Source organism: Helicoverpa zea, chromosome 17 (assembly GCF_022581195.2).
Source record: "Helicoverpa zea isolate HzStark_Cry1AcR chromosome 17, ilHelZeax1.1, whole genome shotgun sequence".
Classification (NCBI taxonomy): Eukaryota; Metazoa; Arthropoda; class Insecta; order Lepidoptera; family Noctuidae; genus Helicoverpa; species Helicoverpa zea.
This window is the reverse complement of record NC_061468.1, coordinates 11828376-11889323: the sequence shown is the minus strand read 5'-3', so window position 1 is coordinate 11889323 and position 60948 is coordinate 11828376. Positions and strand designations below refer to the sequence as shown.

Below are 60948 nucleotides of genomic sequence, written 5' to 3'. Positions count from 1 at the left end.
ATTTTAATTTATTGTCGATTTTTAGTTTCTTAATAGGACATGATTTATTAAATTCTAGACAAAGTGTGTTAAATAACTTATTAAATTTAGTATTCGAGTCCTCTGATTTAAAACTACTGCATAATTTATTGACAACATTATTTTTAAAGGTTTCTAAGGTTCTGTCTGTTAATTGTCTGTATTTTATTACTATGTTTGACGGAGTGTTTCTATTAGCAGGAAAGCTAACAAGCTGCCCCAAGTGATCCGATCTCACACCAGCAATAATGGAAGAATGCTGAACCACACAATTTGTAAAAATATTGTCTAAACATGAACTTGACGATGGTGTAATTCTAGTGGGTTCATTAAACAAATGTTTTAAATTAAAAGATTGAAATAGAGATAACAGTTGATATTTATCAGAAGATTCAGAAGATATATCTATGTTAAAGTCACCGCAAATGAAAACTAGTTTATTTGACTTAAAAATCTTCCTAAGTATTTCCTCCATATTTGTAATAAATAATGAAAAGTTACTTGCTGGTGGTCTATATACACATAAGAATAAATGACTTCCTATTTCTGCACATGCTACCTCGCACAGGCGATTAACAGAGCTCGAAGTGATGTCGCTTCTATCCTTAAATTTTAAGTTATTTTTACACAATATCAATGTACCCCCACCCTCTGCAGTTACCCTATTAAATACACTAGCAACCTTGAAATTATTGATATTAAATAACATTTTCTCAGGCTTGAGCCATGTCTCACAAAGACATAATATATCTATAGAAAACTTATCAGTTAAAAGTTCAATGTCTAATATTTTGCCAGAAAAACGGTTTACATTCTGATGAAATAGGATGAGGTTATCGCTACGCTTTTCTATTGTCTTAGAACCTAGTTTAAACAATCAATCACAGTATTGTTAGAATAACTAGTCAATACTGGCTCGTCGCTTATCCTACATTTTGTCATATTGTTGGCTATGACAATGTTAATATTATATGCTATCAATGTAGCTATATTATCTTTATATTTATTAGGGAAAAACATGCTTTCCCTACTCAAATGAAATTCACTAACAAACTTGTTAGTGTCAAAGAATAATAGTTTGTCCCTATGACAACATGTCAATGTGTATATGAAATTGTTCAGAGTATGAACATAACTATTTTGAGTGTCAGAAAAACAGTCAGAATATGGGAGTGCACAAATCATTATGTTTTTTAAATTTAGTTTTAATAAGGTGTTGATACCATAAGCAATGTCACTTTTAATTACATCAAGACTGTTGCCTATCAAAAGAACTAGTGTAGTGTTAGCATCAAACTGTGTATTTACTATCTTGTTTATTATGTTGTTGAAGTGTAGGTTTGGGTAGCAATAACTAGTTACATTATGTTCTTGTGGGAGTGAGTGTTGAATATATGAGCCTAAACCTTTACCAAATTTATCTGTAAATAAGACTGACTTGTGTTGCTTAGTGTTGTGAATGATTGGAACAGTATGAGGAGGGTCTAGTAATGTAGTAACAGGCCGGGGTTCAGGGATTGGGATTGGGTGAGCACGGGTACAGGAAAGATTATTAGTTAGTGACTCATATCTCTCTGCACTGTATTTCACCAGATCCACTAGCTTACCAGCCTGCAACAAGCGCATACTCAGTTCATGTTGAGATTCCTCATATTTCCTGAAAATATCAGATAGTAAATTTTCTTTCACAATTAATTGTTCATGCAACTGTTTTATGTCTAAGTCATGAGAAACTTGGCAATGTTCTAGCTCAAGAGAACAGGTTTTTAATTGTTGGACTAGCTTTACCCTATCTCTTCTAAGATTAACACAGTGTTTTACCCTACTCTGTTTTTTTAATGCTAAACGGCACTTCCTAATAATTTTGTTATACTTAATATACTTTTTAAATTTTTTTTTACTCAATACTAAAGGACATTGTGTGATGGTATCATCACCGGTCAGGTCTATAATTGCAGCAGAGCTGCCCACAGCTGTGGTACTTCCTACCAACTTAGTGAAACGATTTAGGGTGTCAGAAGTTTGCACCCGAGCTAAATCAGACTCATATGAGGATATTTTGTTGTAGGCCTCACTTAGTTCAAGCTCGAGTTCAGTTATACGTCTTAAAGTAAGTTCATGTGTTTCACTACATTCCTGAAAAGATGATACAAATGCCTGAAGTTGGTTATGTTGGTCTAGAAGGTCCATATGCTGTATATGCAGCTCGGCCAGGTCATTTTTTAGGACTGTGTTTTTGTCGACAACATTTTTCACTTCCACCTCACTGTCCTCCCTTTCCTGCAGTAACTGATTACAAAGTGTTCTTGATGCCTCAAGATCCTTCAGAGTGGCCCTTAGCTTGTCCTCCAAGTCTTTGATAGCGGCCCTCCTGGTTGTCATTTTGTAAACTTTGAGTTCAGTTATCTGAAATGTGACAGGAAACAGCTTAGTGGCAGGCAAAATATGTTTCTTAGGACACAATCAGGGAAGAGCAATATTAAACAGAATGAGAACTAGTAGAAAAAGAAAAAAAAAAACACAAAAGAAAATTTAACTAAAAATAAAAATTAAAGTGGGTAGGGTGAATTAATATCAAAATGTTAAAAAAATATTTTTTAAACAAGATAAGTGACTACAGTTAAGGAAGATTACATTAAACACAAAAGTTTGACTTTATTTAGAAAATACAAAAGTGAAACTGACTATGTACAAACAAAGGAATTGGTTTGTAAGTTTGACACAGAACAGAAGTTAATAGAAATACATAGAAGGATTGATCATGGAAAAGTATAGTAATACTTAGTAGTTGTATGAGTGTATATATTAAATAATTGAAGTGTTTGAATGTCTGCGGCGAACGTTAACGTCGTCGATTCTGCTTCCACAATATTGTCAAGCAGAAGGAGACAGTAACTGAGCCGATGTGTGTGTAGGGACGTTGCTCATAACAATGAGCAGTGTACTTAAGTGGTTTGTATAGTGTATAAACACAAAGATACAATAATATTATAAAAGAAAAACAAAATACTCCCCAGATTTCAAATTGTCCGTTTGACAGCTGGTTCACTCAATCACATTTGCTTTGAATTTTCAATATTTGCGACAAAAACATATTAACAACACTGTTACATACACTTATTAACTATATTACACGATTTTAAACACGATTATCAATAAATAACTATTTTTCTAAAATATTAAATCACGGAGCCGTTTTTTCACGACTTCTCAACTTCACTTCTTAACTCTCTCATAACGGGCCTGCTGGAAGATTTTCATTAGAGATAAGCTGTGCCCTTGTACATTACATGTAATTTTTTCTATTATTTATTATTGTTTGTGTTTTATGCGTACAAAATTGTTAAATAAATAAATAATATTGTATAATCTCTGTACCGAACTTTCAGTGGTTTGTCTCAGCGAAAATCATCTAATGAATGTCGGGAAAGCTTCATAACAGCGTTAAAGGTTTTTCCGTAACTGACTTAGGTACTAATTTTAGTTTATAATAAAGACAGTTTCTTTAAGGGCTAAGTAATGTAGGTAAGTAGGTACATTAAAGATGTTTACTGAACTCAAATATTTTGTAATGAATCCCACGATATGTGAGCAATGTTTTACGCAATTATCTTGTACATAAACGTTGTGCGTCTGTTCAGCAAACACTGAATATTTATCCAATAAAAGAGCATATTGAATACACATTGTTGAAATAAGGAACGACTCTTTATGTAGGTACACATTTATTATTTTAATATCACACCAAAAATCACAATAATGTCATGTAACCAATTCAACCAGCAAATTGTAAAGATTATATGTTTTACTTACAACTCACGTAGGTATGAAACCCAACTGTACGTTTACTTAGCTTATTATTGCAATTGTTTCTCACTAGGAAACTAGTCGACTTCATTAGACTAGATTTTATATCACCACACACAAACTAACCAACATATTACTAATTCAAACTCAATCTTTTTTAGTAAACAAAAAAATACACTTTTTAAATACTACTGCTATAGTATAATTGAGAGAGTAGTATAATTTAAAAGCATTAGGTTATGCCAGAATTCGATCCTACAAATGTTTCGAGAAAGTGAAGAGATTTATGAACAGTTTACTTTAGATCAAGCGTAAATAAGTAATAAAGTTGCGGAGTTTCAACTAGGGCACGCAATTTCGGTAAAACAAAAATTACCGGTAAAAATTCGGTAATAAAAATATTTTTACCGGTAAACCGGTAAAACGGTAATTTTTGTAATTTTTTAAAAATGTGATATTATAACAATAAGATTGGGTAGTCTTAAAGCAAAAACTAAATAAATATGCAAAAGTATAAGGTGGTAAACGTTTTTTTGTGTCGTGGGCCGTAACAAAAAACATGTCAGTACCATCCGTACGCGATGTCGCCGACAAAATGCAAGAGAAACGGCTGCGATGGTACGGACATTAAAAAGGAGTGACACCTGAGGACACCGGCAGTGTGAATGTGATACTCAATCTCAATATACCCGGTCAAAGGCGCAAAGGCAGGCCGAAACCGTGGTGGTTGAGTGTCGTAATGAATGACATGAAAATCTGCGAACTCGAAGAGGAAGATGTCTATTCAGGAGGATAGAGCGAAGTGGAAGAAGGAAGATACGGAAAGCCGACCCCGTCACAAGACGGGATAAACGCTAAGAATTACCGTAAAAAATATATTTTTCACTGAAGGGAAAGCCCTTTTTTATGGTAAATCATCAAATGACAGACTCTTTCTGTCTAAAACCCATGTTTTTTAGTAGGCGTTTTATGGACCAGGGTAGCGGTAACTCTTTCGAACAATCCCGCGGCCCCGGCAGGCCTTGGCCCTGCTGGGCCCCACTGGGTTTGCTGACATCTCCCTGAGGAGCCCGTGGAACAACGCGCGCCGCTGACACGGGTCTGTTGTCTATGCAGACGGTGGAACGATGAGCCATTCGAACTCACCGCCCACAGACCGACGCCTACGGTGGCCGGGAGTCGTCTCTCGACCCTTGGCGCCCGTGGTGTCTTCCTGGTCCACTACAGCGGCTGGGATGAGAGGTGCTACTCGCAGTCGCTCCGCCGTCTCCTTCTCGAGCATGACTGCTTCGCAGAAGGGGCGACGGCTTCCCATTCCGTCTAGCTCCGGACCATGGCTTGAACCAGGGAAGGACGCGAAAGGTCGCCGCTGCCTATTGCCTCGACGACAACACGGCGGTACCCTTCCCAGGCAGTGCACACCTGGACTGTGTGCTCCACCGTGTCCTCAGAGCAGTCCGCATGGTAGTGAAGTAAAAGCCCTTGCTCAGTAAGGTCATAGAGTAGGTAAAATAAGCATTAGCTACATTTGTACCTAGTATGAGCTGACAGCTATGAGGAAAAACAGAATAACTGAATGAATACAATTTGTTTAGATTTTATAAATTAAGATGAGAAAGAAGATTTGTATCTAATCTAGAGATAGTTAAGGACACACAAGTTTACTTTTCTAAAAAACAGCAACTATAACACTCTTACAATACGTAATGTATGCAACATTACATTATATTCAGGCTACATAACAAAGATTTGACGTTAAATGAACAATTGCTATATTTTATCAGAAAAACGTAAAAACCGGTAAATTACCGGTTTCATATTATTTTTACCGGTAATTTAAAACCCGCAAAAATGGGCGATTTACCGGTAAAAACGAAACCGGTTAACCGGTATTGCATGCCCTAGTTTCAACCTAATAACATACAATAATTTAACGATACGATATTATATGATTAATTTAAATAAATACGATTAAAATTGCCTTATATTGTAGCCAGAGAGATGAACTTTAGTTTTAAACGGCTGCACACAAGCTCAGGTACGCTATTGTGTTTTATTTTTTCCTGGTTCAAAAGCAACGCCTCTGAAAAACTTATTCTGAACAAACAGCTTGTTTAATTTATGAGTTTTCTTGTACAACAAGAAAACTCATAAATTAACTAATATTAACAAATAATATAAACAACACTAATATTAACAAACAGTAATGAAAATAATATAGGTAAGTAAAGCTTAATTTTCCCTCTCTGATCTAAACTAGAGATCGAGATGTTCCCACGCCATTCCCTTTCCTGTCACCTCCTTTACCTCCCCAAAACTAAAAGTATCTTAAATTAAACTTACAACTTACTTAAATATTATTTACAATATTTACATTATTTAATAATAAGTTCGTGCATTTGATCAATGTAAAGATAGAATATGAGATTGTAAGTCGAGGAAAACTGTAAGAAAACCTTTTTGATGATATTCTAAGAACCAACATTGACGAGACGAGATTGTGTTACATTCACAGTCTACCTACTTGAAAAATGAAATCTCTCTGCTCATTGAAATTAATTTAAGAGAAAGGATTAGTTGCAAATCAGTATATAAATCCATCATTTTGAGCTAGGAAAGTAGATGGGCTGACTGAAAAAGTATTTTCAAAATCTAATGGAAACTATTAAAAGAAACTAGATCGTCATAGTACTGGAACTGCTGGGCCCCGTAATGTTTCCTCCTGTACTTGTTGTAGGTGTCGTTCCACAGCTTGACGGACGCCTCCTCCCAGAGCGGCGCGACCGACACGCGCGAGTCGATGATGAGCGCGCGAGGGTTCGCCTGCCGCGACGGACGCCAGCGGAACGGAGTCAGACGAGATGAGTGAGGAGTTGGGTCTCTGGAATTATCAGGTAGAAGTTTACGTATAGAATATATGAGTGTTTTATGTGAATATGTGAGGAGAAAGAGGCAATTGTCCGCAGGTCAATTTAGGTAATGGCATTTCATTTTACAGTAATTAACTAATAGGATTTGCAGTAGTTATTAGCGGGTCTAGCGGTTATAGTAAATAACCTTTTTAAATATTAACAATCAGTCACTACAGACAAATAAAAATCAACCCTGTAGCAAAATTAATTTTAAAATCTCATTAAATAGTTTACAATAATGCTATTGCTTTTTTATAGTAATTACAACATAGCGCGCCGCAGAGATGACTATTGCAGTGTAAAGCGCAGTTTGCATACAAATTAAATATTTACTGAACGGTTTATTATGATCCCGACGTGACGCGCATGGTGACGGCGGACAATGAGGCCGACGATCAAATTGTTCAAATCCACGAATAATATGCGGCTCGCACTACATCCTTATTGTCCATACTAGTTGTTTGCTACGATTTCACCCGGATTCTTATGCAACCATTTCATAAAACTATTTAATATTATCTCAATCGGCTGTAGATTTCTTGTATCAATGGAAAATGACTATCGAACATAATGAGGCAGGCACTTAACACGCGAGTTGTTTTCCGCTTCGATTGTTTACTAGATCGGATTACAAATCATTAACAATAAATTAAACATGCTAAGCATTCATAGAGGTTAATAGATTTTATCATTACTTACTTGAAGAATAATTTGTTTGAGGATTGATTGAGAGGTATTATCGAGGTTAAACGTGACTGACCCAGGTTCGAATATTCCTTCTTGCTTCTGTACAATAATAGTAGGGTTTAAAGTATACTTACGTGTATTTAGCGAAGTTAGTCCACATGGTGACCATCCGGCTGATCATGTGCTTCTCCGCGGCGTGCAGCAGCGGGAACCCGTGAGGCTTGAACAGATAGAACAGCTCGTCTGCGTGCGACGCGCCCTGCACCACGTTCCAGAACCCTGAGATTATCTTCGGCATGTTTCTGAGCCCATCGTATCGGAACAGATAGTAATATATGGGCTGGTCTGTCGTCATGGCATACAGTTCCGACTCCAACACCAGCGGGAACTTTATGTGAACATCAGAGTATAGATCCACCATGTTCAATATCAAGTTTTCCTCATAAGTCGAGAAGTAATGACGCTTTATCACCTCAGCTGTGCAGTTCTTGTCCAACTCGCTCGGAAAATCTAAATCAGATTGCAACGTGTTCAAAGGATTTATTTCATCAGAATTATTTTTAATACTGGTGCCATAGTCTGCTCCTACAAAGTAAATGCCTTCTTTGTCTGTGTAGCCAATGATCATAGGCACTTTCGTGTAGTTCCCAGATCTGATGATATCTGCGGGGTACTCTGTCACGACTGGCTCCACTCCCTCTAATGGTTTTTCCACACATGGAACAAACAGATCTTTTTCAGCAAGACAGAATTTGTCTTCATATTTTCTAATAACATTAAGAATTTCTTTGGGTGTTTTACTAGCTAGAATACTGTGAATTTCTTTGGGGTCTTTGGTATTGTATCCGAATTTTCTGACTAGAGCGCTAGCTGCTCCGATAGGGTCATGCTGAAGTGCCCACGGCGCCAATGAAGATCCACTCTGAAGGATAGCTTTGTGGAATAATCCCGTAGCAGCAGATGACAGGATCATGAGGGAAGTGGACACTGCACCAGCACTTTCACCAAATAGCGTCACGTCGTTGGGATTTCCACCGAAAGCTTCGATATTCTCCTGTATCCACTTCAACGCAGCTATTTGGTCCTTCAATCCAGCATTACCTGGAGCTTCTTTAATACCTAGGCATAGGAACCCTTCCACGCTGAGTCTATAATTAATGCCCACGAATACGACGTCATTTTCTGCCAGGAAGTCGCCGCCGTAGAGGAAAGGTGATCCGGTGCCGCTGAAGAAGCATCCTCCATGGATGAACACCATGACGGGGAGAGGTTTGGTGATGTGCACCGGCGTGTACACGTTCAGTTTCAAGCAGTTCGGCTCTCCGATGGGGATGCCGCCGGAGTTCTGAGGACACCACGTGTTTTCGTCGACGGCCTCGAAGATTCCCGTCCATGTCGGAGGTGGCAGCGGCGCCTGAAAATTGTTACAAATAATGTAAATTATAGTCCACAAAGTTTCAGAATAAATTAAAATAATTTCCAAAAAATAAATGGGCATTTCATATGAACTGGTAATGTGGTTTCTCATTGTAATTTATTAAAGTTCGGGGAAGTAAACCTTTCATGTAAGGAGGATGTTGACCTCGAGTCAGTATTGACATTTTAAGTTTGGGTAAATTATACACAACACTTTCTATATCCTTGAACATTATGCACAAGACCAGAAAATAAATAAATAAATATTGAATGTCAATTTTGATCTTAAAAGCGAGTCTTAAAAAACTTAGATGCTTATTGTGCAGCTAAACCGGAGCTGAAAATATAGTATTGACATGTTAAATTGTATAAACACGCCAGTTACTGCACACAATGACATAAGTGCATGAAATCATGTTTTGTGAAACTGCGCGTCCGCTTCCATAATCTGAAGGTTTATGGCCAGTGGGTGAAGGCCTGTCAAGCCGGTGGTGGAACAACCACGCCTTTAATGTTTGTCGTGCGACCTCCCACTTATCTCACTTTAAAATCAGTACTCGAAATTCTGTAGGTTCACTTCCTCACGTTGTAAAACTTTAGATAATGTCAAGAAGCTCTGTTCTCCTCCAAGGTAATCGAGGCAATTATTTCTTTTTTCAATAGCAAGTACTGCTTGTTGGGAATTATCTTTTTTGTTAAAAAAGAACATTGCACGTCACCGGGTTTTTACCTTAGGTAACCATCGTAGCTGCATTTACAGATAATCTCGAGTAATGAAGGTCCGACCAGTTCTGCTATAAAATAGTTAAAAATAGACGCTTGTACAGGCAGCGAAGTTTAATGACCTGTTTATGGTAAGAAGGGAGAAGAGAGACTCCTAAAGTGACTATATTTAATGGACTCATTCAGGGATCAATTTTCAAAGAAATGGGTTTACCTTAATGTACATGGTTTCGTTACCTGACTTTTGCCGTTTTTACGTGTGTGAAGTAAAAAGTTTTTATTTCATGTGTCAATTGTTCCACATTCACCAGAATTTAAAGCTATCATCTTTAGTTATTGTGTTTCGACAGGCACTGGCCTGTCCTTGTATCTCTGAATGCAGTTCTACATGAAGCAATGCAACCTTGCAGCTAGATGGAGCGCTCACGTGTTCAACAAGCTACATTATTGCCGAAATATGCAGTTGCATTACACGTGCAGTTGTGTTTGTAAATCAATCAAGGTCTGTCTGGTGGTCAATTAATACCTACCTTATGCAGTCACCTTGACACGTACATAGGTGCTGGTTTGCCATGACTGACCGAATAAGTACTGAACACTAGTCTATTTAAAATTCTAGACTTATAATACAGTGCTAGACATTTACGAGTAATAAATCTTAAGACCAGATGCAAGGTAGAACGAGTTTAATTGAATATGGCCTTGAACTCGTTTGTTTAAGACGAGTGGTCAATGAATGAGATTGTTTACCTTAAGGACGCTTTTACATTTCTCACTCGCTCAATTTTAGGTAAACTAGCGGCAACACAACGACATTGCGCTCACACACACATAGAAGCCATTGTTGGCCAGATTTTGTACATCACTCAACGAAATTTGATACTTGCAAGATTTTTTATATTATTTTATTTTTTTTCGACTGTAACTAGTTGTAACTTACGTGTTTGTAAAGGGTTTCACGCTTATTGATATGATTTTTAAATTTTGTGTGATGTGTTTGTCATCGGATTATATGAGTACTGGGGGATTCAGCACTAAGTAACCCCTCTATACATAAGTATTTTGGATGAAAATAAAAACCGTTGTGAGAAATTAAAATGTAAAAAATAAAAAGGGTTTCACGCTTATTGATATGATTTTTAAATTTTGTGTGATGTGTTTGTCATCGGATTATATGAGTACTGGGGGATTCAGCACTAAGTAACCCCTCTATACATAAGTATTTTGGATGAAAATAAAAACCGTTGTGAGAAATTAAAATGTAAAAAATAAAAACAGTAAACAACCAAAAAAATATAAAAACAAAATGACAAAATTAACATATTTTTAAGAATTATTTTTAACAGTCAATATTTTTCTTGAATGTAAACTATGGTCCCTAAGGCTAGTGTATCGTGGGTCAACCAGTTCTGGAAGTAAACAGGTGTTGTAGAATTTAACTAAATGTCCTTCCATGTTTTCCTTCCAGAACTGGTCGTTTCGTTCCACAAATGCATATTTAATTTTGACATTGCCAGTCCATACGGCGAATACGCATTGGTTTTGACCAGTTACTCGTAACTGGCCCTGAATTTGGTAATACCATTTGCTTTTTTTGTTTATTATAAAACCCTCTGAGGTGCATTTTCAAAAGTCAAAAAATATCAGAATGGCTGTCACCGTAGGATGCTGAATATCTTCAAAACCACGAGGGTAGCAATTGGTAGCAACTAATGGTAGCTGGTAGCAATTAGGTAGCAACTCTCTAAATGTATTTCGAGAGGATCGGTGATTTGTGACGGCGGTCCTGATGCAAACTATTAAAAACGGTTGTCGTGTCTCATTTGTCGTGTTTCCATCATTATGAATTTTAAAAACATTAATTTATATAACATAAATTATGAACATACACACATACATACATACAAAGCCTGTCAAAATAACTCTTCTTTGGCTTTACCGTAGTTGGGTAAACTCCAACATTTTTTTTGGTCTATATCCAATTTTTTTTGGCCGTGGCATCTGTAAAAAAATTTACTATTTCATAAAAAAAAAACGTTCGCCATCATGAAATAAATACACATTTTCAAAATCACAACCCCCAAAAATCTTTTAATTGATTACTCATAATATCAAATTATTAAAAAAAATGTGCCCGCCATTTGGAATTAAAAAAAATATTACTGTCATTTTAATAGGTATCTATTATCTATACAATTCTAAAAATAAGTGCGTACGTAAGTACGGCCATGATACAACATGATGGCCGTACTTACTTTTGTTTTGATCCGAAAAAGTATCAACGTATTTCAGTCCCAGTACACAAATCGTTATAGATAGTTCAACTCAGATTTGCGCGCGGCCCTATGTGTGCGTCGGCTTGTAAATATACAACTTTCATTCGTGTGACAGTGACGTCGTCCGAGCATGACGTGTGCTCATCGCTTTTTGTTATGGGTACAGTCGTTTACGAAAATGTCTAGTTCTTCACGGAGAAAATGTTTTAAGGAGTCAGGTAGCGTTTCAAAAAAATGAAACAACATTCAAAGCTTTTTGTTATTACATTTTACAGTTTATCATTATTTTCTCATACGGCTTTTCAAATTGACATTGACAGTATCTAAGAAATAAATGAAGTGAAATATCTAAGATGAATAAAATACTCCTTACATATTTTCTAGCTCGGGGTACGCGGACAATAAATAAATGTGTGGACTAAGAATGTAAAAGACCTATAATTTAGTATAATAATGGAAACAAAATGTGTGGGGAATTTTAAAAAATTATATTGCTTCGCATAATGTCGACCAAAATAAGACGGAAATAATGAAACTCATAAATGAACGTTTAAGTCAAATTGATGAAGGGATGTTGGGTAATACTTGTCGACATGTACAAAAGAAAAAAGAAGAATACTATAGACATTTTGACATGGAGTCAGAATTTATAATTAACATTGGTGAAAGTAGCGAATCCGAAAATTCATCATTTGATTTTTCAAGTAGCGATACAGAATCATTATAAATAAATAAACGAAATTACGTAATAACTGTACTTTAAACAGCCGTATACAACCCCTAAATAACTGTATTTGTACCCGACTGTACCTCTTGTCACGCACACAAAGTCACTGTATATGTACAAGGGTTACCCACACATAGGACCGCGCGCACGACTGAGTTGAACTTACTATACACTCTTTATTTTAGATTTTACGTATTTATTTTTTCCGACAAAGCGATACACCCATGCGTCCATGAGCGCGTCTGAGCGCGGAATGACGGTCCGAGACGTGCGCATAGCGAAAAAATGTATGAAGAAATTTGAGAGTGATTTTATAATTTATTGTAAATTATAAAGTGGTTTATGTATGTCAAAAAAAAATAGCTGAACGTGTAGAAAAATACATTAGCTGTGATTGTTTTATTATTGGAAGTTATAAATAAACTCCACATTAGGGTTACACGTACTTATTCAGACCCCTTTTTTTGTACTTTTTTATGATTCTTCCGGCGGTGAAAACGAAATTGTGTAAAAAAAAGTATGGGACTGTGTAATTATAATGCATTTAACGTGGAGATGAATAAATTACCTTTCATTTAATACCATAATATTGTGAAAATTGTAACTGCTTATGTGTCAAAATGGTACCTAAAAAACATTGATATTTGCGAGAAACCGAGCAAGCGTCCTTAACTAAATCCACATAGATAACATTTGTAGAAAATCTGTTTATCTATAAATATAGTAGAATTCCGAACGATCTCTGATATAAGTGAAATGGTATGTGTAGTTGGGAAAATTGACTCTGGTAAGGATTTGTATAATTTGGTCGAATTTTTGTTTTTGAAATTATACTTGTTTGCTAGATTTATTTGAGAATATGTATTAAAATGTATTTACATAACTACTATATCTAGACAGAAAAGTATTTAAATATATAATATATAAGATACAACATAGAAAGCTATTGTTAATTAATGTCTGCAATAAATTGGCTGGTTCATGGCCATCTCTAATTGCATGTTATTTTTACTAACATATTTTATTTTGGTAAATATCATTTTGACATTGAATTATTAAATGCATATTTGATAAACGTTATATAGTTGATTGCTTTGATAAATTTCATGAATATTCATGAAATGGTATTTGTAACTGAATGTGATGTATAAATCAAAATCCTAAAATAGTTTGAAAATGCAAATAAATCTATTGAAATAAAAATTTATGGTTGAATAATGATATCCCTCGTAGGTAAAACTAATTTATACATCTAAAAAGACAGACTGTGAAAGAACTGTTTATCCCAGTCAGTCAAAACTTCTAAACTTTACTCCTTGGAACTTCAATCTATCGGTTTTGTTTAATGCTGGACATCAGTATACTGTGACCTAACTGTTATCTAACTGTCGGTAACACGGCTTATAACTATGTAGTTGATAAGTTCCGCCAACTATGTGAGTTCCGAATGTTCCGATCTATAACGATGTGAACTACCCCTTAAGTACCGCCAAGAATATTCTAAGAGTTTATTTAATGTGCACTGTAGGTACTTTATTAAACTGTAGGTACTTTATTAATGTGCACTGTAGGTACTTTATTAATGTGCACTGTAGGTACTTTATTAATGTGCACTGTAGGTACTTTATTAATAGAAAAGTATAGTGTTTATACATATGTCCCTATATTTATATTTTAAGTTGCGCAGGCTTCGAATAGTTTGAGATGATGTAAGTGTGAATGAATAATATTTGCATTTATAGACTATACATATTAACTACTTTATACCTACTTCTACAAACTAACATGAAAATAAATCTCACCTGGAAGCGGTTACTCTCATCAACCGTGGCGTAAGGAATGCCGAAGTACTGGAAGAGCTTGCCGTCGCGGGAGACGGCGCCGCGCACGAGGCCGCTGCGCGTGCGCACCGGCTGCGTCGGCTGATGCAGCACGCGCGCCGCCAGCAGCGACCACAGCACCAGCCACTTCATCACGCTGGAAACACGATACCCAAAAAAATTTTCACCATTTCAAAGAATATGAAGTACTGTTATTTTTAATTGTTGTTGTTATTTCCAAAAAGGTAAGACAGACGCTTGACAAGAAAATCCCATGCAGAATTTTCTTGAACACATGTCAGACGCTAGTGTTAAAGCAGCAGTATCTCAAATATTATAAGTGTGACTTTTCGATTCCAGGTAAAACAAGTACCTAACATTGTGACATCTTGAGGAAACCTGGACTTAAAAATCTGCAATCGTCAACCTGCCTTGAGCGCACTTTTTGCTTATCTTATGAAAGAGGCATGCCCTGCAGTGGGACAGTCAAAATGCTGATGATCATATTTTTATTTTGAGCCTCGTGTGCTGCTCGTATTGACCACAGTTCATATTCGTCAGTGTCTAATTTAATAGTCTTTATAATATTCAATTCCAGAAACTTCGAAAAAAAAATCAAATAAGTAGGTACAGGCCTAAAAACAAAACGGAGAGTTCAAGGCAATACTTATAAATATTTATTTTGTAGTTTATTGTAATGAGAAGTATAACTAAGTACAGTGTTGCTGTATTATTTAGAGGAATAACTATTAATTTAACTAATTTTCTCAATTTTCTTTACTTTTAAATAAACACCTCATGACTGTGATAGCGACTGAATTTCAGTAAATATAAACAGTGTATGCATATTTGTATGATGAAAATCTCATAGGTGCAGGTATTTACTTCCATAAAACTTTTCGTTAATTATGGTTAAGCTTGAGCATTCCGGCCACACAAAAAACAATAAAACAATCTCACCTTGGCATTTTGACTATTAAGTTTTATTCTGGGTAATGTCGTAGTTTAAACATTTATTCCTAGTAAGTTCTTATAAAAACTTTATGAACTTCGCACGTAATAAAGTAGCATTTACGATAATAGTCTGGTTGAAGGTAAACTGCTATGGAGAAGAGTGCACGGTGTGTATGCATTCATTTTCCAGTAACTGTGACAGTTTAACTGACATACCTAATAAAACTGGTTTATAAATCACAGAATTATCTATAAGGTTTATAGAATTGTTTACTTGAGATAACTAGCGTTTATGCTTTAGAATATTAGGGAGACTAGCTTATGCCCGCGGTTCCAGAGGGAATCTAGTAGAACAACTTCCCAAATCTGGATACATTGATTCTGTTGTTTTGGCATGAAAGCGTGATAGACTGTAACTTTCGCATCAATATCAAAGATTATTTATATACGAGATAATAAAGATTACAAGTAAATTGTTATCTGAGTGGGAGATGTGGTTGTGGGAAGCTATAAATACAAATCCTACCATAATATACGAAGTTATAATTTTACGGTATAACGGGAAATTTAGTAACGTTCATATTACAACAAAAACGTGAGCAAAAAATTGTAGAATAATTTTTTGCGATTTCAAATCGCACAGGTGGAAATAAAACCATAAATCGACAACAACTCGAAAACCACAAAAAAAATACGCGGAAATACTTGGGGTTTTGACTTTAACTAAGCATAAGGTATCTAGATTTGACGTCACCTTTCAGACCACCCTATATAGACTACGCATAGTCTCTCTTTCAGGAATTATTATTTGGAATTTCCTTTTATGGAAAGATTTCCATACACTCTACTTCAAAACGAAATATACATGTTTAGCTTTTTAATTAACCGATTTCAAAGAAAGGTGGTTCACAGTTTGACATGTATGTGTGTATGTTTGTGCGCGATTATCTCTCGTTTGGCTGACTTGATTTCAGCATCATATTATTTAGTCACATTGAGGAAAAGGTCTTAATTGTATTACTAAAGCCGGTTTTATTTTTTTTGTAAAAAAGATTTTAAAGAGTTACAATTTTCATAATTATTTAATTTATTTACGACTATGAAGCATGTACATAATTTATGTTGGTAGGCATGACATTTGAATAGGTACGTTTACGTTGACGAAAACAAACGTGATTCGACAGTCACGGGTTACTTTTAATTATCATGTCGGCAATACAAATATTACCTACCTATTTAATTTTTACTATAATTAGAATCATCTTGACATAAAATTAATTTGCTGTTTTTCATTGTTCATCACGTAAAATCAAGTCAAATAAGTCAAATAATGGAAATTAAAAAATATATATATTTAAATAAATAAACAAATTAATTAACCGTCCGACTCACCTAAATTTTTGTCACACATAAATATATAAAAGTACGAAATAATCCTCTTTAGCACTAGATAACAGTCGCGTAACTTGCGCGCGCGCACCTCTGTGGTCTACTACTGTGGCGAGCGTCGTGCATTGTCACTGGAGGCACGGAATGTGACGTACACTAGGTACTAGACACAATGTTAATGTCTCCACATAAACTAAAGGTAAATAAAAACCTTATTTTATTTTAGGTACTTTTGTAATGTAACTAATATTTGTCATGGCCACTTTGTGAAGCTGCTGAAAATTCGACAAACAAGCAATGATTTATTAAAATTTTATTTTATATTTTAAAGGTAGCGATTTATGCATATGTAAATAATGTGTTTATGCCTTATGTGTGTGTAGGAAACTAAACTATTCGTAAGAGGTCCGAAATAGTAAAACAAAATGTAAATTGTATTGTGATCGAAATATATACAAATCAGTTTAGGATTTGGAAGCTGCGATACTACAGATTGATGCATAAACCTTGTAAGGCTATTGAAAGAAGGCAAATAATGTTGTCAGAAGAAAAATGGATAATTTGTACAATCTTGGGCCGAGAACAACTAACATATTTTTTTACGGAGACATTTAAACAAGTGACAAACAAATCTTAGGTCAAGACTTTTGAGATAACCTTAACTTTTTGCAATAAGGCCGACGGCCAGAGGCTGAGTGCTAAATAAATAGGCGTTGGTTAAAGATATACGCTTATACGTGCTGACAGATCATCATCCTCCGAGCCTTTTTCCCAATCATGTTGGGGTCGGCTTCCAGTCTAACCGGATTCAGCTGAGTACCAGTGCTTTACAAGAAGCGACTGCCTATCTGACCTCCTCAACCCAGTTACCCGGGCAACCCGATACCCCTTGGTTAGACTGGTGTCAGACTTCCTGGCTTCTGACTACCCGTAACGACTGGCAAGGATGTTTAATGACAGCCGGGACCTACAGTTTAACGTGCCATCCGAAACACAGCCAATGGTGTCTAAGATATGCTTAGAAAGTACATACAAACTTAGAAAAGTTGCATTGGTACTTGCCGGACCTGGGATAGAACCTGCGCCCTCATACTTGAGAGGTTGATCCTTTAGGGTGCTTACATAAAGAAACAGGTTGCCGGTACAGACAAACCTGTACGGGTAGGTACCGATACCGATATACCTGCACTGATCGATACCTACCCGTACAGGTTTGTCTGTACCGGCAACCTGTTTCTTTATGTAAGCACCCTTACCCACTAGGCCACCACGACTTTTTTGACGTGCTGACAGATAAATATGTAAATACTAACTTCCGCCCGCGGTGTCACCCACAATCTGAGGGAAGTACTTACCGCACATGGATGAAAATAAATGTCATCCAAGATATCAGCCTCCATAAAATTGAATACAAGAAGTAAAACTAGAAATCTAAAGGAAATTCAGTATTTAACTGCAATAAAATGAAAAACGAAGCCTGGACAAGTCCTGGCTAATTAATTGACCGAGTATAAACAGCGCGCTACGGACCCGCGCCGGTAATAATTAATGCATTGTTTTAATTCTACAATGTTAGTAGTATAGTGTCTTTGAGTCCTTTCTCGATATAGCTATTTTATAGGATTTTCTGGTTCTTGTCATCAAATCTAACATTGTCAACGTTTCCTTGTCACATTTTATCATATCCACTCCACTTAAATTTATTTTGCAAGCTGACACATAGGCATACCATATTTCCAAGAATTGTTTTTATAACTACACATTAAACGGATCTCAAGGAAATGTTACCTTGCGAAACAAAATTATTGGATACCTTGCCTGTTTTTTCTTTTAAATTATAAAGCTAAAATTAAAATAATTTCATCCTATAATGTTTCCTGCCTGCGACTATTATTTGGAAGGAAATGGCGAAACATTTGCTTCTAACAATCACACGTATTTCGAACATATTGCAACAATCGATCAACGTCTAGGTAAATAATGATGGAATAAAAATAATAATGGGTTCTTAAATGCTCACCTAGTGGTATGTTAATGGGAAAATAAGGGTTAGTTTTATTTATTTCGTGTGCTTTAAGCTCATACTATTCGGTAACTTTCCTGCCCTTATTCCAATTTCATTGGATCCAAAAAGTCTGCACAGCACGTCTATCTCATTCATACGTCTCTGTCGGACGTCATGGCACTGACATTCTTTCTAATAAATAATTTCTATAGTGTCAAAGAATTTCTGGAATTACCGATATAAAATGTAAAGTATTTTTTTTTACAATTCAAGAACAATTTTGCATGCTACATTATTTTAGCTAAACATGTGATCAAATTGTGCAAATAAATATTCTTATTCTTTTGGGGTAAACATTTCTGTTTCTTAGCCATTTGGCTAGTTTTGACTGCATTTACGGGCGTTCTTATTCTAGAAATTTTGTCTCTTCTCTCCATACCCCACACCTTGACTGCAGGTTTCAATATAGCTTCTCTATCTTGCCATTTTCAAAATCCCTCTCTTACCTATACTCATTCATATCAACAGATAAAGCGAGAACTTTATCTGTTCGCATAATCTACACATTCCTCTTGACATTTTCATTCATGTCCTTGCATATTTAATGGTTCCAATAAATTAGAGAATTTTATACATTCTCAAGCTTATTAACTTTACACTTAAAATTAACTGTGTCAATGTCTGCGGAGTAAAGTTGCAACATCAGGTCAAGGCTACGTCCTTAGATTGCAGAATGCACTATATCATATCAAATTTCGACCGATCCGGTAACTAATTATTTATTAAAATGTTCTGTTTTAGATACACTGAGGTTATCGTAGTTTTGTTCTATTTAAGAAGGTGAAGAACCAAAACATAAATAATTTCCGATTTTAGTATTAAACATTTCTGTCGTTTTGTTTACATGTACCATCATCATCATAAGAACCATTACCTTGAGTTTAGAAGCATTGACAATTGGGGTCCACTAGGTAGCTGTTGTTTAATGGTCAGAGTAATGACACTCTTCGGCGAATAGCTTAATCTGGTAGTCTGTCTGTGAGTAATCGAACTCTCATCTATGTTTATTAGCGAATGATTCTTGATTCCATTTTTGTGACTTAGAGCTCTTTCGTCATTAGCAGCATCCACTTCCGTAGCACTGACAGATAGTGCTTGTCATTATCTGTGGTCTATTTGTACAACACTGACATACATACAACACAACGAACTGACTATGATGTCCTTATAACCCAGTTCACTATTCATGATAAACTTTGCACTGGATCATCGTTTAGTTATTTGCCTGGCTCTTATACATTTGGAGTGGACATTACATAGAAGTTGCCAGCCTTTCTCCAGCTACTGCTTTTCTTTTTATTCAGCTAGACAATCAAGCACATAGGTGGTTCACTGCTTAGCTTCTTGTGTATGCACTTACCTGGTCAATTATGTATGAAGAATATCAACAAAAAATTCTGTATGCAGTAGGATTGTTATTATTGCTTGACCTACTAACTCATGACCTTACACCATCAGTTGAAGGTTGTCCTTGCAAACAGCCATCAATATAATAGAACGCTTCGAAACTATCGACCTTCAATAATTCCGTGAATATTTGATCATGTGTGATGTTCAATAACATTACTCAGTCAACAGTTCGCGATAACCGGTTTTTCAACTTGATAGTTAATCTTAGTTTAGTTAATTCGATAACCACAAGTTAGTAAGGTAGTAAGCGAGCGTATTAGACTAGGTTGAGACAAGAAAATGTATGTCTGAATTGTTTAACAAGCGATAATAGTTGTTAGTGATTAAGGTAAGGTTTAAATTAAAGCTGTGTACTTATTACCGAGAATTATGACTGAGTCAATGAGGCATTGTTTTAGTTATTTATTGTTTGCATTGTTTGTAAATAAGACATATTTTATTTTTATTTTTATTTATTCATTATATCCTAAGGAGTAAGGAACTTAATGAGCATTCACAACTTTATCAGAAAATTATTTTTGATGTCATCAAGTACATTGATAACGAAAATAAGAGACGACTTTTATTTTAACCATTTTAATGTTACTCCTTTAAGTACTACTCCTATGTTCTCCTTTGTATACTCACTATATACTACTCCCATACGGACCTACTTCTTCATGAATACCTGAATCTATAAATGTGAATTGTCATTCATAACGGATGGATGAGCCTACAACCTTTTTTAGACTGATCGTTCATAGATTATGTAGCAGTCCTGCCGATAATAGCGAAGATATAGTAACATCATCTGTACCGATATTGTACTATTATTGTTTGATTAGCGCTAAACGGATGCGTTTCCTGTTAGGTACCTAATTGGTAGGCAGTCTCGCTCCTAAAGCCTTGGAAAGCTAGTACTTATATCATAGTTGCCATTAACCATGGATTTAATTTTATGAGATAGACCCCTAACGTAATGATCAAGGCTGCGAAGTTATTTCGTCCTTTGATCGTCACAAAATTATGAAACCCTGACCTAAAGAACCTAAGTCCTCAATACCAGTAGACCACAAACGCACTTAAAATAGTACATATTAACGCAAGCCTTCTAAGGGCCATATTAACATTCACCTAGTTAAGTTCATTAATCTGTTGTAAAAGAAAGTGTAATTAGAAACTTAAGTTATGATTAGAAAATGCAATAACCATGCATTATGTATGGCGATGTAAACTAGTTTAACAACACTTATGATTGGTAGGCATGTATGTATGTATGTACCATCGTAGATGGACAAGATTCAAATGCTCATCTACCAAGATTCAACTATGAAGAAATGTTGACAAGAAAGTAATGAAAAGTTAATAGCATTATCGGCTCATCGCATGTGAAACCAGTACACGCCGGCTGCACTCACTAGTATGTAGGTTGCAACACGCACAAATCGTTACATTTAACCACTATACCATTACAAATATTGGCACACAAACAAACACACACCTTTTTCTCCACCAGCTCATCACTTCAACATTTGTGCAACAACACTGAAGTATCATGGTTGTATTTTTCACGCATCGTCTTGGGAGATGGTAACTATTGGAATAAGAATGCGCACGCGTCACACGTTATCACTTGCGCGCGAGTCTCGCGACTTTGGCAATCGGCGTGATACGACGGCTTTCACAACGAAGGCTGTTTGACAATAGGCGCAGGCGCAGGTGGAAGGGACGCAGTTATCAATGGTTACGTAACACCCACGTGCGTTGTAGGACCCACTCCGCGACATTGATGCCTACTGCACCGATTGGTGCTCACTGCAGCGAACAACAAAGGAGTTGAGTAATAGTAAACGAATGAGGATTTAGATTGTTCGTTTGTTTTGTTGGTTTGCGATACTGTTTGGCTCTAATGTTGTGTTGTTGCATTTTTTGCATAATAGTTTGAGATTTTGGGGTGTGTGTGAAACACTCGCGTTTAGCCGCATCCGGAGTGTGGAATCCTACATGAACATATTTGGGAAAATGATCGGCACATGATGACTTAACTTAAAAGTAACAGGAGTTTATTGTGAGTATCATGAAGGTCAATGTGATTTTATAGAAAAATAATAATCACAAACAGAAGGAGACAAACCACATCCTGACTGCGGTAAAAACCAAATTGACCTACAGACGACGTAATTTTTGTGCAATTAAGGTAAATGGCCTTGTAAGTCATATCGTAGGTGGGCTGCGGGATTGTTCGAAAGAGTTACCGCGGCCCTGGTACATAAAAGGCCTACGACGGAATACGACGACTTTTAGTCAGTAAAAGTCTGACACACTAATCGTAGGTATTAATCAGTGGCATGACACTACCTCCATCAGTACCTAAATTGAGATACACATGAGATGGGCAAGTATGGTCTACTTTCCTACATATCAGGTACTAATCTGTCGTACATTGTAACGTGCAGTTATGTTTGAGACCTGTGTTTGTTGTCAGAATTTTACTGACTAAAACCTACCTATGTTCCTTCTCGAATTAAATGAAGTGTGAGATAATTATGTATACAAGCTGTTGATTTGCATCCGTGCCATATTCAAGGACGTAATTATGCTAATGATTCTCGACCCAATTCAACAAAAAAATTGGTACGTAATTTTTTTTATTTCTTTTTTCTGAATTCCGTCAATGTCATCTAGCCTTATTTAAACTTGGCGCGTGTGTTACTGCCCTGAAAACCGTGCTGCGCCCTCACACAAACGCAAACACAAAGCATACGCAACGATTTTTCATAAATTTAATTCATAAAATTGGATTACTTCTGAAATACTACGACATTACAATGACAAAAAAAGCAGTGCATATTAGCTATTTCCCGTCTACTGTGATTACAATCGATTATCTACGTATTTTATGTCCTCCTCCTAAAGTATGGCACAAATGCAAATCAACACCTTGTATACGAGTATATCCAATCCTGTGGGTTATTATCTATTGTCAGAAGTTTCCTCAGGTTCTTTAATAAATAGATTATTTAATTATCATATTCACTTTATTTTCTGTTACTATTTACACCTCATTTTGGTACAAAACTAGACATTATAACTTATTAAGGGCAAGCAGTTTAGAATTACCAGGTATTTCAGTGGCTTTTAGAAAATTGTTTACTAATTCTAGTCTTTTCCGATAATTTCTCAAGAACAATTGATTACAATTCTCTTCTGATGAGTCTGCACGATTCTTGTGGTTCTTTTGGCATTATTGGCCAATAAGCTGGTTTTACCAATAAATTAATAATTAATTTAAAAACCATCTACCATGATATTTTTTCATCTAACACTTAACATTCGTTTTAAAAATATTAATTCTCTTATGATGAAATTGTCTAATAATTATCTCAGTCAGTTATAATTTTATATTATGACTAGCTTCTGCCAGCGGTTTCACCCGCATCCCGTGGGAACCTCTGCACGATCCCGGATAAAAAGTATCTAACATATGGGCTATCTAACACCGAAAGAATTGTTCAAATCGGACCAGTAGTTCCTGAGATTAGCGCGTTCAAACAAACAAACAAACTCTTCAGCTTTATAATATTAATATAGATTTTCCTAAACTTAGATGCTAAGTTTTGTCAACACCAAGTAGAAATGGTTTTTCTTCTGGCCTCGTTTTCCTATACTTTGCATAAGTGGTGTTCCACAACTGCAGAGCATGGGTGTTGTCCTCCCATATCGGCGCCATGGACAGTTCCTCGTCTATCACCATCAGCTTGGGCTCCGGGAGCTCTGCTGACTCCCATTGTGGCAACATTGATGATGAAGCCTGAGTGGGGTTGCTGGAACAAGCAGTATTTTAAATTAGAAAGAAATAAGGCTGGTAAATAAAACTAATCATAGCATAACAGAATATTGTTGACATCCGTTGAGACAACACTGTTTTGGCCTTCATTGGATTCATGTTTTTAGTCTACATCTTCAAGAGTAAAATCCTTTTAGAGTACACTAGCTTCCGCCAGCGGCTTCGCCCGCGTGGTGTGTTGATAAATAGTAGCCTATGTGTTAATCCAGGGATCACCGATGTACATACCAAATTTCAACCAAATCGGTCCAACCGTTTTTGCGTGATTGAATAACAAACATACATCCATACATTCTCACAAACTTTCACATTTAAAATATAAGTAGGATAGGATTTTGACATGATTTATTATAAAGCATTCTAGTATTAAATCACTTAAACCAAAGAATAGAGATCTAATTTTGGACAAAGTCCCAAAGAAGCAACAAGTTCATAAAACTTACCCGTATTTGGCAAAGTTGGTCCACAGTTCGGTGAATTTGTCTATGAATTTAAGTTCCAAGGTGGCAGGCAAGGCCAGGGAGCTGAACAAGTAGAACAGCTCATCAGCATGGGTGGCGCCCGGGGAGCCGCGGAAACCGAACGCTAACTTGGCGTAGTTCAAGAACCCATCGTATTGGAACTTGTAAGCGAACACCGGCTTATTCAACGTGCGTAGGAACAAGTCAATAGTAGCCACCACAGGGTAAATTATACTCGCATCACCTTGGAAACGTGACAGCTTCCTAAGGGAATCTTTTTCTTTAGTTAATTTCTCACCACCCATGTACAGCTCGTCGAACATTTTAGCTGTTTTCAACTTTTCCTCATCTGTAGGGAATATCAGGTCTCGTGGTAGCGCATCATAGAAGTTCACATTAGCCAGAGTAGTCTCATTTTCTCTGCCAATAAAGTAGTAACCTTCCTGGTCGTTAAATCCAATAATTACTGGAACCTTGTTATATTTACCCTCCGTAATATCCTTTTTTCTCCGTAATCAGATTGTAAGGACTATCAGGCAAGAACTGTTCTACATTATGTATCTTCTTTTCAATGCAGGGCACAAATACGTTTTCTGAGATTATGGCATCGCCTTTCTTACGAGGCACACGGTGGGACAGCAGGTCCTCGGCTGTCGTGTTGGCGAATAAATTGTAGATTTCAGTAGGGTCTTCTGTGGAATATCCCATTTGTTTGGCAAGACGGCTCGCTATGGTCAAAGGTTCAAACTGCACAGACCAATGTGCCAGCGCGGACCCACTCTGCATGATCGCTCTGTTGAACAAACCCTTAGACATTGGAGACAGCAAGTGATAACTGACTGAAGAAGCTCCTGCACTTTCTCCAAAAAGAGTTACATTGTCGGGATTCCCTCCGAATGCTTTTATATTGTTCCGCACCCACTTAAGAGCTTCGACTTGGTCTTTCATACCAACATTGCCGGGTGCCTCCTTAATGCCCAGGCAGAGGAATCCTAAGACTTCGACTCTGTAATTGAAGGTAACCAGGATAACTCCATGTTTGACGAGGAACTTGGGTCCGTAGGCGAAGGGGGATCCAGAGCCGTCTCTGAAGCCCCCTCCATGGATGAAGACCATGACGGGCAGCAGGGAGTCGCTGGTCTGCATGGGGGTGTACACGTTGAGGGTGAGGCAGTCCTCCTCACCGAGGATTCGGGAGCCGGAGAAGCGCTGCTTGCACCTGATGTGTTCATTACGAGCGTCGAATATGCCGTCCCATGTTGGATTCGGTTCAGCTGCCTGGAAAGTTGAAAATATTTTATGCATTAATTGAGCACAGTACAGAAGATCATTTGTCATAATAACTTGAATTATTAATTGAACCCGTTAACACTTAAGGACCTACGATAACAGTTATGACTGACTGTGACATTTCATTAAAAATGTATCGCGACAATTAGCCAACACTTCGGCACAGAATGTGATTAGAAGCAATCACAAGTAGATTAGTGACCGCCGCGACGTAACCTGCATCATTAACGTGGACTATTACTGCCCTTCACTGGAACTGTTGTAAGTGTTTCTGAATACTTCAGACCAATAAGGATTAATATGACCGGCGACAATGCTTAATTGGTACTTTGGTTTAAACAATGAAAAACAATTGCAAAATAAGGAATTAATATCGTAACAGATGATATGAAGGAAAAGCGAATTCCTTTACCGGAGGACTATATTATGACATGAAAAATCTCATTTTGAGCAGACTGCAAATGAAGATGGCAGGAAGAAGATACTATAAGCTTAATCACTGAATAAAGTTTAGTTTCTCTTAGTTAAACTTACTTGAAACCTATGCTTAACGGTAGCATAGGGTATGCCGAGATATTGCAAATGTAACCCATCTGGAGACACCGACCCTCGAGCCTGGCCTCCCGTCAGCTGCACGGGTGCCGTCGGCTGCGGCACCAGCGGAGCAAGCCATAGCGAGGTCAGCACCAGCAGCTTCCAACTCGTCAGCCATTTCAAATAGCTCTTCATTCTCAGACTATTCTATATCATCTATCGTTGTATCTGCATTAGTACTTCTACTAATTATCACCACATTGGTTCTTAGTCACCAAAATGCATCATTGAATGTATCAATGATGACTTTGCGTTTTTAGTGTTAGACAAATAATTTGCCCATATTAATTCAAGGTTTTAGAGGGTAAAACGTCTAGATCGGCGTTTTGATGTTGTAGAACCGTTATAAACCATTTTGTTGTTCTTTTGTGTATTGATGGGAATCTGAAACAAAAGATAATATGAACTTAATTGGTATAATGATTGAAGTCTAAGTACTTAATCAGCTGTAGACCCTGTTGGCCCTAACAAGATTACGAGAAGTCAGGTACTTATCTAATAATATCTCTAGTAGCGTAATCCTAATTAGTGGAAAAACAAAATTAAATAAAATTAATATTAAATTATCGTTATATGTATTTGCAACAGTTTAGCATAATAACATTATTTAATTTTAATGTTCGGTTTTTAATTTTATTCGGTTTAGTAATCCATTAATAGATATTCATATACGAGAAAACTTGTTTTAATTGAAAAAAGAAGCAGTTTCTTGTTTAAATTTTACAATGCTGACAAGCTTTATTATCTATTCTAGAAATACCCACTTCTTAAGGTCAGAGTCATCTCACTTGACCCGTCAATGTCGTAACACCTGGCTGTTATACAAGTTATGTGTATTTTTAGGGTCAATTCCCACTGAAAGAGCAGCGGCCGGCAGCGGCCGGCAGCGGCCGTAATTGCAAGGGATTGAGCGCGAGCGCGGCGGGCCGCGCGGCGCCGCACCGCGCCGCGCTCTTACATTTTCCGTGCTCTTACGGCCGCTGCCGGCCGCTGCTCTTTCAGTGGGAATTGACCCTTAGGATACCGGTTAAGTTTTATTATAATTTTAGCCGCGGATACATGAATTGTTGATTTGATCCAATATTTTATAAATTTTTGCTTACTTCTGGGTTAAGTGAACATTGCTCAGAGCAATGACCCGCGATACATTGCAAAACAAGTTTTAGCTTACAAAAAACCCGACGGACATAATGTTTATAATATGATGTTTGGAGTTCGAGATTCTATCACTTTTAATGATATGATGATCTAATTCAACTAATTGGTTATTGGGATGGTATGGTGCAATCACTTTTTTAAACAATTGTACTGATTAAAAAAGTGTGTTTACAATTTTAGAAAGTTTAAGTAGTTAGCAGATATATCCCTTAGTTATCTTCCAAATGTTGCATTTGTTGGTATTCGTATGAGTCAAATGTATTGAATAATGTTGGCAGGGTTAGTAGGCCTTGATGCCCTTTACGGTAAACAAAGATAATAATCATCTTGAGAATATTTTGTTGCTATCAATATTATGGCAACTCATTTGTTATCTCTTTTGAGAAATTAAGTTTCAAGTGAAAAGTTAGAAGTATAAAGTCTATGAACAGACTAATTTTAAAGATTTTGAATAAAGTCATCCTATAAACTATTGACATTAATACAAAAGCAATATTAGAAAAAAAAATCTCAAAGTACCGGCGTTTAAGTGTGGACTGGATGAAGGTACCCTGGACCATATATTTTTTGACTGTCCTATCAACTCATCCTTTGATTTATATGGTCGTCTCCAAAAACTTAAAATTCCTCTCCCGACTAACTTCCGTTCCCTCCTATCCCACTCCTGTCCAGAACTGCTCCAGATGCTGTTGATGTTCATTAATCAAAACAATATTAAATTATAAATTGTGGCCTATATTTAGGCCACAGTTTGTATGGTTGTGGTATATATTATATGTTATGTGTTACTAACATTTTGTTGTTGTTTTTATATATGTAAATATATTTCTGTTTGTTTCAGTGCCGTCCTACTAACACATTAAGTTACACAAGATCGGCCACAGCACCATCTTAAATCAATATATATATATTTTTAAATTTATTTTAATTAAAAGCACTTCTTGCTTCTCATCCCACTTGTCATTGGCAGAATCGTCGAAATTGACATCGACACGGATTGCCATATACAAAAATAGAATAGAATAGAACATTTGTTTACTTTTTAGCACGAGCTGTGTTACCATTGACCTCACTAGATTCACGAGCACCACGCGTCTTATCAATCAATAATTAGCCTTACACGGACGAAATAAGATGCAAATCACATAGCTAAATAATGGCCACTATGTCATTATAATGCAACACACAAGGTGCGACTATTTAGCCTACTTACATGACTGTCACATGTCACAGAACTATTAAAACTATTCCACTTTTCTTATAAAACTTCACTGATTGAAATTCACACGTGTTGTTATATAATTAGAGTTGATATTGGATTGTGTCAGAGTGAGAGGAGATAGTGACTTTCTCAGCGCAGTACGGAGGCGTACGCGCTCGCGTCTGATCGTCGCGAGAATGCGCGCGCGACGTCCACCGGGCGACTTACACTGACACGGTTTTACCACAACTTGCTAATTAATATAATCGGACGGTACACATTTGTTTGTGTTTTTGTTCGAGGATTTTTTGGTTACAATAATAATTTAAATTAGACACAGTCCCTCTTATTATAAAACGCGGTATCAAATAAGTATCGGCTTTTGTACTACCTTTAATCCAGCTTTAAGTACGACCTTGAAAAAACGTTATTACAAAACGCAGTTTATCGCAAGTCCTATTACTATCTGTAGTACAAAAGATAAACCATCGAGCCCCCTAGTTTAACTGCAGTACTTAGTCGACAAACGTCAAATTCCGACATTATTTACTTTCGAGGTTATTTGTTTTGTGATGAAAAAAACGAAAGTGGATATAAATATGTGTGATTTGGAATACTTGGATGTGTTAGAATACTATTGAGAGTGTCCGGGGACCCAACAGAGTGCGTCATCGAGAAAATCTCTTCAAATTACCTGACGGATATAAATATCGATTTACGTTTTTCGAAATAATACGAAGAAGATTTGGAACAAGATTGTGTGATTGTGTTTCCGACATGTATCAGTGCGTTTGACTGTATAAATAGACATCAGAATAAAAGATAGTTTTCTACTTTTATGTTGTTTCCTTTTTTTGGTAATTTAATGCACACGATATACTGTGTACTTATAAGTTATTGTGCATTTAATTTTGAAGAGGTTCTAATTAGATGCACAATGTCTTATTTAATCATCTAAATCGGGATGAAAATAATCCAAGTTATTCCTAACCTAAAAACAAAACATAACTCGGATACGCGCGCTGACGTTCCGTTATACGCGCAAACTCGATAGTTGTTCAAAAGAGAATAATTGGATCGTGTATATCGTTAAAAGATACTATAAATATAAAATTACCTTTAAATAATAAAACGTAATATTTTCAATCGCATAGATATTTGTTTTATCATCATAGTTATTTATTTTTCATTAAAATGCACTTAATAAAATAATGTAAAAAGGAACGGCGCATATAATTCGGAATGATTGAACGAATGATTTAAATATTTGTTGCTTATAATCTGTGGATATTATTTGAACCACAGACAAATCGAAGTACGAAATAGTCTTCTCTTAGTCTACGTTTTGTAATAAGGATGTAAAGACTATCGTTAGTACCGTAACAAACCAAGACGTCTTCAGTCTGGTTTAAACCACTACTTGCGGCAGTTTTTATAATAAGAGGGATAATGTATTTGTTTTTGGACTACGAGTTTACCTGTTTACAACAGTGCAATATTTTATCTGCTTAACTATTGCCCAACTACCTATGATATGCTGGGGTATGTATGTGAAATGTCATGTACAGAACTTATTACATAGTAGGTATCAGGAAGGTGCTAAATAAAATATGTTCCGATTGTATTATTATCAACTTTATTCAGTTTTCAACTTAACAATTTGTACAATATACACATTGCAACTTCAGAACAAGCAATTCAATATTATTAGGCATTTCAGGAGTTTTCAAAAACATTACCAGTAGCACTCAATAGTTTACGTTTATTGACGTCAGAACTCTTTTGCCTACGTCATTTATTTCTGCACGATTTTTTGTGACTCACGGTTAAGTTATTGGCCAATATGGAGTAACCAACAAATAATGTCAAAACGATCACTGTTATATCAACTTATAATGAACATTGGTTATGAATATTAGTAAAAATTGTCTCTGATATTTATCTCAGTTATGATTTTCCTATGGTTAACTGTAAAGTTTTCTTAATACTAAGAAGAACGTGCTTTTCTGGCATCGTTTTCCTATACTTTGCATAAGTGGTGTTCCACAACTGCAGAGCATGGGTGTTGTCCTTCCATATCGGCGCCATGGACATGTCCTCGTCTATCACCATCAGCTTGGGCTCCGGGAGCGCTGCTGACTCCCATTGTGGCAAGATTGACGATGATGGTGGCGTGGGGTTGCTGGAACATAACAAAAAGGGAATTCAATTAATTTGATTTCGGTCGAGCAAGTGGCAATTCTTAAATTATTGTATCATCAAATCTTGCATAACATTGCATTTATTATTTCATTCTGCAACGAGGTTTAATTCATTCACTCGTTCATCTCGTTGCTTCAATTTGTGAATAGTTTAATACATAATAAATGTTTGCTGTGTGCATATGAAAACTTTTCATCTAGCGCCAAATTAAATTTGTAGTGTTAAAAGAATTCCGTTGTGGCACTATTGTTGTTTTATTTTGTGTTATAAAATTCAAAGCTTGCCTTCTAATTAGCAGAGTGTAAAATGGCATGGACTTTGAGGTAAAGTTATATGGGTTGACGTCCGTTACGAATGGGAATTATGGGAATTATTCGCAATCACATTTGCTCAATTCTTTAACTGAGCAAATGTGATTGTGTAGGCTCTTTAGCCTATTTAAATATGAATCCCAATTGAATTAGTTTTCAATATAAGCCTAATTTTGTCAAGATTAAATATGAAATATTCTGGCAAACTAAACCATTAATTGCAGAAAAATGTGTCGCAAAAGCGGAAACAAGTTTTTAAAAATTACCTGTACTTGGCAAAATTGGTCCACATTTCAGTGAATTTGTTTATGAACTTGAGCTCCAAGTTGGGAGGCAAGGCCAGAGAACTGAACAAATAAAATAATTCGTCTCCGTGTGTAGCGCCCGGGGAGCCGCGGAAACCAAACGCCATCTTAGCGTAGTTCAAAAAGCCATCGTATTGGAACTTGTAAGCAAACACCGGCTTATTCAACGTACGCAAGAACAACTCCATAGTAGCCACCACAGGGTAAATAACGATCGCATCACCTTCGAAACGTGAGAACTTCCTAAGGGAATCTTTTTTTTCAGTAATTTTTTCACCATTCATATACAGCTGGTCGAACATTTTAGCTGTCTTCATCTTTTCCTCATCTGTAGGGAACATGAGGTCTCGTGGCAGCGCATCATAGAAGTTCGCGTTAGCCAAAGTAGTCTCATTTTCTCTGCCAGTGAAGTAGTAACCTTCTTCGTTGTTAAATCCAATAATTACTGGAACCTTGTTATATTTACCCTTCGTAATCAGATTATAAGGGCTGTCAGTCAAGAATCGTTCTACATTATGTATCTTCTTTTCAATGCAGGGCACAAATATAATCTCTGAGCTATAGATGTCACCTTTCTTACGAGGCACACGGTGGGACAGCAGATCCTCAGCTGTCATGTTAGCGAATACATTGTAGATTTCAATAGGGTCTTCTGTGGAATATCCCATTTGTTCGGCGAGACGGCTCGCTATGGTCAAAGGTTCAAACTGCAAAGCCCAGTGTGCCAGAGCGGATCCACTCTGCATGACCGCTCTGTGAAACAAACCCTTAGACATCGGAGACAGTAAGTGAAAACTGACTGAAGCGGCTCCTGCACTTTCTCCAAAAATAGTTACATTGTCGGGGTCTCCACCGAATGCTCTTATATTGTTCTGCACCCACTTTAGAGCTTCGACTTGGTCTTTCATACCAACATTGCCGGGTGCCTCCTTAATGCCCAGGCAGAGGAATCCTAAGACTTCGACTCTGTAGTTGAGGGTAACCAGGATAACTCCATGTTTGACGAGGAACTTGGGTCCGTAGGCGAAGGGGGATCCAGAGCCGTCTCTGAAGCCCCCTCCATGGATGAAGACCATGACGGGCAGCGGGGAATCGCTGGTCTCCTTAGGAGTGTATACGTTGAGGGTGAGGCAGTCCTCCTCGCCGAGGATGCGGGAGCCCATGAAGCGCTGCTTGCACCTGATGTGTTCATTGCGAGCGTTGAACACGCCGTCCCATGTTGGATTCGGTTCAGCTGCCTGGAAAGTTGATAATATTTTATGCATTAATTGAGAATTATCTTTGAGCACAGTAAAGAAGACCATTTGTCATTATAACTTGAATTATTAATTGAACCCGTAAACACTTAAGGACATGCGATAACAGTTATGACTGACTGTGACATTTCATTAAAACGTCCCATGTTGGATTCGGTTCAGCTTCCTGGAAAGTTTGAATTAGTAATTAGAAACATCTTCTATTAGCACTTAAATTACCCATTATTGAGTACCCGCTACCATTTACGGACTTTCAATGATAATTAAGGCTGTGAAATTACCGGCTGGGCAGAAAATACTATGAGTATTGAGTATACCATACAGACATAATTGACAAACTTACTTGGAATCTGTGCGTAACAGTAGCATAGGGTATGCCGAGGTATTGCAAGTGTGACCCGTCTACAGACACTGATCCCTGAGCCTGACCACCCGTCAGCTGCACAGGTGCCGCCGGATGTGTCATCAGAGGAGGTATGCATAGCGAGATCAGCACCAGCAGCTTCAAGCTCATCATCGACTTCCAACAGTTCTTCATTTTCAAATGATTCTGTTGCTTTTACTTTATCATCAAACTTTGAATTTTTATCAATTGCATCAGCAGTGATTTTAATATAGTTAATTGCTAGTTTGAATACGTGGCCAAGGATACCTGCGCGTTTTGGCGTTAATGTTTGGATGTTTGTCCCAACAATTTTGTGCAATTATAATAACAGTTTGTTGTTCTGATCTGAAATAAAACATATAAAAATTATTATGATAATAATTTAAAACAAAGTTTTGAATGTGGCTGTGCACGTGTATGTGAACATTACGTATAGTATAAAAGAGGGATATTATCTGACTGCTGACAAATAGTTCGCCTTGTATTTTAAAGTTTTGTGGATGAGTTACTTCAGCTGCAGCCTTCAACAATAAACTACCCCACGAGTGTTCAAGCAGATACCAGTACCAAGAATGAAAGAAGTATCCACAACTAAGTCAATAGGGTAAACGACAATTATTTAATTGTAACCAATCAACAGTAACTGCGCGTTACTCGCGTCTATCAAGTATTTAATTATTTCCAGGTATTTGTTCTATGGAGACATTTTTGTAAGATCGATCAAGCAGAGCCATTGAACATTGCGATCTAAAGTACAATTATATGTGTTATTTTTTTTAATACATACTAAACAGTATTATTAACGTTTGCATGAACCAGTTCAACCTACATAAACGGGTTGTTTAGCTATTTTAATAGTCAGCATCATGGTTGATTTCCAGACCTATTTGGATAGGGTTTTCCATGTGATATTCTCGGTCGGTCTTGGGTCTTTTATTTTGAACCGGTTTGTGACATCTAGCAACCAGTTTATTTTTCTGGAAAATATAGAGCTGATTCTTTAATAAAAAACAATGGAACACTGCTATTTTTGACTTGGCCTTTGTACGTGTATCTATCTTAGTATTCAGTTACAAAAATGAAGTACTGCATTATCTCCCGTAAGAACTACATCTTCAACTTTTTTCCTACTATGTAGTGTTCGCTTGCAGTTTAGCCTGAAGCAGCAGTTTTTGTATTCTATTCTATTCTATTTTTGGATATGGCAATCCGTGTCGATGTCAATTCGACGATTCTGCCAATGACAAGTGGGATGACAAGCAAGTAGTGCTTTTAATGAAAAAAAAAATAAAAATAATAATTATATATTGATTTAAGACGGAGCTATGGCCGATCTTGTGTAACTTAATGTGTTAGTAGGACGGCACTGAAACAAACAGAAATACATTTACATATATAAAAATAACAAGAAAATGTTAGTAACACATAACATACATATACCACAACCATACAAACTGAGGCCTAAATATAGGCCACAGTTTATAATTTAATATTGTTTTGATGTATAAACATCAACAGCATCTGGAGCAGTTCTGGACAGGAGTGGGATAAGAGGGAACGGAAATTAGTAGGGAGAGGAATTTTAAGTTTTTGGAGACGACCATATAAATCAAAGGATGAGTTGTTAGGACAGTCAAAAAATATATGGTCCAGGGTACCCTCATCCAGTCCACACTCGCAGAGGGATGAATCCTGCACCCGAATTTTGCGCAGAAAGACCGGTGTACAACAGTGACCTAACCGTATTCTGCACAGGACTGAAATTACCCTTTTAGGGTATTTTTTAAATTTTGAAAACCACGGTTTTGGTTTTACAACCGGTTGAATGGCGAAATAAGAGCTACCCTTCTTTTTGCTGGAGATGTTCCAGCATTCCTGCCACGAGGTCTCAAGACTCAATTTAGGGAGGTTTAGCAGGTCATGCCCTTGAAGGGAGAAGTGTACAAGGTCAGCAGACTCAGATGAACACGCATCTTTGGCCAATGCATCGGCACATTCATTGCCCGCTATACCGCAATGGCTAGGAATCCAGACTAAGTGAACTTCTTTCTCTTGCCTAGTGCAGGAGAAAAGGGACTTTTTAATATCCAGGACAATAGGAAAATGGAGTTTAGTTCTAAAGGGATTCTGGGATAGGGCTTGGAGACAGCTAAGGGAGTCAGTAAAGATAACTCCATAGCTAATCTCATGGGACTCTATAAAACGACAAGCTTCCAATAGTGCCACACACTCGCCTGTAAATACAGAAGACTCCTTCGGACATTTGAATTTCAAAATTATTTTAGAGTTCTGATAGTAAACCGCGGCTCCAGTACAGCCACCATTTGATTTGGAAGCATCCGTGAAGAACTTTTGAAACCCAATCCATCGTTCACCCAAAACCGCATTAAAGGCCGAATTTGCCGATGGGGAGTTTTTGGATATGCCAATGTTATAGAATATTTTAGGGGTGAAGCAAAGTACTTCATAGGGGTAATTAAATAGAGGAAGTCTGGGATATGGAGCAATGGGGGATTCTAAATTTTGAAAAAACCGGTATGCTTTTAGGAATAGGGGGATTTCTTTGTGTTCCCAATATTTGGAGCTGTGACAAAGAGTGTCAAGCTCTCTGAGTTTTGGGATGAGGGGGTGGGACGACTTGGGAATAACCCTGGATAGGAAACGGGAAGCAAGGTACTGACGTCTCAGGGCTAGAGGAGGTTCCGCGCATTCGACCTGCAAGGCGTTAATAGGCGACGACTTCATGCAACCTGAGATGATTCGAAGGCATTGAGATTGAATCCTATCTAAACCGGCCAAGGCACCTTTGTTGCTTGGAATCACCAAGTGTGACCCATAGTCCAGGATACTGCGGACTAAGGCATTGTAGACCAGTTTCATAGTGAAGGGATGGGCCCCCCACCAGACACCAGCGAGAGCTTTTAAGATGGAGATTGCTCTTTCGCATCTTTGGATCAAATAGTTAAAGTGGTGAATCCCGGATAATTTTGAATCTAAGAAAACGCCTAAAAATTTTGTTTTATTATTTATGGGAATATCTTGTCCTTGAATGTTAACTGAGACCTGAGGGATCAGTAGTTTTCGGGAAAAAATCACTACCGAGCTTTTTGGGGCGGATAACGTGAGACCATGGTTCAAAAGCCATGTGTGCAGAGAGTCCAGGGAGAGACAGAGAGATGAGGCAGCGTCCGCAATAGATGAATTTACTACATACAACACTAGGTCGTCCGCGTATTGTAGAAGGTGGCAGTCACAATTAAGGCAGGAGCCAATGTCTGCTGTATACAGGTTGTATAGTAGTGGGCTCAGAACTGAGCCTTGGGGAAGGCCCTTCCACGTCTGTCTCACCTCAAATACCTCCCCCTGCACTCTGAGCATCAAAGAGCGAGACATGAGGAGTGCGCATATACATTGTACCATCTTACCCGGAATCCTCAGCTGTTGCAATTTTTGCCTGAGAACTGGAAGAAGGACGCTGTCGTATGCGGAAGAGATGTCAAGGAAAGTGGCTACAGCAGATTCATTTTTGGAAAAGGCTGTACGGATATCAGTAACCAAAATTGCCACACTGTCCATGGTGCTAAGCCCCTTTCTAAAGCCAAACTGATGGCTCGGCAGTAAATCCCTAGACTCCACCAACCACTCAAGTCTATTTTTAATTAAATGTTCCAATATCTTGGCCAACACTGAGGACAAAGCAATTGGTCTAAGGCCATTCGGATCATCAGCAGTCTTGCCGGGCTTCAAAAGGGGAATTACTATCTGAGCTTTCCACTGTTCGGGAACCCAACCAAATTGATAACAATAATTTAATATTCCTAAAAAATACTTTTTTGCTTCAAAACCAAAATGAACTGCAAATGAGTACGGTATGCCGTCTATGCCTGGGGCGGAATCCCTAACATGACGTAACACCGCATCAAGTTCCTCCAACGAAAATGGTTCATTCATAGGATCGTCCAAAATATTTACAGACGGGAGCAGAAGTTCTGAGGAAGAAGGAACATAGGCTGGAGCAATTTTGTCGAAAAAGGATTCAGCAGTTTGTCTCGAGATAGGGGAAGAGATAGATGGGGAGCAGCCTCGCCTGAAACGATTAATGCTCTTCCAAACTGCTGAAATAGGAGTGGAAGGGGATAGAGAAGTGCAAAACTTAACCCAACCGCGACGTTTCTTCTTGCGAAGAAGCCGTCGAGATTGAGCTAACACTCGTCTGTACCGTATAAGATTGACGCTATTCATCGCATCATTGTACTGTTTTTCGGCCTCTTTTCGTTCTTTAATAACCGATGTGCATTCTTGATCCCACCACGGGGGTGACGGGATTTTATTTCTGGCACAGTTGCGCAACGGAAAGGTAGAGTCTGCGCTTGAGGTAATGGCCGAGATAAAGCCATCGTAGCAGCTCTTAGCATGGCAGTGACCAGAAGAATCTTGGAAACTTGAATTTAAATTTGGAAGCGTACTAATTTTCCCCTCCAGTAAAGATGCAAACTTCGACCAATCAGGTTTGGACAAGTTGTACTTCAATAGTGGAGGAGAAGTTTTCTCTAAATAAGTTTTATTAATTAAAGTTACAACAATGGGGAAATGGTCGCTACCATGCGTCAGAGTAGTACATTCCCAATGAATTGATGCCGCCAACTCAACTGAACAGAATGTGAGGTCTACACAACTCTTTTGCTGTCCTGGAAGGGATCTACGAGTAGGGCTACCATCATTTAAGATGCAAAGGTCTAAATCATCCAAGATTTCTACTAAACCTTCCCCAAACGAATCACAACGATTGGAGCCCCATCTAAAGTGGTGACAGTTGAAGTCACCCATGACGAGCACAGGTCCTACTATGCTATTCAAAATGTCCCTAATGGTGGTTAAAAACCTACGCTGAGGATGGGAAATATACACCGATAAAACAGTGATACCCTCAATTCTACACGCAACTATATTCATATCACCATCCAGAACCGGAAGGGACAAGGTGGAGAGGGGGACACGATTATTAACAAGGAGAGCCGACCCTCCATAGCCATCAGATCTGTCACATCTGAGAATATTAAATAGTGGTATATTAAAACTGAGACTCGGGGTGAGCCAAGTCTCAGCTACAGAGCAAGCCAGAGGCTTGAATTTGTTGAGGAGGAATATGAGGTCGTGCTTTTTATGCCACACGCTCCTCACATTCCATTGAAGGAATACTTGGCGAGGCGCCATTTCTAATATTTGATAAAAGGTTAGTTAATTGGTAGGCAACGTTGGACGGTAATTGGGTATTATTGGTGGATAGGATTGTAGATAGAAGTTTAATAAGTATATCTATTATTGAGGAAACATTACTATCAATGAATGGGTTATTCAGAGCGCAGCCATCAGGCTGTGAAGGTGCAGGGGAGTTAATAATTTGCTGATGGGCAGCTTTATCATAAGAGGGAGATAGAGGGGCATGGGTCCTTGGCTTAAGGAAAACAGTTTTGCGGTATGACTGAGTGGGGGCGGGAACTGCTTTTGCAGCATTCGCATAATTGCGAGAAGCAAGTGGGACAGATTTGCTAGCTTCAGCATATGAAAGGGACTTCTCAGCCATAACCGTCTTAATGGCCTTCTGTCTACCCAACTCCGGGCATGACTTGCTATTTGCAAAATGATTCCCTGAGCAGAGCACACAGAATGCCTCCGCCTCAGAAGTGCTGCAACCATCACCAGGGTGATCATGGCCGCACTTACTGCAGCGAGGCTTGGACCGACACACTAGTTCCACATGACCAAACCTGCAGCACTTACGGCACTGGATGGTGGGATAAACATATTGCTGAACTGGAAGGGAAGTGTAACAGCAAAAAACTCTTTGAGGCAATACTTGGCCATCAAAGGTAAGTACACATGTCTCTGTTGCCTTGAATTCAGTTACTCCATCTATAACTACTTTCCTGCTTATGCGACGAACTTTCAGGATTTCACCACAACCTGAAGGGACCTGTAAGTATTTTTGGGCTTCCTCTTCATTTAAATCTGTGGGAACACCAGTCACAACTCCCATCCTAGTTATATTAAAAGTGGGGATTGAGGCAACATAGCAGTTCTTATGTAAAATGCTGTTGATAATAAATGAGTTTGCATCCTGAGGGGATTTAAACTCTACAGACACACGGTTCCTACCAACTTTTTTAACACCATCACGGACAACGTTAGTAATATTATGTTTTTGTAGGAATATTCCGAAAGTAACAGGGTGTAGAGAGGTACCGGCGTTAGGCTGGGGCTCCAATCGAGAGACATGAACGATAAAAGGTGCCTTATCAGTAGCTGAGTACCTGCTGCGGCCAACTAGGTTCCTTTGTTGTTTGGATGGCGGGGTTGACACGCTAATGTTAGCATCATCTCCGGAGCGTTTCCTGGTATACGAGGTTGATGGGGTCTGGGAGTCCGCGATGCTGCAAGCAACATCAGCGAGTTGGGATAGCGGATAGTTGGGGGAAAGAGGAGCATATGCAGAGATGTCGGGAGGATCGGGATCGGGAGGTTTATTTTGATCCATTATGCTTATAAACAACTAGTAAGTTACCGAAATAACAGTACACCACTGGAGACAAACACAAGGACAACACACAAACACAAAACTAAGTCACAAAAGTTCACCAAAACACTTAAAACGGCTGAAAATTCTAGGCACACGTGCTAACCAAAGACACTCTGTGGCGAGAATCAGCAGTTTTTGTATCTTACACGGAACGACTGACAGTCGTCCTCAATCTGGTTATGTATTCTAGAAATATCTATTACGGTCAAAGTCCATTTATTTGACTCGTTTTCGTTTGATTTAGGATCGTTAAGTGCGGGATATTTTTTTTAATATTATTCCTCTATAGTCTACATATTCTCTTCATTTTCCAAAGGGTCCTACAATTTTTTTGTCAAAAGGGATACCCTTGTTTAAGTTTTCTTCTACCGGAGTATAATATTGTTTACTTTGTAGAACGAGCAGCGGCAAACCATTGACCTCACTAGGTTCACGAGTCTTACACGTAAAAAGATGAAAATCACATTACTAGACAACAGTCACCATGACATCATAGGTATTAAACCAAAATAAAAAAATTATAGCTATTTACAGATGTTGCCAAAATTCTACAGAATTGAATTTCACTTTTCTGAAGTTGAATATTGGGAACAGCCGTGCGTTTACTTACATGACTGTCACTTTTGTAAAAACCTTATATATGACTAACACTGAACTGATTAATATTTACACATGTTTTTATATAATTAAAAAGGAGCTAGTAAAGTAAAAGGAGATAGTTACTTTACTACCGAGACGTCGCGTACGTTCGCGCGTCTGTTCGTCTCTTGAATGCGCGTGCGTCTACCGTCTATTTAACTACATCTACTTAAGTGACACGATCAATATATAATAAATCGAACTGGAACCCGTTGCTTGTGGTTTTGTTCGGGGATTTTTTGATTACTCTTAATTTAAATGAATTAAATATCTATCTCTGAACTTTAAACCCACCTCCGAGAATAACCAAGAGTGAAATAATTGCAACTATTGAATTCCAAATGACCATCGAAAAGCTATATAGAAAAACAATTTGTAACTGTTGTTATTTAAACATAGAAACCATAAAAAATATAAGTTTGTACTTTGTACTTAGCAGGTCAAATACCTCTTAAGTGTGAAAAAAATCACGAACGTTCGGGTTCGAATCGAAGTGAAAATTACACTTGATACATACAGGTCACAATTATGGCAACTTTTTCGCCACGACGGCAACGCTCATACCTACATGGGTAAATAATAGTATCAGGGGTAAAATTTGTCAGGGTTTCCATCATCGGATGTTTAGGTAAACGGTCTAATTAAGAACTACATTCTTTTTTGGAAAGTCGACGAAATTGAAAGGACTAAAAAGACCTTAGGGAGCATTTTACGGGAAAACGTGTGGAATTTGCAACCCCTTCGATTCATTTAGGAATTTTCCTCTTGACCAAGTTCATTTATGTTTATGTGTGTAAAAATATATAATAGAATACCCCAAACTATCAGACAACTTACACTACGATTGTTTAAAATAAAACTAAAACAATGGTTGGCAGAAAAATGTTATTATACAATTAAGGATTTCTTAGAAAATAAGTAATTAGAATGTATGTCATAAATTATAATAATAACAAAATTTCTAGATTTAATGATAAATTGTAATTTATTTAATTTGTTAAATGTAATAAATAACAATATAGCTGCCCGCATGGGCTTTAATTATTGTATGCCCAAACGGGCTGATTGTTGTACTGTAACTATGTACCTAGCACCTGTAACCAACACAGTCAATACAATAAAGATTACTTTTACTATGTTATGTATTTTTAGGTTTGCTACGCTTGTTGTATTTAATTATTTCTGTCTCCTAACAATATCATACGTACATTACAGATATAATGGGCGGTGAACTCAGGTACCCTAGCACCTCGCACCTACGGAGGCTTCACGGCCCATTCATGTCGCAGTTTCCTCGTGAATTGTGATATTACAAGAATGTACCAGCTAAAACATGTTTAACGTTGTATGATCAACTAACAAATGTTTTATGAATTTTGGTATGTATTAAGTTTTCAGTAGGTAGGTACCTAGGGTTTTAGGGATTCCTATGTTTGATTTGAATGAATTTAATCAAATAATATAAGATAGTGAACTCTTCTTGGCAAACTGGTACAGCTTCAATATTTTTCTTATTTTGTAGGATCAATTTAGGTACATAGTTTTGCTGTTATTTTAGTTTGCCATTATATACCTATGCATATGATAGCGGGATCTAATGACCTAGAAAAATACTTGATAATTGTGTGATATCTTGTTATAATCATTTACAGCCTTACTTATAAAAATCAATTAATCATCTTCTAATCATTGTTTTAACTAATTACTACTTAAAGCCTTAAGTAGTGATTACATTATTTTGACCTATAAACGTTGCTTAAGCATGTCTTAAGTAATGAACATATAATGACATAAAAACATACTAATTTCTCAACACTACCGGAATGTTGGTAGCTTAAAAAAATATTTGTCATGAAAACGTTGTGTAATGGCAATGTAAAAAGTTGAGCTGTCAATAAACCGGAAATGAAAAATCAGCTGGTAAGAATCCAGCCATTTTGCTAATTAGCGGGTTAAACAAGGGTGTGAGGCTACTTAATTTGACAGCTCATTTAAGACATTGCTAAGAAAATGATTTATTTCAGCCACGTTTATAAGTAAGATTTTTTCTTACACACCCCTTAAGCACAGATTATATAATAGTTACTACGTAACAGATAAATCACTCCATACAAAAAAGTCCATACCTACTGTTATAAGCACCTACAAGTTCCCCAACTACCTACAAATTCCTATCTGCGTTATAAAATGAACCTTAAAAGCTCGAGCGCTTGATTGTTATTCCAATGCGATAGCGCACAGTTCAGTCACCGCAACCATGCCGTGGCCGTGCTTAGGGTTGCTTCTTACAATTTATTAATATTTAAGTAGGAAAACAAAGTTACGCTTATTTTAAGAGAGCCATTTTTAAAACTGAGTTTTTAAATAAAAAGTAATATCAAGAATATTTTTCTTTAGTTAACTATTGTATTGCCTACTAAAATGGAGTATGGGTATATATTACTAACTAAATATTACCTAATACGTAAGCATAGGTAAGTACTTAAGTAAAGCTTTCGTCAAAATCAAAGTCGGTTTCCAACTATTTTTCGAGCACAAGTGCCATACCCCATATGGTACAACTCCGTCGAGTGTGTTGATATGATACATACCTAAAATTGGTTTCTGCGTAGCGACACGCGTAATGTTCCGAGTTGTCATTAAGTTGGAACTATACCTACTTACACTCGAGATGTGTTTTGAGCTACAAAACTCACAATACAGTTCATATAACTAAGTAGGTATCTAAAGTAAAATAAGTACCTAATGATCTCTGTTGTTAAAATCATAAAGTAGAAATGTATTAATTTATATAAAAAAAAAATAGAATTACTAGATAAGTTCATACAGATACCGGCACGGATATTGGGCTCTCGGCGGAAGAGTGGGGATCGCTTTGCGCACCCGTACGCATAAGGCAATAAGGCAGTAAATCGCTTCTGCGCAGGTGAAGGTCATGGCCCGATATCCGTGCCGATAACTGTACATATAAAATGTTTCTAAATCTTACAATAGTAGCATATAAACCAACACAACTCAAAATAATCCATCAGTTTGTGAGGTAGCTTAAAAAACCTAATAAAAACCAACAGCATAACATGCCATGAAATAAAATAATAATATTAGAGCGCGCGCGGCGCGTGTGACTGTTGAAAGCCCTGAGCCGCGTGGGGCTACCGGTAACCCAGCGAGCGGTAGGCATTTATCGCGCGCAAGTACGTCGAGTGACAGAGGCCTGCCTTAAGTATAACTTATTATTTAATTCACGTTTATAAGTAAGACTGATTTTGCTTAACTACGTCTTTGCTGTAATCCCTGTAACGTAAATATTGTCCTCCAGCTTGTCGTTTACCCAAACTGATTTCCGAATAGAAAATAGTTTTCGGCAACCTGGAGGACTCCTTTCCCTCCTCCTCCTCTGTTCCTGGAGGAACAAATTCGGGTTCGCAAGTCACTACCGGGTCCATGAGCGAAGACAGATTGCCGGGAATTGACAGGGTGTCGCCGTCGACGGACACGTCTGGGAGGACATCATCATCATCATCATCTTTGCTGTAATGAGCTGCGATAACTTATCGCAAAAAACTAAAATAAAACCAATTCTAACTTGTTTGCTAAATATGAGGATATGGAGATTTAGTCACATTTGACCTTATCTATAAGTAAACTTATGCTTGTAAGTTTTTAATAAAAAATGATTATTTAGACGTAATGTGCAATAATATTGTTGTGCAACAGATCAACTAAGAAATTGTGTTACAAGATTAATAACAATATTTTAATTTTATAATTTACTACATATTACGTTATTCTGATAACAAAGATAACGGTTATCTAATCCGTGTCGTCCATTTATATAAATACTGTATAGATAGACTGTTAGATAGTGGAGCATGTGGCAGATATAATTGCCGGCTCTTCTCCATGAGACCAACTTTTTGGAACCGTGCAATTAATTAATTTGACGTTTCATAGGAGCCTGCAAAGGCCTATTTGAAATAAAAACAATTTGATTTTGATTTTGATTTTTTTGAATTGAAAATATATATTTTGAAATAGGCCATTTAAATACATGCGGGGTATAAGTAACTGTTTAATAATATGTACATAGAAAATTGTTTACTTAAATAAAGTTACGGTATGAATAGAACATAGCTTAATATCTAATATACCTATTTATAAAAAAAAAATACGAAAAAAAAATACTTACTTTAATGTGGAATTAGAAATTTGGAAATCAGATTGATTTCAGAAATAGCTGTAACATGTCTATCTGTGATGACTAGGCATAGCGGGAAAGTTTATATCAGAAACTAACCAGTTTTATCAGGAAAACTATGGCTGACCGTTATTTAACCCAATTAATGGTTATTATTATAAAATTAAGGTAGCTCAAAGTTCAAGTTTTGACTGAGGTACTCTTCCTCAATGCGACATCCCAAATAAATAACTTTTTCATCCCACCATCTCGGAAAGAGTAGTTTTACCCTTTGATATCTGAGCGCAAAAGCCGTTTTTATCCTCTAGAGCGGCAAAGTGATTTGAATTTAGAACATCGTGTGCAATACTCCATTTGTGACAATCTTGATAAGACTTTTCAAACAAATACATCATCATCATCATCATCTCAGCCATAGGACGTCCACTGCTGAACATAGGCCTCCCCCTTTGATCTCCACAGATACCTGTTGGAAGCGACCTGCATCCAGCGTCTTCACAAATAACATATTAAGCAAATAAAATACTGTTTAAAATAATTATCCAATTAATTAAGTAATTTTTATTATTGTTTTTATATAGATTTTTAACCTCGTTTCATTTTTAAACTGAGTTTTTAAATAATTGAACTTTAATAGGTACTTCTTTTTAATTTGATACTCATATGTGCGCGCCATTTTGTTTTGAGCCCGCGGTTAAAAAGTAACTTGGCACTCTTGTATAACAAATAACTATTATTCAATAAAGTTATACAACGATGAATGAATGAAAAGTAAAACTACAGAAAACTAAGTACATGTTCAACAATGTTTCATTGAATTATTTTTTCTAGATATTCAGTATGATTACCGTATAATTGGTTTAACAGTAACACAATAGCATTGACTCACGATTAAAGCGCGTACGAACAGCGTACTTTACGGACGTATTCTTAGTTAATGTTTCGAAAAAATAAATGAGCAAATACGTAGTGATGTGAATAAATTGTCGTATGTGTAACCTTGAGACTATAGTGTAAAAGTGCGTGGTGACCTTGGATAATACAAAACTAGATAAGTGTTAGTATTTTGGTTTCTGTCACGTGGTTCTGTTTACATACTATGATTGTTGCCCGACTTCTAGAGTGATTTAGGAATGGATTTTAGGTGTCTTAGTAACTGCATATTTTGTGTACTGTATACTGTGTATTAGATTCTACAACAGGTTGTTACTTGACGGGTATTGTGCTGTAATTTCTAATCTGGATTAGTGGTTTCAGAGATTAGATGTTCCATAAAAAAATACATACGTATTTTTTGTACTACATTAGATAAGAAATATAAAATATTTATTGCATGAACATAGTTAATCAAGTTGCTAGCCATGAATTGATAAAAAAACTACAGGTTAAATTTTTTTCACCTTGGCGATCGAACTTTGACCTCTTAAAATATTTGACCAAAACTGTTTACCAATTTCAATATTCCGTATCCAGTGTGTTGTCGATCGGTACCTGTGTGATTTGCGAGCGTTCCCTTGACATATCGATCCCGCACGATATATTATTGATGCGATTACTACGTCCAAATAGATTTCCCTCGCGTCGTTCAACTCGTCAATTACTTTTCTATAGTGATCGTATTACCTGTATTATGTTGAATTTTATTATCACGGACTTTTCTTAGTAAGGTATTCTACATTTATTTTTAGAAGTATCAGTACTTAGTGCGCTTCCCTTCCTGTGGTTCAGCAATTCTCAGATTTTTAACGATTTGCATATTATGTAGCCATGTCTAAATTGTTTATATCCTCATTATAATCTTGTTCGTTTGAATTTAACTTCATTTTGTAGCTCTATTTCATGATGTATTATTTCATTTACCTTTTCCCGCAATTGTTTAAAGAAGCGTAGGTAAATAAATTAATAAAATGTATTCTTTCTCAGGATGGCGAACTATATGTCAGCGGGTGTCGTCACTAGAGGAACGAGTGACTGTCTGAGGTAGATAACGACAACACCTCGATACGCTATCAACCAGCTGTGTAGAGTTGTGACCGTCTCATTATCAGAGATAACTAGCATCCAAAGGCCGAAGGTCCAATCATAACTAAACGTGAACAATTGCTTTCAGTTGTCACACAGAATTTGTGCAGAACAGACAATTGCTGGCTCGTGAAAGAACGTTCGAAAATGTGTCTTATGTGATACGTGTTAAAGTATACTTTTAAGTGACAAGGCTAGTGATGTCTGTGATCAGTGTGAAGTGGCTGGTGCTGTGGTCGCTATGGGCTGCCCGCCTGGTGCGACAACCAACTGACGTTCTTCAGATAAGCAATGGCCCCGTGAGAGGCTCCATCAGCCCCGATGGCTCACATAGGAACTACCTCGCCATACCTTATGCGACTGTTCCTCATCGGTTTCAAGTAAGTTTTAATTATATTTTGAAATATTTTTCTCATATATAAATATTAATGTGATGACCTATGGCAATGAAATTAGCGTAAAAACTTAGTATAACTAGATTTAAATAAATGAATATTTTTATGAGAACTAACAAAACAAGACTAACAAGTTTAAAGTACATAAATGATAAAGTTTAGCAATACAAAGTCCGAAATGTGTTTGGCAATAGATGTTGAGAAAAGTATTGCTCCGATATAGAGTTATTTTGGCGAATACTTCATTCAGAAACTCTCAAATATGACTATTTTAGGATCCAGGGCCGGAACCAACATGGGAGAGAACCTTCGAAGCAGTCAACGAAAATGTGAGATGCATGCAGAGTGTAGCAGACACTTGGACTGTCGGCGGCACCGACTGCCTCATCCTCAATGTGTACACACCCTTAGACGCTGTCCCCGGCGACAAGCTGCCCGTCATGACCTTCATCCATGGAGGAGGGTACTTCAAGGGCTCCGGCAGCATGCTACTCTACGGCCCCAACCATTTAGTAACCAAAGGAGTTATCCTAGTCACCATCAACTACAGACTTAACATACAAGGCTTTCTTTGCCTTCGCATCAAAGAAAATCCTGGAAACGCAGCTATGAAAGACCAGGTCGCTGCTCTGAGATGGATTCAGAGGAATATAAGGAAGTTTGGAGGAGATCCTGATAATGTCACGATATTCGGTGAGAGTGCTGGTGCTGCATCCGTCTCCTTCCACCTTTACTCTCCAATGTCAAAAGGACTTTTCCATAAAGCTATTACTCAAAGTGGATCAGCTCTCGCTCCGTGGGCTTATCAGTTCAGACCCGTGTTCTTAGCAAGTTTGTTAGCCAAGGTCATGTTGCATGAGTCACAAGATCCTCATGAATTGTACAAGTACTTCATGACAAAGTCTAACCAGGAGCTCATTCTGACCAGAGTACCTAGAGCAGAAGGTAACATCCTTACTTCTGAAATATTGTATACACCATGTACCGAAAAGCCAATAGAAGGCGTGGAGCCCTTCCTAACAGACTACCCATATGATCTTCTCACTAGGGGAGAATATAACAAAGTTCCTATGATTATAGGCACCAACAATGAAGAGGGTCTACTGATATTAAACATGGACAATGACACCATGATACCTATTATCAAGTTCGAGAAATCTTTGCCAAAGAATTTGGAAATTCTTGACCCAAAAACTAAACGCGAGGTAGCTAAAGAGCTAGAGCATCTATACATGGGTGGAGAAGAAATTTCCATGGACTCTGTGGTGAAGATATCGAAATGGTACGGAGAGCCAACATTGGTTTTTCCTTCATTGGTTGAGACGGAGATGATTTTGAAGAGTTCGGATCAGCCAGTTTACAATTACAAGTTCCAGTACTCAGGGTGGCGGAACATCCCAAAGATGTTCATGCCGAGCAGGCTGCGAGGGGTGGAGGGGGCGACGCATGCTGATGACGTGTTCTACATGTTCTCGCAGCATTTCATATTCTCTAACTTCGAAAACAAGATGATAGAGCGAGTGTCGACACTCTGGACAAACTTCGCTAAATATGGGTAAATTTACATTTACATGGTTCTTTTTCAAATTCGATTTTAGATATAGTCTTGCAGTTGAGTAAGTAAACTGTTATAAAGGAAAATAATACATTGCAGGTGAACGTTAGAGATAAAAAGATAATGTGCAAATTGCACCTAGTTTTAATTATCTGCTATGAAATTATCAACAATTAAGTAGTTCATAATTGTCAAACATGACTAATCATTACTTTATCTCTAGGAGGATAACCTGCATTCTTCGATATAATCTAGTAATGATACACTTTTTAATCACTATTTAGATAACGGACTGTTTTATAGAATAGATGCCAGATTATTCGAAAATTGTGAGATGTATATCCCAAATATTGACTATTACCTAGAATGTGTAAAATTGTCGCTCCTGACTTCCATGCTTTCCTAGCAATATTTAAATAAATATTCTTGTTTCCAGGGACCCAACACCAGCGGGCTCCAGTTCACCAGTAAAGTGGGCGAGGACCAACAGCTCATCACCAACGTCTCTGGTGATCGACGCTGAGTTTTCCACCGCCCCTCTCTGGTACAACGACAGACTCAAGTACTTGAGAGAACTGTACTCCAAGTTCAGAAGGAAAAGATAATGACCAGCCTTACACTAGAACTAGCAAAATTTTAATTTATTATAGGTTTTTTTATCAGAGTTTTGGTCACCGAGTCAGAGTCTTAAAGCATTTTAATGGTGAACTTTATAATTGTTAACTGTTGGATATCAAAGTCAAGTAAAGAACAAATTATCATAATGTTAGTGTAACTGAAGGTGGGTTGAATAACGAAGAGCATGTGTTTGAAAATAGTGTATTTACATTGGTTGTGAAATAATTAGTTAGAAATAATGATGTCAAAATATTGGGTTCAGTAAACGCTGTTATTTAGCTAATTAGCTCTATTTGTATTGCAAATCACCAATCTTTTATCCAAACTACATATCCTCTATCTATTGAAAGGAAACTTCGAATAGAAAAGCGACGAAAGTAAAAGAAACGTGAGCGAAAGATGATTAGTTGGACTCATAGTGTTGAATTAGCTCCAGCAACGATGCGAACTACCGTCATTTGGCTAACTCCGGCCTCTACGTATTGACCTCGGCTCGTAAACTAGGGGGCACTCGAGTGCATCCCCTAATTAGGACAGCCAGGACCTTCCGGGGCTCGACCAACTGGAACTTTGAACATTCCCCGACCAGGAATTATTTATTTTACTGCCGGAATGAGGACTCACCGATGCGTTGCGAATTTCTTCAGCGAACGTCTGGGCTTTCATTAATTTTGGAAGTCCATTAAGGGACTCTCATCGAGTTAGCTCTATTAACATTTTGATGCAACTCCATTGTTTAGTAAACGGGTTTTAAAATTAAAATCGTTTGCCGATAAACTGTGTTTTAATACTCTCTTTGTTTGTGCATTAATCCCGGCTGAAAGCGAATCGAGCGCCTTTAAAAGCGAAACATAAAACGTGTAGCATTAGAGACTTGGTAATCGGCAATCTTAAAGCCGTACGTAGCGACGTTCCTACCAACAGAAACTAAATTTCCGGTATTTGAGAAAGTAAGCCGCTTACCGTGTCGGTCTCTTATTAAAGCTCGCTTGAATGGGGCTGGCCGAATGAATGAATGTTTGTGAAACTATCCGGCTTAATCTTGGGCCCTTTCGGTCCCCCGCGGTAAGCTGCTCTGTAAATAGGCGAAAATCGTCCCGCAGACACATCGCCGTGTTTGCTATTGTTTGCTATTAAATGAGAAACCTTTTTAAAAAAGTTAATGGGAATTTGGTGGCTTTATGCCAGTCGTAATCTGGGATTGCCTGAGATCTGAGGACTTCAGTGCTCACTCCACACGTAGCCGAGATTATCGAGTGCCTTTCACTACTTCTGAGACTCGTCATTTAGTCTTTCAAAACGTTTACTGAACAAAATTTGTTAAGAAAATACGAAACTTGTTTAGTAAGTTTATGAAACGCGGCCTCATTTGGAACTTATTTGGGTTTGCCAGAAAAATTGCGATAAAGCTTGTCTAAATGGGTCTACTTTCGCGATGAAAGTGACGGGCAGAATGGACATTGATTTGGAACATGATTTTTTGTAGTAAATCATTTAGGTCTTGTAAAAGTTTTAGAAGTCAACGCGTCAACGTTGGAAGTATATAAGTTAGCAAATTTCTGAGAAATATCTATTATGAAAAAAAAACTATTATAAAGACAACCTTACATACAATTATGGAGCACTAGAAACCGGCAACAAAGTATCCAAGCCCATTTGTAAAGTACCATACAGCCGACTAGGAAAAAGCCACTATCTGCGGAAAAAATAACCTTAAAATACTGCGTATCCCCAAAAATACCCATAATCCGAGCAGCGAGTACTATTTACCATAATCCTGTGTTATCGGGCGAGCGCACACCGACATATTTCGCCGGCCGCCGCCAAAACGGCCCACTAATAGTATATCGACGACTGGTAGTGTGCGGCTAGCTTTATTTCAGCCACAGCAGGTGGGGTGAGCCAGCTGGTTCTAAAACACCTGGGAACGGATTATACGAAATGTACAGATATAGGCTCGGATTTCATATGTAACTGACGAAAAATCGATGAACTTAAAAATACCTGAAAGCTGAAAGTTATGTATTTCAGTTTCAGTTCCACGTGCGACGTACATATGTTCACAGAGGCAATTGAGAAGCTACGATTACTTCAAACGGAAAGAAAAAAATACAAGTCCGAACAGTGAACTTCCCCCTTTTTGGGAAGTCGGCTAAAAGTGGTGAGCTATCTTCATTTTTCAACCTGTATTTGAAGGTTAGATCTATACTTTTACCGTTGCACCAAGTCATCGTTACCTTATACATATCCTATTGAACTTTAGACCGAACTAATAAAGATAACTTTTTAAATGATTTTAAATGCATAAGTATTGGACTTTGTCCAGGTTAATCGCAAGTCATTGGTCAAACGGGTGTAAAGTCCAAGTATTTTTACAGCTAGTCATAACTACTCGATGTTTTTATAACGACTTGCCTGACACGTAAACAAATACTTTGAGGTTGAGATATTTCTCTAAAAGCTGGGATGCTAGAACTATCTGCAAGTGAAGCACCATGCAAACATGGCTTGCCTATAGAGGTAGGTACCAAATTTAATTTTTAGAAAGGTTTTATGATGTAAGTAAGAATTATAATAACTTTAACTTTTTAGATTGCAAGTGCTGGACGAATTGAAAGTAAGGTTTTACGTTTCCCATTGGCCTATAATATTATGGGTACTTGTATTTTATGCCCAAAATTATGTTAGAACAATTTCCAATTGGGGTTAGAAGTTATAGGCATAGGCACGAATAAACGATTTTTATTTTATTTACTTATTTATAGGCAAGTCAATGACGTAGGTACCCATGGGATTGTACGATTATAGATAGTAGGTAGACTAATGATTTATTTTATCTTATGAGTAATTAGGTAATTAGAGTAGAGTAATTGTTACATTAACTAATACTATTATTTAAAAAATGGCAATAAAAAGACTAACAGACACTAAAGATAACATCGCCTATAGGACAAAATAGAAAATCCCCGGTATTTCCGCAACCGTGTCCATTTTGAACAGGATCTAACTCCTTTGGTACACAATGTAAAGATATCGCGTTTCCGATGGACCGTGCCTTTTGCCTCGAGGCGAGGCACAAACACGGACTCGAGGCCGCGATGACCGGGACAAAACAATGGCTAAACCGGGATAAACCATGTACTGGCCAAGTAAAAGGTCATCGTGACTATGTACCTATAGTTCGGCCATTCAGAGAATGCGTTCCTGACACGTCGCGATTGAACTGACGACGTAACTACATTCATTGATTATTGATATAATAATGTTGTTTTAATGCTCCTCAATTGTTAAAACGGTAAACAACCAGCAAAAATATTTTTATCGTAACTGCAACGCCATTGCAAAGTTACGTCGTCAGTTCAATCGCGACGTGTCAGGAACGCATTCTCTGAATGGCCGAACTATAGTTGTTGAGCAAAAAGAAAAGTCTTTATAAATATTTATGGCTCAATTTTATTCTGCATTAGTGTCTAATATGTATTATAGATTATTACACCCACAATATATTTTCACCAAAAGTTTAGTAGTTTTCAAAATAGAGTTATCTGAAGAAATGAGTTATGCCCGATTCGTCATTTTAGTGATTTGGCATCCATAAAAAACGTGTCCCAGTTTGTCATTCAATAAAATATTTTATTTTGCTTAGTCCCAATTGGTCATCCGTACTTTATTTTGTAAAAAGTACTGTCAACAAGATAAGCTGTACAATATTGTATTACGTTTTTTTTTATTTATGTTGGTTATGTTTTTTTTCCGATTATGGCAAGACGCTATTAATAAAATCGCGATTTCAACGGCGTCACACAACGCACGGCCAAAACCAAAATACCAGGATCGCATAAATCAGATGAGTAATATACCAATCAACGAGTGTCCATGGAACTGCCCACCGTGTACTAGGACCGCATAACTTACAGGAGTATAGCAGTCAAGAGTGTCAGGATTTTACGTTTTTTTCCTAATTGTAGATAAACATACCAATTTACACCATGTCGATGAATTGTATTTTATGTATGTGAACCAATTTTTTGAAAATCCCGGTATAACTTATTTATATATAAAATCAGGTAATAAAACAGAAGCCTTTTATTTTCTAGAAAGAGACAATATATAGAAGGGGCAAAGTATGGTCCGGTTTCTATTGTTTTGTGTAAGTAACTATTTACTATTATCGGTATTAGCAAAAAAGCATGTGGTGTAAATGCATTATTAGTTGGTTATTGAGTGCCCTGGAAGTGTATGTGACTTGTGACCAAAACTTAAGCACATAGGTATACATAAATAAAATAAATATATTTTCTCAATTGTGTATGGATAGTAAAGCACTGGTACTCAGCTACATCCGGTTAAACTGGAAGCCGACCCCAACACAGTTTGGGAAAAAGGCTCGGAGGAAGAAGTGTATGGATAGTAAGAACAAGAAGTTTAAGAAGATAATTGAACTGAAACGTTCTGTTTAACCGAACAAGGACCAATTTAAAAGAAAAACTGCAGTATGTACAACACAACTGCTGACTACATTCAAATTATTTTTGTTAATTAAATTTTATATTTATGAATATTTTTATGTATACAATCTCTTTGCTAGTTATGGGCCCCTGGTACTTTTGTTACCGGTACAAAAAGTATCGAGTCACATTTTCGGGTTTATAAAATGCCCATGTTGTCTTCACCTGTGTTTTAATGTAAACTTTATTATATGTATATGAGAACTATTAAAACCTTTACCTACATTGAAGTTTATCATTTAAAATTTCTTCTAACACTTTTATTTCTGACGGTACTCTGATACGTGAAATTTTATGCGGGTGACGAATCGGAACTCAAAATTTAAATATTAAATTATTTATTTTGCTCGAATGACCAATCGGGATTAGGTGTATGGAAAAAATAGTTGGTGACCAATCGGTACTAATGACAAATTGGGAATAACTCGAAGAAAGAGTTGACTGCATTTCAGACATTCAGCAAAGTTAAAAGTATTACGATTTTTAAAACAAAAGTTAAAACAATCAAAAAAACAAAACATGAAAGACTGATATATCCTCAGCATTGAACTTTGAACGCAATCATATATCACTTTTATATTCTTCTGCAATCTCTTATCAAAATTCGATTCAAAAATCCGAGCTCACATCCCGCAACTCGATACCGAAACATTAAAATCGATTCACGGAGGGTTTTTCATGACGCCGTGACAAACTGACGACCTCTCCTATCCGATTCAATTCTCTACATTATCTACATAATAAATTCGCGCCAGTATGTTCGTGGGTTTAAAGCGAAACGTTTGCAGTTATCGTTTTGTGTTCCTACCATTTATCTTGGCGTTAATTGTTAAACCCGAGATGGGACGTTAATGTGAGTACGGACTTAGCGGTGGCGGTGGCCGAAATTTGCTGAAGATAAACTAAAAACGGTGGCACTGTCATACGACAATAACCTCGGCGGTCGACTACAAATCTGTGAAATAACCGAGAAGGGACCCACGCGCAAGGCACAGGCGATAGCGATTCTGCCTTCTCCAATCAGTATTACAAGCAACCCAATACCCTTAAGATAGACTATTTCTTAGGCTCTCTGACTTCTCGGGACTAAAAAAAGGACAAAAACTTCGAATCATGGAGGCAAGGTCTATTGGTCATTCATTCATGTACCAACTGCGCCAAATGTTATTTTATCTTAAGATTGTTCGGCCTGTGCTGCGAAATTGGACGTAATCATTTTGTTCTCCATGGACACAAGGATGATACTAAAGATAGACTGAATGTCTATGGACTGTTGCTGCCTCCTGTAGTTGGTGTTCTAGGTCATAAGTTTTTGAAATGGCCTCTGAATAATATTTCATCATCCTCCGAGCCTTTTCCCACACTATGTTGGGGTCGGCTTCCAGTCTAACCGGATTCAGCTGAGTACCAGTGCTTTACAAGCCTCTGAATATACAGGTTATTCTTTATTCACAATATATTTACATTAATTGAAAATAAAATAAAATAAACTTATATATATATATACAACTTAAAACTAATACAGTGCATCAAAAAATTGCTCCTCATCGCTGTCACTGGGTAATGTACCCAAAAGACTGGCAGCATTGCCACGTTGGATGGCAATGCTCAACCTCTGTGCGAAATAAAAGCCAGCCTTTGGGTCCCGGGAAGTGTCAACCAGGCGCTGGGAAATATCCCTAGCAAGAAGGTGCGCCCTCGGACCCCACGGCCCTAGGGTTTCAACCCCAAACGGCTCAAACATGTAATTGCCTATAAGGTTACTATATTTGCGCCGCTTGAGGTTCTCTGCTTGTGCAGCGGCGGAGCCAGCGCAACATGCAGTTCCGGGAAGGTGAGATGGCGCAAGAGTGTCGACGCATGTCGCGTCCCACACTAAAGTCCTACCCACCTTCCACGGAAATAGCGACATGCCGTCTGGTCTCTTGCCATCGTCGCGTGCCAAGCCATTTGGTTCGAGTACGGCTGGCACGCCGACGGCAACAAGAGCGCGACGGATCACGTCGTTTATGTTGGCATGTCGTGGTATGCGGCCGGTACTCCGGCTGCACGACAGGCCGTGGTGACCGAGGCTGTTGACAGCTTCCCCACAGTGGCAGCGATGAGGAGAGCAGCATGGAGCACCTAGTCGGAGGTAAACGGCGAGTCTGAAGGTGGTGTCATCAAACATGGTGCCTGTGTTTGAGGACGGAAGTGCAAGAAGCCATAGACCCGACTCCCATTCACCCACAGCCAGTAGGCGCGCTCGCTCTGCAGAAGTAATTGACGTATCGATTAAACTTTTCCGTATTACTCTGCAGAGCGGCTCATCCCATTGTCTCTGGGAGGACAGGTTGGCGGGTAAGTCGGTGTTCGGGCATGCGACTTTCCAAGCATTTAAAGCCTCAGTCAGGCTTGGCACCTCAAAATTGACCAGTGTGGTGGGTAATATTTTCCTGATCAATTTCTCAGTGCCATGGACCGAGGAAATAAAGGCTGGTAAACTTACACTGGAAATTTTACGGACGCCAAGTCCTCCCATACGGATGGGAAGAGTCGCTTGAGACCAAGCTCTGTCGTCTAAGGCCACATTTAAAATGGATGATAGTGTATGTCGTATAATTTCTTCGATTTGGCCTCTGAATAATATTTAAGAAATAAAAAACAAAATCGCCAATTTTCGTGGTATGCACCGTCAAATTTACCGGACACGTGCAAAAATGTCCCCTATTCGACCGGCATTACTCACCCTATCTACCTCCTAATGCCGTCTATAAATATTGCATATGATAGGCTCCGTACCCGGCTGCGGTCGCCACGATGTTTGTATTAATCGGTATTCAACGACTTGTTTATATTTTTGGAGTACAAAATAGAGTGTTTTGGGTAAAGTTGTGTTTTCCACGATTATGGCTTAGGCCTGCGGTTTAGGGAGCTTATCATCCCTTATTTCAATTTAGTTGCCGTTTATGTTCGCAGAAGCTACCGTGTGATAACTAGAAAGGTTTATATTCGGAGATGACAATATTGTACCTACCTACTTAGTATTTTGAGGCATATACCAACTTAAACATAATTTTATTATATAGACTAACATGATGTGTGCATGCAACACATGTAGTGTATGTTACAAGGGATATTGACATCGCATGTCATGCTGAAGACTACAAGTCGATATGTAACTACGAGTTATAAGCCTAAGGACATGACATGAGCGACATGAGTGAATGCGTGAATCTAAATAGTTAGTCTTATCAAATATACGACTCATTGAGTAATTCTACATCAAATTACTGAGGAAACAATAGCGTAACATTATATGACTAAGGGCTGATTTTTCAATCGCCAGATAACTGTTATCTGAGGAATATGTTTGACGTTTTGACAGCTTTTGTATGGAAAATATGTCAAACCGCCATATTAATTCCTCAGATAGAAGTTAACTGATGATTGAAAAATCAGCCCTTAATCATGCGTGGCCATCGAGGCAAAAAACGTGTTTTTCATTTTGACAAAAGTTTGAATACCTACCTAAGAAAATCTGATGTCATAACACCGATGTGACGTAGATTCGTCTGTTCCCAGCATTATATTAATAAGAATTCGTCACTCGTGTTGAAAAGTTACGCGCGCCTGACGTATTTTTGTTAGCAATTACTCGCACGAGCGTGAGAAACTACTAAAATAATGAAACAACAGAGGTATCATAGTTTTTTCTTTGAGGAAATCGGTAATAAAGCCTAGTTTATGTTGCTATGTTACATTAAAAGATGTTAAATTTTTGTTTTATTGCTTTGCGTGTCTGCTTCTTAATAGAGAAAATTAAAGGTTAGGTATGAGGATAAATTTTCATGCAAATTCTATTACTTGTAGGTACTCACTTACTCAGCTTCCAGTGTGTTGATTTAATCTCAACAGTTGGAATTAAGCACTAATGCCATTTGACACAAGACTGTATAATGTCAAATGCACACATACAAGCCTAATAAAGATGATGGACAGGAATGTATCAGGTATCTAATTAGTGTTTATAATTACATAATAATGATTAGCGAGACGTATGTAATTACACGAGTGTAGGCTAGCATGTAGTGAGAGCGATTGAGAGGTGATTGATTAGCTCTAATTAGTAATTACGAGTTCTAGATCAGGTGGCAGATTAGCCGCCGGCCGAGCTGTTATGATTTACTGATTGCGTTATTATTGAGATGCTATTGCTTACTATTACTACATCAGATTGACTTGTGTTAGTTATATAATTCAGGTATAGACTGTGTGAGTGCATTACAATTTATGTGAGTACCTTGTCAAAGGAAGATTATAGTGTCTATTCTAGTTCCTGTATCATCATAGACCCTCTTGATCGATCATGACTTCACTTCGAATTCCTATGACTTAAGATGACTGCTAATTAGGTATATCTGTGATAAAAACTCTTTGGAACATCCGTGAAACTGATTTAGGTATTTGTATGTAAGAACATATTCTAGTCATTCAGGTTTATTACATAATACGATTTAGTTATTTGAATACCCTACACAAGCGTTTCACCACAATTCAAAATTGACCCAATTCTTTTAGCCAACCCGATACATTGCACTCGCTTTGAGGGCCGCGCCATCACATTACTATACAAGTGCACTAGTAGCCAGTACTCGCCGCCAGTACTGTCGGAGAGTGCTCCACTAGCCTCGCTTGATAATGACGGCATCAGTTTCAATCGTCATTGGAGGCACAGCGTCAATGGCCCTGCGTCATTGAGTCATTGATATTGACGTAAGTACGATCAGTAGGCATGTATGTATGATGTGTACAATGGTGTCAGCTTGTCATGTACGACAATGCCTGTGATTGCTAATCTTCTGTTTATTGTAGTGCGTGTAGTTATCTTGATTGTAAATGTTAATATCATGTAACCGTATCGATTACTGCTTCATGTGATTTTGCTCGGATCCTGAAGGAGCTATTTGGTGTATCAACTTTCAAAATAATTTCAGCTGAAAGGGTTATAGAAAGATTTTTTGGGATTTATAAACATATTTATATCTAAGGGTGCAAATAAAACTACGATAATCCCTATAAGGTCAGCATACCACACTGATGTTTTTGGTGATATATTAGCAAGATACATAATATTAATCGCTATAGACTAGGGTAGGGCCCCAACGCGAAGGTCACCGCATCGCAGTGGGTAATACGGCGTGTCGTGATTTATGTCCCGGGTTCGATGCCCGGATATGATTATTGTACGTTACAAATCATTACTACCCATTTACGTTACGTTATGGTATGTTTGCTTTATGTATTGCGAAATATGCACTGTATATCATTGTGGTATTTTGTGATGATTCTGCAGAGCCAAATAATTATGTCATTTCTCTTAGCTATTTATTTTTGGTATGTGGAGCGAATTACTGAGGGAAAGATTTATGAAATTACTTGTATTATCATATTTGTCGCTGACGATATACCTAATGTTGATGTATTAATTTAGTAGACCTGAATATTTAAGTTGTAAATAGGCATTTTAGTTGCAGTTAGTTGGTGTAAATAACAGCGAGTTTAGCATTTAAAAACTTATGCGTAAGACCTAAGTACTAATAAAAAAGTATTTTTCACTTTAATTTCAGAAAACCTTAAAACGAAGGCGTCTATTTTAAAACTATTCGCCGCAAAGGTTCACCCTAATTAGCTATTAAAAGCCAAAATTCGCTCTCGAGCGGTTTGCTCTTAAAATATGAGCAGGCGTTTTATTTCTTTAGAAGTTGATTGTAAAAATTAAAGTGCGTTTTAAAGACGTATATGGTAAGTAGGTATATTTCTATTTGAATGGTAGTGAGGGTGTGTAATATGTAATTAAGTTAATTAGCAGGCGTCATATACGGTTTAGTGAGGGCTGAGCTGAGGTTGGGGTCGTTGCAACGTGATATGAGGGCAAATACAGAAGGTTGCGGGTTAAGGGCAATAACTTCGCAGGTTTGTGCAAATATTAACTAGTGTTTAGTGGCTGAAACACTTTCTAGGCATTTAGATATCATAATTTTTGTGTAGGTAGGTACCTATTTTCAGGACTGGAGATTTTGAAAGTAGGTTTCATTTACAAATTGATGTAGGTACAATTGGTTTTATTAAACACTAGCCGTTTCCCGCGGTTTCACCCGCGTTCCATGGGAGCTTCTGCCCGCACCGGGATAAAATGTAGCCTATGTTACTCGCAGATAACATAGCTTTCTAATGGTGAAAGAATATTTTAAATCGGTCCAGTAGTTTTTGAGTTTATCCATTACAACCAAACAAACAAACAAAGTTTTCCTCTTTATAATATTAGTTTAGACTAATGTGCAATAGTTTTGAAAAAAAAAATGTAAGTACACACATGTCTTTGTTTAACAATATTTCACCTCATTAGCACATAAATAATTAGTGGTATCATGATAGATAATTCTCTAAATATTAGTGGGAATGAGCAGTCGATTAGCGGTTCAGTACATTTACCTTATTTAATCTTGCCGCGGGCGTTATCTCGCTACATTCACAGAATCCTAATTAAACATAATTTTACATAATAGGTTAATGCATAATTCTAAACATACCTAGTTACCGAATTGAGATTAAATCAATACGTTTGATTGAAACCTTTTGTTTAGGATTTAAAGGAATCGAATATAATGTCTTTACATGCTGAATGTTCATGATATTTTAATTGCAACGCCTCAGATCAAAGTCTTTGATCTGAGTGCAACGCATTGTGTTTAAAAAAAACGAACCTAGTAAGCATCAAATTACGGATATGAGATTATTTTCTAAGAATTGCATTTCAAGTTAACGTCTAACTAATGACATCAACCTGAACAAAGATTTGGCAACATGCTAATACAATGTTTGCAAAACCGTACATCATAATTCTACCGCTCAGCATCATCAATCAAAATGAAACCAGCAGACATAGCGAGGTGACAATACCCTAAACACACAATAGTATCAACCAGACGGGTTTTTGTTCCCTCAGGTCACAGACCTCAGAAACAACAGCTTCTTAGAAATCTAGATATATTTTAATGTGTACCTTTTTGTGGGAATGTGAAGTATGCGCGGTTTAGAAAGTCCTGATTGTTAGAGGAGCTTGCCTCGTGTTTGTGTCAAACGATATCGGCTGTCTTGAGATATGTGTCTGCATTTTTATGTGACTATGAGACTGTTTTGTATTATTTTTGTGTCTTTTTTTGACGTTCGTTTGTTTTCTGGTATTGTTGTTAGGTGTTTG

The 60948-nt window shown here is 37.4% G+C and overlaps 3 protein-coding genes and 1 pseudogene across 3 annotated transcripts; 1 reads left to right on the top strand and 3 right to left on the bottom strand.

Annotated features, from left to right (window-relative positions):
* Positions 1-6077: 6077 nt before the first annotated feature.
* On the bottom strand, positions 6078-16834 carry LOC124638402 (juvenile hormone esterase-like). Its single transcript, XM_047175358.1, has 4 exons — positions 16733-16834; positions 14369-14543; positions 7559-8838; positions 6078-6706 (listed from the first exon to the last, which is right to left on the bottom strand). Exons 2-4 carry the CDS (start codon positions 14537-14539, stop codon positions 6478-6480), a joined length of 1680 nt encoding a protein of 559 aa, XP_047031314.1. The 5' UTR covers positions 14540-14543; positions 16733-16834; the 3' UTR covers positions 6078-6477.
* Positions 16835-23671: 6837 nt separating this feature from the next.
* LOC124638017 lies at positions 23672-28963 on the bottom strand (annotated as a pseudogene).
* A 1390-nt stretch (positions 28964-30353) lies between these two features.
* Positions 30354-40558, bottom strand: LOC124638016 (cholinesterase 2-like). The gene is made up of 4 exons (XM_047174788.1): positions 40381-40558; positions 33152-33538; positions 31514-32790; positions 30354-30916 (listed from the first exon to the last, which is right to left on the bottom strand). Exons 2-4 carry the CDS (start codon positions 33344-33346, stop codon positions 30682-30684), a joined length of 1707 nt encoding a protein of 568 aa, XP_047030744.1. The 5' UTR covers positions 33347-33538; positions 40381-40558; the 3' UTR covers positions 30354-30681.
* Positions 40559-45512: 4954 nt separating this feature from the next.
* On the top strand, positions 45513-49974 carry LOC124638018 (juvenile hormone esterase-like). Its single transcript, XM_047174790.1, has 4 exons — positions 45513-45664; positions 46531-47009; positions 47300-48579; positions 49016-49974. Exons 2-4 carry the CDS (start codon positions 46830-46832, stop codon positions 49182-49184), a joined length of 1629 nt encoding a protein of 542 aa, XP_047030746.1. The 5' UTR covers positions 45513-45664; positions 46531-46829; the 3' UTR covers positions 49185-49974.
* Positions 49975-60948: the final 10974 nt, after the last annotated feature.

Coding starts and splice junctions, on each gene's coding strand:
- LOC124638016 (XM_047174788.1), bottom strand. CDS start 33,346: ATGAAGAACTGTTGGAAGTCGATGATGAGCTTGAAGCTGCTGGTGCTG. Junction 32,791..33,151: donor CTGTTACGCACAGATTCCAA/GTAAGTTTGTCA, acceptor TCAACTTTCCAG/GCAGCTGAACCGAATCCAAC. Junction 30,917..31,513: donor ACCAATTTTGCCAAGTACAG/GTAATTTTTAAA, acceptor GTTATGTTCCAG/CAACCCCACGCCACCATCAT.
- LOC124638402 (XM_047175358.1), bottom strand. CDS start 14,539: ATGAAGTGGCTGGTGCTGTGGTCGCTGCTGGCGGCGCGCGTGCTGCAT. Junction 8,839..14,368: donor ATGAGAGTAACCGCTTCCAG/GTGAGATTTATT, acceptor AACAATTTTCAG/GCGCCGCTGCCACCTCCGAC. Junction 6,707..7,558: donor ACTAACTTCGCTAAATACAC/GTAAGTATACTT, acceptor TGATAATTCCAG/AGACCCAACTCCTCACTCAT.
- LOC124638018 (XM_047174790.1), top strand. CDS start 46,830: ATGTCTGTGATCAGTGTGAAGTGGCTGGTGCTGTGGTCGCTATGGGCT. Junction 47,010..47,299: donor CTGTTCCTCATCGGTTTCAA/GTAAGTTTTAAT, acceptor TGACTATTTTAG/GATCCAGGGCCGGAACCAAC. Junction 48,580..49,015: donor ACAAACTTCGCTAAATATGG/GTAAATTTACAT, acceptor TCTTGTTTCCAG/GGACCCAACACCAGCGGGCT.